This window comes from Nomascus leucogenys, chromosome 7b (genome assembly GCF_006542625.1).
Source record: "Nomascus leucogenys isolate Asia chromosome 7b, Asia_NLE_v1, whole genome shotgun sequence".
Classification (NCBI taxonomy): Eukaryota; Metazoa; Chordata; class Mammalia; order Primates; family Hylobatidae; genus Nomascus; species Nomascus leucogenys.
The window spans coordinates 11,933,817-11,994,994 of record NC_044387.1 but is presented as its reverse complement, the minus strand read 5'-3'; the positions used below and the strand labels follow the sequence as shown (position 1 = coordinate 11,994,994).

Sequence of the window (61,178 nt, the reverse complement as noted above, 5' to 3'; positions counted from 1 at the left end):
TTGGAATGCAGGGTGGCAGGAGCATACCACAGCTCTGTCACTATGATGGCAACAGCCCCATCCCTGTCCTTCACAATGGCCCTGAATGTGGCCCTGGTTGTCCCTGCCTGTGTCCTTCCTTGTCCCCCCAACCAGGGAGCTCCTGGAAGGCTACTCTGGGGTGCCCCCTTCACTGGCCCCCCAACATGGCCCCAGATCCAATGGCTGGAGGGCCTTCCCAGTCTTGCCCTCACTTCCCAGCCGAAGAAGCTGTTCACACAGTCTGCCTGAGGCTGGGCCCCAGGCTGTCCCCAACATCAGCACTGGAACATGGGACCTGTGTGGGCTGAAGGGCCCTCTTCAGTGTTTCTTTTTGTGCTGTGAGTGGGAAAGGCTGGGGAAACTGAGGCACAGGGTAGTGTCTTCATTTGTCCAGGTCAGCCTAGAAACCCACTCTCCTTGCTGCTCTCTGGATTCTGGGGCCACATAGGGAGGCGGCCTGCAGGGCCCCTGCCCAAGAGCCAGGTCAGACCTGAAGCTCAGTGCCGGGTGTGGGAGCCAAGCAGACCTGGAATGACCTGGGCTCAAATTCCAGTCTGCTCACTCCTCTGGTGGTCACAGCGCCTTCCTCACCTGTCAGTAGGGTGCATGATAGTGCAGCCTCTCACACTGGCTGGAGTGGCCAGTAAGGCAAACACCCCAGGTCAGGCCCAGGCTCGAGGCGGGGGCTCAGCGAATATCCCCTCTACCTTCTTTTCCTGCCCGGAGGTCTGAAGGCGGCAGCCCAATGGTATAGACAGGCCTGGAGAGAGGGTGGCTCAAGTCCTGGCCCTGCCTCTGGCCCTCTCTGACCTTCAGTATCTTCGTCTGCCTCTCGTGGCCACTGGGCTGTGTATGCAGGACAATATTCATTCTCAGAAGCTACAAAGGCCACTCCCAGCCTTGTCCCTACCTCCTGAGGCAGGTGGAAGGGGCTGGTGAAGGTGAGCCTAGAGATCTTGGAGTGAAAGGGGCAGAAGGCCCAGGGCTGGCTGCGGTGGACCCTCAGGAGGTGATGAAGCGAGGGTTGTTCCCCGAGTCCAGGGCCTCTGGAGCCTCTCCCTCCTGCTGTGTGCACAGGTCCATAAACAGAAGGGACCGCCAGTTCTGGTTCCATTAAACATCCAAAAAACAAGCTGGGCGCGGTGGCTCACACCTGTAATCCCAGCACTGTGGGAGGCTGAGGCAGGCAGATCACGAGGTCAGGAGTTCGAGACCAGCCTGGCCAACATGGTGAAACCCCGTCTCTACTAAAAATACAAAAATTAGCCAGGCATGGTGGTGAGCACCTGTAGTCCCAGCTACTCGGGAGGCTGAGGCAGGAGAATTACTTGAACCCGGGAGGCAGAGGTTGCAGTGAGCTGAGATCATGCCACTGCACTCCAGCCTGGGCGACAGAGAGACTCTGCCTTAAAAAAAAAAAAATCCACAAAACATGAGTGAAGGGGTTGCTAAGTCCTTAGACTTAGAGGGAGGCCTCTGGAGACCGTGGGTCAGAGTCCCAGGCTCAGCTCTGCCCTGTCCTCCATTTGAGGGCTTGGGCAAGTTCCCATACCATTTGGGCCTCAGTTTCCCCATCTGTACATGAGGGTTTCCACTGGCCCAGAGTTGGGCTGGGAGTCAGGTGTGACCTCAGGGGACTCGTGGTGCTCTCCTGGTTCTTGGTCTCCACCTGGGCCTGGACTTTTCTGTGGGACCCAGGTGGGACCCCACTGCCATCAGGGCCACGCAGCAAACGTCCCTTTGCATTTGTTTTATTTATTTTATTTATTTATTTTTTGAGACAGAGTTTGGTCTTGTTGCCCAGGCTGGAGTGCAATGGCACGATCTTGGCTCACTGCAACCTCCATCTCCCAGGTTCAAACATTCTCCTGCCTCAGCCTCCCGAGTAGCTGGGATTGCAGGCATGTGCCACCACGCCCGGCTAATTTTGTATTTTTAGTAGAGACGGGGTTTCTCCATATTGGTCAGGCTGGTCTCGAACTCCCGACCTCAGGTGATCCGCCTGCCTCGGCCTCCCAAAGTGCTGGGATTACAGGCATGAGCCACCGAGCCTGGCTGTTTGTTTTTATGTCTTCTTTTTTCTATTTGTTAATAAAGCTCGCTTGGGGTCAGATTGCTAGGACCAAAAAGGCCCTGGCAGACAGTCTAGTCCATTATATAGACAGAGAAACTGAGGCTTTTGGGGCGAGGCGACCCGCCAGCGCCCTCCGGTCCAGCCCAGGCTGGGACCCGGGAACTCGGGCGGCGCTCGCCTGCTGCCCCCGTGTGGCCGCCGCGGGCGCTGCAGGTGGGTCCTGGTCACGCGGGGCGGGGCTGCTTCTCCTTGCCAAGCCCAGGGCGGACATAGGGAGCACCCATAGGGAGAAGGCCTGCCCTGGCCACCTGAGCCTGCGACTCCGAGAAGTGCCCTGAACGAGTTCACCTCCAAAGGGAAACCAGGGACGCTTCCAGGAGGCAGTGTCCTTGGAACAGATGGTCGGGAGTGCTCCGGGCGCCCCACCTGGAGGAGTCCAGCCCAGGGCCGCTGGCCTGTGAGGGCTTCGGAACCTGGCAGAGGGGTTCCAGGGGCTTGGTTGCTGTGGACTCCAGCGAATGCCTTAACCTCTCTGAGCCTCCTTTTTCTCAGCAAGAAATTGACGTACACACACACATACGCTCACGCACACACACACACCCCCTTCACAGGCTGTTGTGAAGATTAATTAAGTTGATATTCAAAGCATCGGGCCCAGCTCTGGGTTGTAGGTGGGTTGTGTTCAGCCTCCCCTCTCTCCATCCCTCCCTTGCAGGAGTTTGGGCTGAAATTGCTCCTCCCAAAGGTGTCTCCAGGCCCTGCCGAGGCCCAGGGATAGAGCTGGAACTAGCCCTGACCACACAGTGGGAGAGCTTCCTGTGTTCTCCCCTTCCCTTTGATGGGGTCAGGAGGTCTCCATCGAGTGGTAGCCGTCTCCAACACCTTCTTATCAACTTCGTCAACAGAGAGGCAGAGGTCAGCTGTGGTCCTGTAATCCCAGCACTTCAGGAGGCTGAGGTGGGCAGATCACAAGACCCCAGGAATTACAGACCAGCCTGGGCAACATGGTGAAAACCTCTCTACAAAAAATACAAAAATTAGCCGGGCATGATGGTGCATGCCTGTGGTCCCAGCTACTTGGGAGGCTGAAGTGGGAGGATTGCTTGAGCTCGGGGGTTTGAGGTTGCAGTGAGCCAAGATCGCACCACTGCACTCCAGCCTGGGCAACAGAGTGAGACCCTGTCCCTCTAAAAAAACCAAAACAAAACAAAACAAAAGCCAGAGAGGCAGGTCCTGGGCCTTGGGCCCAGCACTGACCAGCAGGAGTACCTGGTTAGAATAGAAACTCCTTGTTTGACTTCATTGTATTTCTTTTCACTTTTACCTTCCATATGTGGCAAGTTAATACTGGTTTCCACTTATATAGGGATAGGAAGTTTCCTTTTAAAATAAAATTGTTCCAGTCACAGTGGCTCACGTCTGTAATCCCAGCACTTTGGGAGGCCGAGGTGGGCGGATCACTTGAGGTCAGGATTTTGAGACCAGCCTGGCCAACACAGTGAAACCCTGTCTCTACTAAAAACACAAAAATTAGCTGGGCGTAGTGGCACACACCTGTAATCCTAGCTACCTAGGAGGCTGAGGCATGAGAATTGCTTGAACCTGGGAGGCAGAGGTTGCAGTGAGCTGAGATGGCGCCATTGCATTCCAGCCTGGGTGACAGAGACTCAGTTTCAAAAATAAAATAATAAAATTGTTCAAGTTAAAAAAAGCAAGTTGATTTAAAAACATGTTATTCTATAACTTTAATAAAATAGTTTAGAGGCACGCACTGGAGACAACAAAGGTGACAGTGGAGTGACAAGATCCGAAGCCAGCACTAGAAAGCCTCTATATCCCGCTAATCAGCAGGTGAGGCTGGGCCAGGAGCCTCTCATTCTTTTTTTTTTTTTTTTTTCGAGACGGAGTCTCCATCTGTCTCCCAGGCAGTGGCACCATCTTGGCTCAGTGCAACCTCTGCCTCCTGGGTTCCAGTGACTCTCCTGCCTCAGCCTCCTGAGTAGCTGGGATTACAGGCGCGTGTCACCACACCCAGCTAATTTTTGTATTTTTAGTAGAGACAGGGTTTCACCATGTTGGCCAGGATGGTCTCGATCTCTTCATCTCATGATCTGCCCATGTCAGCCTCCCAAAATGCTGGGATTACAGGCATGAGCCACTGCGCCTGGCCAGGAGTCTCTCATTCTATGGACCGAAGTCACACATTCAATCCAGCGGGGATATTCTGAGCCCCGCCACGTGCTGGAGCCTGTACCTGCTGTGTCTCCTCTTTGGTGGGGAGACAAGTCCCCACCCCAGGCATGGTTCCCACCAGGCTGGACATAGACCCATTCTGGGTGAATGTGAGGGGAAGGAATTGAGCGTGCCCGGTGGTGGCGGAGCCAGGAACAGGAAGGCCTAGAGCCGGCCTGCTGCGCTCCACGCATCCAGCACAGAGTCTTCACTTGGTGTGGATTTGAAAGTGATCTAAGACTCCCACCATGCCTCAGGTAGAGCTGACTAGGAGGGTCAGCACCTTCCGCCAGCTCCTGCTGCTGAGCTGTGCGCCTGTCCTGCAGTTAACTTCCTCTGAGCTGAGTCAATCTGAGCCTGCCTGTGGGGAGCCCAAAGCTTGGTGGAGACAGATGCCAGCTGAGGCCCTTTGTTGGGAGAAGCTAAAGGACCTGGTGCCTGCATGTGGGGGCAAGAAAAGGAAGACTCCAAGGGTTTGCTCAGGACTCTGGCCCAGGAAATGGGGGACTGTGGGACTGGAAGGGGCCTAGTTGGGAGGAGCAGGGGGTGCTGAGCTTGTTTGGCACCCTCTGAGCTGGAGAAGTGTGTGGAGGCAGGGAGAGGGGTCCAGAGGGACTGGAGGTGTAGACAAGACATGCTCCCAGCTTCCCTGGGTCGCAGGCCAGGCACTGTTTGATAGATGAGATCATCGAGTTGCAGGGAGGAAGGACAGCGGGCCATGTCACCAAGGCCACCCAGTGATGAGCATCCCTGCCGACAGGAGTCGAACTATCCTGGTCCCTCCACGGTCCCTGGGACTTTGCTGCTGAGGGGCTCAGGCTCTCCGGGCGGGAGTCCCAAAGACAGGAACAGCGCAGGCTCAGAGCCCACATGGAGGCTGATTCTTTGGGCGGCCTCAGGCAAGTCTCTTCACCTTTCTGAGGCTCAGTTGCCGCACCTATGGGTGTGAAATGCCTCCTTCCATAAGGGTTGGAAGGATTAAATTAGAGTTTATTTTTATTTATTTATTTATTTTAATGTCATAGCACTGGACCCAGCAGCAGGTACTTAGCCCGGCGGGCGGTGAGCATGTCTTCCCCTTCCCCTTCTGGCTGAAGCAGTTAGGAAGGCTGCCTGGAGGAGGCAGGCCTTGAAGGTAAGGGCTGATTCAGAGAGACTCAGAATGAGCACGGGAGAGACTGCGGGGCTCCCCCACCCCCTGGGGCCCCTGAACACAGGCCAAGGGCTGTGGACCTTCTGCTGTTGTCACAGCTGCCCACCCAGGCCCCAGAGCACTGGAACCATAGCCAGAGAGAGCTCTGCCTGAGAGTGGGACAAGAAAACAAGTCCAGCCGGGCGCGGTGGCTCGTGCCTGTAATCCCAGCACTTTGGGAGGCCAAGGCGGGAGGATCACGAGGTCAAGAGATCAAGACCATCCTGGCCAACATGGTGAAATCCTGTCTCTACTAAAAATACAAAAATTAGCTGGGCTTGGTGGTGCTTGCCTATAGTCCCAGCTGCTCGGGAGGCTGAGGCAGGAGAATCGCTTGAACCTGGGAGGCGGAGGTTGCAGTGAGCTGAGACCACGCCACTGCACTCCAGCCTGGGTAAAAAAAAAAAAAAAAAAGAAAGAAGGAAGGAAAGAAAGAGAGAGAGAGAGAGAAAGAAAGAAAGAGAAGAAAGGAAAGAAAGAAAAAGAAAGAAAGAAAGAAAAAGAAAGAAAGAGAAAGAAAGAAAGAAAGAAAGAAAGAAAGAAAGAAAGAAAGAAAGAAAAAGAAAAAGAGAAGAGAAGAGAGAGAGAAGAAGCCCTGATTGCCACCAGCAGCTCCTACCGATTGGCCCCAAGCCTGGCCAGCGAATGTTCAGAAAGCCTCCCTGACCCCATTGCATCTGCTCTAGGCAAAGTCTTATTTTCTGGAAGGAAACCAGCATTTATTAAAGACACTGCTCTGCTCTCACGCTTGCATGAGCCTCTTGCCCCTGACATTGCTGCCCTGAGATGCAAGTACCATTGCTACCCTCAGGGAAGGAGAGGTCTTGCGGAACCCAGCATCTTGACTGCAGAGCTGGGGCTCTAACCACTGGGCTACTGCCTTTTGTAAATGAATGGCTCCCCGTCTCCTGTGAGCTCCTGAGGGCAGAGTGGAGTCTCCCCTGTGCCTGGCATGGGCCCTGCATTCAGCAGCCTCCTCAGGAATTTTGAGTAAGTGAATAAAGACATGTAAGGGTGACAGTTGAGTTTCAGAGTGACCCAGAGGCATCTCCTTAAGATGCAAAGAGGCAGTGGATCTGAACAGTTGGAGGCTGAATCACCTGGGAATGTATAGAGTAGCTTCCAGAAGGACACACAAAGGGGCCAGGCACGGTGGCTCACACCTGTAATCCCAGCATTTTAGGAGGCCAAGGCGGGCAGATCACCTGAGGTCAGGAGTTGGAGACCATCCTGGCCAACATAGTGAAACCCGTCTCTACTAAAAATACAAAAAATAGCCGGGCATGGTGGTGCGTGCCTGTTAGCCCATTTACTCAGGAGGCTAAGGCAGGAGAATTGTTTGAACCTGGCAGGCGGAGGCTGCAGAGAGCCAAGATCACGCCACTGCATTCCAGCCTGAGCAACAGAGTGAGACTCTGTCTCAAAAAAAAAAAGGACACACAAGGAATTGGCACCGGGGGTTGCGTCTGGGAGTGGGGGTGGGAGGGAGACGTACTTTTCTGCTTGAATGTCTGTGTTATATATTATAATGTGGTATCATTATAATGTGTCACCACGCGCAGGTCCATGAATGAATGCGGAAGTCAGTCGTCACCCGGGAGCTCCCTGGGCATGTGGACTCCTGGGCTGCGGCCCCAAAGGGAGGAAGCAGCAGGGCTGTGGGTGGCAGGGGCCAGGATGAGCTCCTGGGTGATTCTGTCACAGGTGGCCCTGGACCACACTTAGGAACAAAATCGCCAGCTGGGTCCTCTTCCCACTGGCCACCCAGCCAGGCTCATTTGCATGATCTTTTGCATATATTTGCATGACTTCCCTGGTTCCAAATAAAGCCTGTTAGTCCTTATCCTCACTTCTGCTGGGTGCTGAGCAAAGCTTCTTCCCTCCTGCCCTCCCCTAGCACTGCCCCCGCCCAGATCTGGCTGGCCTGGACTAATCCCGTCCTCCTCACCTCCTAGTCCCAGTCAAATATGTCATCCTTTGACCCCATCTCCACTTTCTCCTAGTCCCCCAAGGCCTGGCACACACACATCACCTCCCCCACCCTACAGCCGAAAGCCTGTTCTCAGTTCCACGCTCGTTTTTTTTGTTTGTTTTGCTTTGTTTTTGAGACAGGGTCTCACTCTGTTGTGCAGGCTGCAGTGTAGTGGTATGATCTCAGTTCACTGTAACCTCTGCCTCCAGGGCTCAATCAATCCTCCCACCTCAGCCTCCTGAGTAGCTGGGACCACAGGCCCTCACCACCACGCCTGGCTAATTTTTGTATTTTTTGTAGAAGCAAGGTTTCGCTATGTTGCTGAGGCTGGTCTCAAACTCCTGGATTCAAGTGATCTGCCCGCCTCGGCCTCCCAAAGTGCTGGATTACAGGAGTGAGATACCATGCCCAGCCCAGTCTCACAATCTTTAACCCCCTCCTCTGAACTCCCAAAACACTGGTCCCCTCTTTTTTTTTTTTTTTTTTTTTTGAGATGGAGTTTCACTCTTGTTGCCCAGGCTGGAGTGCAATAGTGCAGTCTTGGCTCACTGCAACCTCCACCTTCCGGGTTCAAAGGATCCTCCTGCCTCAGCCTCCAGAGTATCTGGGATTACAGGCACATGCCACCACGCCTGGCTAATTCGTATTTTTAGTAGCGACAGGGTTTCGCCATGTTGACCAGGCTGGTCTCGAACTCCTGAACTCAGGTGATCTGCCTGCCTTGGCCTCCCAAAGTGTTGGGATTACAGGTGTGAGCCACTGCGTCTGGCCCGGTCCCCCTCTTTTCAGTGCTTCTGTGTCCTCCTAAACATCAACTGAGCACCCAGGGTTAAGGCAGGCCCCTTGCCCATCTCATTCTCCCTAGTCCTCCAGGGACTCTGTGAGACAGGACTCCACTGGGCCCATTTTACAGATGAAGAAACTGAGCCTCAGGAAGGTCCCATCACTTGCCAGAGAGTGGCGGCTCTTTCCACCCCACCAGCCTGCCTCTGAAAATGTCCCCGTGGCATTTTCGCTCATCTCAAGTGAATGTTATTTGGGTTTTGTTTTGCTTCACTTGCTGTAATTAGGTCTTTGAAATTATGCAAGTCATATGCACTTACTGTAAAAACATTAAAACCGCTGGGTGCAGTGGCTCACGCCTGTAATCCCAGCACTCTGGGAGGCCGAGGAGGGTGGATCACAAGGTCAGGAGATCGAGACCATACTGGCTAACATGGTGAAACCCCGTTTCTACTAAAAAAATACAAAAAATTAGCCGGGCATGGCGGTGGGTGCCTGTAGTCCCAGCTACACGGGAGGCTGAGGCAGGAGAATGGCGTGAACCCAGGAGGCGGAGCTTGCAGTGAGCCGAGATCCTGCCACTGCACTCCGGCCTGGGTGACAGAGTTAGATTCTGTCTATTAAAAAAAAAACAAAAAAAAACAAACCAAAAAAACACACATTAAAACCATCCAGGAATATTTGGGTAAAATATGAGTATCCCCCTTGAATGCACCTGTCCCCCAATAACACTTTCTTTTTTTTTTTTTTTTGAGACAGAGTCTTGTTCTGTGGCCCAGGCTGAAGTGCAATGGCACGATCTTGGCTCTCTGCAACCTCCACCTCCTGGGTTCAAGCAATTCTCCTGTCTCAGCCTCCTGAGTAGCCAGGATTACAGGCGCCTGCCACCACACCTGGCTAATTTTTGTATTTTTAGTAGAGATGGGGTTTCACCATGTTGGTCAGGCTGGTCTCGAACTCCTGACCTCATGATCCGCCTACCTTGGCCTTCCTAAATGCTGGGATTACAGGGGTGAGCCACTGCGCCCAGCCTCCCAGTAACACTTTCTAGGAAGAGCCACTGTGAACAGTCTGGGGTCTCCTTCCAGACCTACTGTGCATTGACCTACAGACATGATATATACAAATATATAGACAGAATTTTTATTGTAAGATATACATGCAAAAGAGATACAAATGATACAATTAAAAAAAATAGAGATACCATGTACTCACCACCCATAAAAACTGCTAACACCTGAATTATACCCCTGTAGGTCTCTATGCCTGCACCTCCTCCTTTCTCTCTTTTATTTATTTATTTTTAAGACAGAATTTCACTCTTGTTGCCCAGACTGGAGTGCAATGGCATGATCTCAGCTCACTGCAACCTCCGCCTCCCAGGTTCAAGTGATTCTCCTGCCTCAGCCTCCCAAGTAGCTGGGAATACAGGTGCCCGCCACCACACCTGGCTAATTTTTTGTATTTTTAGTAGAGATAGGGTTTCACCATGTTGGTCAGGCTGGTCTCCAACTCCTGATCTCAGGTGATCCACCCGCCTCAGCCTCCCAAAGTGCTGGGATTATAGGTGTGAGCCACCACGCCTAGCTGTATTTCTCTTTTTTCTTACTATTGGCCACATATATGTTCCTTAAATAATAAGTGTAAGATGAGAATTGCTCAATTATTGCGTGTGCAACATGTTCAACTTTATTAGGCAAGGCTGATTGAAGTTGCAGATTGAACCAGTTCACAATCAAAGTTGCAGATTGAACCAGTTCATACTCCCGCCCAAAGCAGATGAGAGTCCTCACTGATTCATTTCCTTGCCAAATCTGAAAGCGTTCAATTTCACAATATCTGCCAAGCCAGTGAGAGTAAAATCCCAACCCATTGCAGCTTTAATTTACATTTCCCTTATTACTAATGATATTGAATATCCGTCTGGTTTATATCTTTTTTTTGTTTTTTTGATGGAGTTTCGCTCTTGTTGCCCAGGCTGGAGTGCAATGGCGTGATCTCAGCTCTCTGCAACCTCTCCCTCCCGGGTTCAAACTATTCTCCTACCTCAGCCTCCCAAGTAGCTGGGATTATAGGCATGCGCCACCATGACAGTTAATTTTGTATTTTTAGTAGAGACAGGGTTTCTCCATGTTGGCCAGGATGGTCTTGAACTCCCCACCTCAGGTGATCCGCATGCCTCAGCCTCCCAAAGTGTTAGGATTACAGGCGTGAGCCACCACACCTGGCCCCTGTTTATATCTTCTATATCTTTAGTGATTCTTTCATCATTTTGATGTGTCAGTCACTGAATGTTTGTCATAAAATCTCTAATTACATTGGCACCAGTATTATCAAAAGAAAGGAAAAAAACTCTGTTTAGAATAATGGATTTGTTAGCTTCTCCTTGATTTGCTTTATATAGTTTGAGGTTGTGTTATCAGGTGTATAAGAGTTCAGAATTGTTTTATCTTCCTGGAGTTATATATTCCTTCTTTGTTTCTAATAATACTTTTGCCTTGAAGCCTAGTTTGTCTGTTATTAATACAATGAAAAATCTTTGATTTTAATCTTTTTTTTTTTTTTTTTGAGACGGAGTTTCGCTCTTGTTGCCTGGGCTGGAGTGCAGTGGTGTGATCTCAGCTCACCACAACCTCCGCCTCCTGGGTTCAAGCGATTCTCCTGCCTCAGCCTCCCAAGTAGCTGGGATTACAGGCGTGTGCCACCACGCCCAGCTAATTTTGTATTTTTTAAGTAGAGACGGGGTTTCTCTGTGTTGGTCAGGCTGGTCTCAAACTCCTGACCTCAGGTGATCTGCCTGCCTCAGCCTCCCGAAGTGCTGGGATTACAAGCGTGAGCCACCATGTCCGGCCTCAATGTCTCTTAAATCTCATTCAATCTATAGGTTCCTACTCTATCTCTTTTATTTTCCTTGCAATTTGTTAGTTGGGGAAACCAGGTCATTTGTCCTTTACATAAAAATATTTTGTTTAATGAAATTATATAGATAATGATCTTTAGAAATACATCTTGGATGTAACAAGTGTTGGAGAGGATGTGAAGAAAAGGGAATCCTTGCATATGGTTGGTGGAAATGTAAATTAGTATAGCCATTATGGAAAACAGTATGGAGGTTCCTCAAAAACAAAATAAAAATAGAACTACCATATGATCCAGCAATCCCACTACTGGGTGTGTATCCAAAGGAAATGAAATCAGTATGTCAAAAAGACATCTGCACCCCATGCTCATTGCAGTTTTATTCACAATAGCCAAGCTGTGGAAACAACTGAAAATGTCCATCGGAGGATGAATGGATCAAGGAAATGTGGTATACATACCCCATGGAATACTATTCAGCCTAAAAAAAAGAGACAGTCCTGTCACTGTCAGCGCCGTGAACGAACCTGGAGGACATTATGTTAAGTGCAATAACACAGGCACAGAAAGACAAGTACGCGTGATTTCACTTAAACTATGGAATCTAAAGAAGTTGAACTCAGCCGGGCGTGGTGGCCCTCGCCTGTAATCCCAGCACTTTGGGAGGCTGAGGCAGGCAGATCACCTGAGGTTGGGAGTTTGAAACCAGCCTGACCAACATGGAGAAACCCCGTCTCTGCTAAAAATACAAAAAATTAGCTGGGTGTGGTGGTGCACGCCTGTAATCCCAGCTATTCGGGAGGCTGAGGCAGGAGAATCGCTTGAACCCAGGAGGCAGAGGAGCCGAGATGGCGCCATTGCACTCCAGCCTGGGTAACAAGAGTGAAACTCCGTCTAAAAAAAAAAAAAAGTTGAACTCACAGAAGCAGAGAGGAGAATGGTGGTTGTGCGGAGGCTGGCAGAGGGAGTGGGGGTGTTAGGAGATGTTGGCCAAAGGATACAAAATTTCAGTTAGATGGGAGGAATAAGTACAAGAGAGCTATTGTACATGGTGACCACAGTTAATAACAATGTATTGTATTCTTGAAAATTGCTGAGAGTACATTTTAAGTGTTCTCACCATAAAACAATAAGTATGTGGTGACACCTACATTACTTAGCTCGATTTAGCCATTCCACAATGCATACATAATTCAAAACATGTTGTGTACAATAATTACAATTTTTATGTCAATTTTTAAAATAAAAATGTTTAATGATTTTAAAAATAAGCATATAAAATATATTTTATTTATTATACAATATATATTAATTTCCTTATATATATATATAGCTCTCAAACTCTGGAGCTCAGCAGTCCTCCTCCTCAACCTCCTAAAGTACTGAGATTACAGGCCTGAGCCACTGCACCAGGCCAACAGTTACTATTTTTTAAAATGTCTTCTCAGCCAAGCACAGTGACTCAAGTCTGTAATCCCAGCACTTTGGGAGGCCGAGACAGGTGGATTGCTTGAGCCTCAGGAGTTTGAGACCAACCTGGGCAACATAGCAAGACTCTGTCTCTACAAAAAAATACAAAAATTAACTGTGTGTGGTGGTGTGTGCCAGCAGTCCCAGCTATTCTGGAGGCTGAGGTGGGAGAATCATCTGAGCCCAGGGAGGTTGAGGCTGCAGTGAGCCATGATTGCACAACTGCACTCTGGTCTGGGTGACATAGTGAGACCCTGTCTCAAAAAAAAAAAAAAAAAAGTCTTCTCTCCCCTACTTACCTACTATGAGTATTAGATGAGACAATTCACTTGACAAATATTTAATGAGCACCCCACCATATGCCGGGCCCCATGCCAGATCCTGAGAAATATAATGGTGAACAGGCCTGACATATTCCTGGAGCTTCAATCTGAGATTTGGTAGTTTGCAGAATCCTTGAAGAGAGCTTGTTAAAATGCAGGTCCCAGGACCCATCTCACACAGGATGTCAGGGGTGTGAGGTGGGGACCAGGAGTGGGCACCTTTTGCCAATTGAGTCTAGCCCTGTCCTACAATATGTAAGCCACAAAATGATCCACATCACATCAATTTAAATTTTCCAGCAATTACATTAAAAAGTAAAAAGAAGGCCAGGCATGGTGGCTCACACCTGTAATCCCAGCACTTTGGGAGGCTGAGGCGGGCGGATCACCTGAGGTTGGGAGTTCAAGACCAGCCTGACCAACATGGAGAAACCCCCCTCTCTACTAAAAATACAAAAATTAGCTGGGCGTGGTGGCGCATGCCTGTAATCCCAGCTACTCGGGAGGCTGAGGCAGGAGAATCACTTGAACCGGGAGGCAGAGGTTGCAGTGAGCGCTATTGCACTCCAGCCTGGGCAATAAGAGAGAGACACCATCTCAAAAAATAAATAAATAAAAGGTAAAAAGAAGGCCAGACACGGAGGCTCACGCCTGTAATCCCAGCACTTCGGGAGGTCAAGGCAGAAGGATGGCTTGAGGCCAGGAGTTGGAGACTAGCCTGGCCAACATGGTGAAACTCGTCTCTACTAAAAATACAAAAAATTAGCCGGGCGTGGTGGTGGGCACCTGTAATCCCAGCTACTCGGGAGGCTGAGGGAGGAGAATGGCTTGAACCTGGGAGGCCAAGGTTGCAGTGAGCAGAGATCGTTCCACTGCACTCCAGCCTGGGCTACAGAGAGAGACATCACCTCAAAAAAAAAAAAAAAAAAAAAAAGTAACCAATAATTTAAAGATAGTTTGCAATCTTTACTACTAAGACTTTGAAATCCGGTGTGTATTTTACATTCACAGCACACCTCAGTTACAGCAGCCACATTTCAAGTGCGCAGTGTGAGTCGGGGCTACTGTGTTGGAGAGCGCAGCCGGGAGGCTGATGGGGTAGCCCGGGGGCCACGCTGGGAGCAGCGCAGGGCTGGATCGTGTCTGTGAAACTCACTTTGCAGACTTCGGTTCTCTAAACAAAATGAGGGAACAAAGTCATACCTGGACTGCAATTCCGCCTCCCACTCCTGGCTGTCTGCCCCAAGGCCCTTCCGCGCCGTCCTGGCCACGTGACCTTGGGAGTCCCTTGGCCTCTAGAGCCTTGACCTGTACACCTGAGAAACGGGCGTGGTGACTCCTGCTGGCAGCAGCGGTGGTGCGCGTGGGGAGACGCGTGCGGGGAGTCAGGCGCCCCCCGGTGCTCGCGGCAGGAAGGCGTGAAGCCTGCGGGCGGGTGTAGGGGCAAGAACTGAAGCCGGGGGAACCAGAAGGGCTCCGGGTGCGGGGGCTCCGCGGGGGCCACGCCAGTCCGCCTGCAGCAGCCGGCAGCTCCGGAGGCGGCCACCGGGCGGCGCTGTGGAGCAGGGGCCCCCGGGGCCCGCAGGGGCCCACGGAGAAGCGAGAATAATTAGTAACCGCCCCTGTCCGGGGTGCACTTCCCGGGGGAGGGGAGAATGAGGTCACTCTGGTCCCTCTGCGACAGGAGGGAAAACAGGCGAAGAAGCCCATCCCCCACCCAACCCCCGTAATTCAAGTCGGCCAACACTGCGGCCATGGGAGGATCCGGGTTTGGAGTCGGGGGTTCTGGGTAAGGTCCTGGTTCTGACCTCTGAGGGACCTCGGGCTGCTCGGCCTGGTCTCCCACCTGTAGACGAGGACACCTGTGCCTCCCTGCGATGCCGGCTGCAAAGGGGCGTTGCCAACTGTCTGGTGCCGAGCCAGAGTCAGTGCGTGCCTGGGATTGAGAGGCGAACTTTGAGAGATGAGGATAAAAATAACAGCTGCCCGTGCTGAGCTAAATGCCTACTGTTCTTTGCACTCTCTTAACACCCGGTGAGGTTGGTATGACTGTTGCCCCTATCTGACAGATGGGGTAGCTGGGCCTCCAAGGTCTAGTGTGGCCTTACCTGGCCCAGCAGAGTGGGACCCTGATTCCAGGGTTCTGTGCTGCCTTCTGACCAGACCTTGGCTTAGACGGGTTCGGATCAACCTTCTCCTGCACACCCCCCCCCACCCATGGCTTTTTCCTCCCTCCCCTCCTGGACTCCCAGACCCTCTGGCCTTCCCTCCCCACCCCAAAGGCTGCCAGGGCCCACAGCCAGGACCCCCAGTCTCCCCATTAAGATCAGAAGCCTCTCCATGCACACAGCTCAGGCCTAGCCAGTCAGAGTGGTCCTCTGGCCATAACGGTGGTTTCGAGACAGGCATGGGACTCAAGCCTGGCCAGTGTGGCTGGATGCTGGGACTCTGGCGTCTAGAGCAGTTGGGAAACCTGCCTGGAGGCCTAGGGGCTGGGAGCCTGGAGCCCGGAGACCTTGGGAGATTTGCTGGAGTCTTGTCTTCACCTTCTATTTTGTATTTTTCTAGAGACAGGGTCTCACTATGTTGTCCAGGTTGGCGGGCAGTGGCTATTCACAGGGGCAATCAGACTCGAACTCCTGGCTCAAGCCATCCTTCCACCTCAGCCTCCTGAGTAGCTGGGACTTCAGGTGTGCACCACTGCGCCCCACTTGGCTTCCCCTTTAATGGAGGAGCTGCTGACTGTGGTCTTGTGCTCTGGAATGCAGCCAAAGCACCTCCAGCCTTCCACCTGCCCGCAACCCCAGGTCTGTGCCCGCAGTCTTGCCTCCCACCCTCCTGTCCACCTGCACCCCTTCCCCACATTGACTCACCAAATCTAGAATCTGATCATTGAAGGGTCCCTCACAACCCCTTGCCTCCTCCAGAAAGGAAGGCTTGGCTCCACTCTCTCTTTTTTTTTTTTTTTTGAGACGGAGTCTCGCTCTGTCGCCCAGGCTGGAGTGCAGTGGCGCGATAGCTCACTGCAGGCTCTGCCTCCCGGGTTCACGCCATTCTCCTGCCTCAGCCTCCCGAGTAGCTGGGACTACAGGCACCTGACACCACACCTGGCTAATTTTTTGTATTTTTAATAGAGACGGGGTTTCACCGTGTTAGCCAGGATGGTCTTGATATCCTGACCTTGTGATCTGCCTGCCTTGGCCTCCCGAAGTGCTGGGATTACAGGCCTGAGCCACCGCGCCCGGCCTGCCTTTGTTTTTTATCTGTAAAATGTGGCAAAGGGCTAAAAGCCCCCTAGCTCCTCTGGAAGCCAGAAACACCCTGCCCGATGATGGCAGTCCCCTTTTAAATTTAATTTAATTTATTTATTTTGAGATGGTGTCTCATTCTGTCCAGAGACTGGAGTGCAATGGCGTAATCTCAGCTCACTGCAACCTCCGCCTCTTGGGTTCAAGTGATTCTTGTGCCTCAGCCTTCTGAGTAGCTGGGATTACAGGTGCCTGCCACCATGCCCAGATAATTTTTGTATTTTTAGTAGAGACAGTGTTTGAAGCCAAGCTGGTCTCAAACACCTGACCTTAGGTGATCCACTTGCCTTGGCCTCCCAAAGTGCTATGGGATTACAGGCGTGAGCCACCGTGCCCAGCCCAGCCCCCTCTTTTATAAGGGGACTTTGTATATGCCGTCCCTCTGCTTGGACGTCCTTCCTTAGCATCCCTAGAAGGGGTGAGAGCATGACTGGACCCAGGCAGTCTGCAATCCAGTCCCAGCTGGAGATGACGAAGGGCGCTCTGGGCTGGGGGAACTGCCGGTGCGAGGCCTCTGGAGTGGGAAGGCATGGGTAGCTCAGGGGGAAGCTTCTGTGGGGCTAGACGAATACATTTTTTGGCTCAAGTTCTAATTCAGCAGTCCTGTCTCCCTCCTTCTGCCCCTGGGAGAACTTCTGCTTTCCTTGGAATGGGGCTGTGGAAGGGTGGACTGGCCCGTGGGTCCAGGTGACCTAATTTGAATAATGCAAAGGGGGATGCTGAGATTCTGATATGCACGATGGTCTTGGGGCCTATGGGTCGGGGGAATGAAGACCCTGGATTGGAATTGGAATTGGAACCCAGCCAGGAGGAACAGGCAGCCCAGGGTTTGGTGGAGGGTTTTGGGTGACAGGGACGTTACCAGGTGGCAGGAGAGGCCCAAGCTCACCACTTGGCAGTGCCTGACGGAGCAAGGCAGGGCGCAGGAGGGCGGGTGACAGTGGCTGGTGCAGGTTTCAGCAGTGAACGCCCTCCCGCTGCACTCTGGGCCTCCCCATGGAGGAGCTGGAAGCTAAAATAGGACTCTATTTTGGGGGCCTGAGGCGAACTGGAGTCATTTCCCTACCAGAAGTGAGAAGTTGCTTCAGCCTCTACAAGTGCAGGCCCTCCCCTATGCCGGAGTGGTGGGGGGTGGGCCCTGTGAGTGTGGCCTGAGGCAGAGGGTGCGGGCCAAGGAGTGGGAGAGGACCGTGGCTGCTGAGGCCTGGGGGCCTGGCCCACCGACATCATCACCCTCCGTCCTCAGGGCAGCTGTGTGAGGTGGGAGCTGGGGCTTCCCCATCTTACAGATGAGGCTCAGAGAGGCCAAGTCACCTCTCCAAGGTCAGTCAGTAGCAAGGGGCAGAGCCAGGATTCGGCCAGGTCTGGATGACGCCTGAGATGTGCTCCTAACCCCAGCAGTGGGCATGAGCGGGACCTCGACAGGCAGAAGGAGCAGCTGTTTCCTGACCACCTGCCAGGTGCCTGGCCCTCTGCACGCGCAACAGCTCAGGGAGGCCCTGCATCCCACCCCACAGGAGGCTGCAGCCTTGTCCCTTCTCACAGACAGGCCTGAAGCCAAGAAGGCAGGCCTGGGAAGCTCCAGCCTCAGGTGGGTGTCTGAATTACTGCCCAAATGCAGGCAAGCCCCTTTCCTCTCTGGGCCTCAGTGTCCCCATCTGTACTTCCAGGAGATCAAGCCACAGTCCCAAAAGGCCCATCCAACTCTTTTTTTTTTTTTTGAGATGGGGCCGCTCGTTCTGTCACCCAGGCTGGAGTGCAGTGGCACGATCTTGGCTCACTGCAACCTCTGCCTCCCAGGCTCAAGCGATTCTCTTGCCTCAGCCTCCCAAGTAGCTGGGATTACAGGCGCCCACCACCATGCCCAGCTAATTTTTGTATTTTTAGTAGAGACAGGATTTCACTATGTTGGCCAGGCTGGTCTCAAACTCCTGACCTAAGGTGATTCACCCGCCTTGGCGGCCCAAAGTGCTGGGATTACAGGCGTGAGTGAGCCACCGCGCCTGGCCAAGACCCATCCAACTCTGATGTTTATAACATGTCCCACGGGGAGGCTGGCAGAGAGCTGGGCTGGGAGGCAGCTGCAATGTCCCGGGGCTTTCGAAGCCTGCCTTCCCCAGCAAACCCATTCTCCAGGTCTCTCAGTGAGGCCCACCTGCAGCCAGGGGAAGAGGAGCAGTGTCTTTCCTGATGCAGACCCCGCTCCATGCTGCGGTGGATCCACGTGCACGATGCCATGTAGTTGCAGGTTGTCACCCCTGTGAGAGAGGGACTGTTGTTATCACCCCGTTTTTATAGTTGAAGCCCAGGGCCAGGAAGTCGCTGGGCCCAGGACCACCCGAGAGGGAGGTCATGGTCAGGCCCCTCACCCAGGCTGCGGGCTCCAGGCCCCGCCCTTCTGCCACCACCTTCATGACGCAACAAAGCCGAAGTCTGATTTCATTATTCCCCTGACCCCCAAGCTGCTCTTTGGCTGCCAGGAGGTGGCAAGGCCATTTGCGGCCCCCTCCACACCCAGTCCTTCCCTGCAGTGACTGGGCTGTGAATAGCGTGGACCATCCTCTCCACGGCCCCACCTTTGCCGTCCCCATGCTCAATTGCCCATATCCTCCCTCCTCTCACCTGCCATTTCCCGGTCATTCTCTGTCTCTCGCCCTCCTGCCCACTGAGGTGCCTCTGGCAGCTTCCCAGGTCCTCCCTGACTGGTTTCGGAACCCCAAAGTGGCCCCTCTTATTCCTGCCCCTCCCATTCAATGTCCCGCAGCAGCCCCAGACACCTGGAGACTGGCAGAGGCTGCGAGAAGGCTGGCCCTGTCCAGGCTGCCACTCTGCCCACCCAGGCCTGCTGGCTTCCCGCCCCTGCCCAGCCCCTGCTCCAGGCCACTCAGCTGCCACGTGCAGCTCCTGAATGCCACCTCCGTCACCCACTCCTCTGCTCCCAGACTGCCCAGAGCTCCCCACTGCCTACAGGAAAAGGTCCTAGGTCATTAGTCTGTCATCCTCACCTACTCACCTGGCCCAGCCCCCAGTACGGCCCCACCCATGCCATGCACCCCCCTCAGCCTCACTCACCTCCCAGCCAACCTCTGCCAGGGTGCAGAGGCTGAAGAGTCTTCAACCTTAAGGCCAGAAAGCCTTGGGCAAGACATGTCACCCCTCAGAGGCTCCTCATCTGTACAATGGGGGAATCACAGAACCCTCTTCACAGGGCAGATGGGGGGTGTCAAATGAGAAATCAGAGAGTAAGGGCTCTGTCACCTGGAAAGTGCACCATTCACTGTGACCCTCACCGTAGGGGATTGTTCAGATTCCCCTCCAGTGGTGATAGGAGACTGGGGGTGGGCCTGACAGGGTAGGAGTCAGGGGCGGTGGAGGAGATCTCACAGCCGGGACAGAGTCGCCGCCTGCTCCAGCCCACAGGGCGGACATCAGGGTCCCCATCTGCAGACAAGAAGAGAGGAGGCTCGAGGCACACAGCTGCCAAGTGGAACTGGCATTGGCGACAGGCCTGTCCTTTGCCCCCAACACGCATGCAGCGGGGCTTCTTTGTCCCCTCCAGCCTCCAGATTTTCTTCATCTCTTTTTTTTTTTCTTTTTTTTTTGAGATGGAGTCTCACTCTGTCACCCAGGCTGGAGTGCAGTGGCGCCATCTTGGCTCACTGCAACCTCCGCCTCCCGGGTTCAAGCAATTCTCCTGCCTTAGCCTCCCAAGTAGCTGGAATTATAGCCACCACACCTGGCTAATTTTTTGTATTTTTAGTACAGATGGGGTTTCACCATGTTGGCCAGGATGGTTTCAAACTCCTGACCTCAGGTGATCCACCCACCTCGGCCTCCCAAAGGGCTGGGATTACAGGCGTGAGCCACCACGCCTGGCCTTCATCTCCCCGATTTGGGTTCCAGCCACTGCTGTAGTTGCTGGGCTGTCTCGGTCTCTGCATCTCCTTAGCTTCCTCTGGCTTTTCCTTGCAGCTCCCCCACCACTCAGCGCTCCCCAGGCATTCTCCCAGGGCCATCCCTTCTTCGGCCCCAGCTCCTTTTCTCTAATGCCCACCTTCCTCTCTGCCTGGCTGCATGCGGGCCTAGGGTTTTGCCATCCTGGGGTCCCTGAGCACCTAGCCACTTCCCCACAGACATGCCAGGCCTTGTAGTGGGTGGGAGGCCATCATTTCCCCTCCGTCTGTGCCCCAGCACCTGTTGCTGTCCACCTGTGACTCAGTGTGGTGTCTCCGGACCCACAAGCCGGTGCCTCCTCTACCGGAGCTCCACTTGATCTGTTTTGCGTTCTCTTCCGCCTCCCTCGGGCTCACTCTTGGCCCCTGGGCCTCAGTAGGCCTCCCTCTCTCAGCCCTTGTCTCTCTGTCGTTCTTTGTCTCTGACTCTCTCAGTGTCTCTTTCTGTGTTTCTCCTCTCTCTCCCCATCTCTGTCACAACCTATCCCTGTCACCTCCTCCCACATCAGTGTGTAATATCCCTTCCATCCTCACAGCTCTGTCGCCTCTCCCCGAACCCTTCCCACCTGTGTGTACTCACCCTTAGGCCCTGCACCAGGTGTAGACAGAAGCCCCGGGGGGAGGTGAGGCAGGAGGGGCTCAGACAGGCCTGGGGGAGGTTCCAGGGATGGCAAGGGGAGGACAGTGAGCTGAGCCTCTGCCCTGCTTAGCAGGAGCCCCAGGAGGCCAGAGGGGCAGGTGCTGGCCTCCAGACCCTCATCCCAAGGGGCCACATCCCAGAAGGTAACCCTGGCGACAGGCGGAGGGTCAGGAGCCTGGCTCTGGATAGGGTTCTGTGGCTGTTCCTCTGTGTGATGTCTCTAATTCCCCCACCCTCCCCTCTCTTCCTCTGAACCGGGGACAACCAAGGGTCTCTTCTTGGCCTCCTTCTCGCTGTGGGCACTGTGAGAGCTGAAAGCAACCTCCACCCAGCAGGGGCTCTGGCTTACTTGCCCCATTATCAAAGCCCCTGCAACCGCAGTGGACAGCTCCAGCGACCATGACCAAGGGGCCCTGGCTGCTGTTCCAAGCCTGAGCAGGTAGTGGCAGGGGTTTGCCCATGGTCCCACCTGGCGTCGGTGGCAGGGCCCAGGCCAGAGGCCGGCTTCAGGACTCTCAGCCCAGGGCTGAAGGGTGGGGTCCCAGCTATATCTTTGTCGGTTTGGTTCAGTGCTGAATGCTTTCTGCTAAAACAGGCCTTCCTTACTCACGGAAGGTGCTCAACATGTGTTCGCTGCGTGACCTTGAGATGCCCTTTAGAATCTGTAGTGGGTGCGGCCGGCGTGTGAGCTGAGGGCCAGGATCCAGGCACTTGCTTCTGGCTGTGGGATTCCCATAAGGCTGTGTGGGAAGGTCCTGCCAGGTTCCAGGCAGTAAGTGGAGTGAGGGGTGGCCAGTGATTGGGGGAGGGGCAAAGCTAGGCTTGGCCAATTTTGCTAAGTGCCTATTCTGTCTGTCCTCACCTCTCCCCCAGACCTCCTGCCAGCCTCTGAAGGTCACAGGAACAAAATCCTAGGTGGTCAGGCACATCAGGACCCTGGAGGTCATCAGGTCCCAGCTCCTTTTTTTTTTTTTTTGAGACCGAGTCTCACTGTTGCCCAGGCTGGAGTGCAGTGGCGTGATCCCAGCTCACTGCAACCTCCACCTCCCGGGTTCAAGTGATTCTTGTGTCTCAGCCTCCCGAGTAGCTGGGACTACCGGTGTTCACGAACACCATGCCTGGCTAATTTTTCTATTTTTAGTAGAGATGGGGTTTTACCATGTTGGTCAGGCTGGTCTCAAGCTCCTGACCTCAGGTGATCCACCCACCTTGGCCTCCCAAAGTGCTGGGATTACAGGCGTGAGCCACTGCACCCGGCCTAGCTCCTAACTTTGAAGATGGGGAAAATGAGGCCCAGGAAAGAAAAGAGAACACCCAAGATCACACAGTGGTCAAACCCAAGCTCTCTCTCTAGCCTTCCAGTTTTCATAGACTGAGAGTGAAGTAACCATCAGGTGTCCCTTTTTCCATGGCTGCCAGGTAGCTCAGAGGTCCATTTTCAAATTGTGTGTCTTATATTGTAAGCCAATCCAAATCCCTTCCAGAGGGCAATTCGTATTTATTTAGGCCCAGTAATGTACCTGACACCATGCCATGCCTGGTCACATATGGGATCTCATTTAACGCACACAGCAAGCATGTGAGATAGCTATGAATGGCTCTTTTTTACAGATAAGAAAACAGGCCCAGAGACATCCATTAACTTGCCCAAAGTTGCACAGCTAGTAAGTGGCAAAGGCAGGATTCAAATCTAGGACCCTCTGGCTCTGACACCCGTGATCTTTCCTCTCTGTGAATAGGCACATAGAGGCCAGTGCTCTCAGCCCCATGCCCCGGTCCCATTATTGTGCCCATTGCCTGCCATTCTTCCTCATCTGCACTCACTCTCTTGACTAGGAGCCCCTTGCGTGGCTGTGGAGGGGAATATTGGTTATTTATTTATTTATTTATTTTTGAGACAGAGTCTCACTCTGTCACCCAGGCTGGAGTGCAGTGGCGTGATCTCAACTCACTGCAACCTCTGCCTCCCGGGTTCAAGCGATTCTCTGCCTCAGCCTCCCGAGTAGCTGGGATTACAGCCCCATGCCACCACGCCCGGCTAATTTTTGTATTTTCAGTAGAGACAGGGTTTCGCCATGTTAGCCAGGCTGGTCTTGAACTCCTGACCTTGTGATTCACACACCTTGGCCTCCCAAAGTGCTGAGATTACAGGCATAAGCCACCGTGCCCGGCCAGGATATTGGATTTAAAGCTCCTTCGCTTTCCAATTCCTGGGACCCAGGTCTACATTGTCCTTGTAGGAAGATTCAAAGGCTGAAGGGTGCATTTCTACAGCCTGCCAAACAGAGCCCAGAATTCTGTTAGCTTTTGAACCTTGCACTCAGCTTATGCAAACAGGCACAAGAAGAAAAATAGTGACCAAAGATGTTCATCACTGCGTTGCTCCAGGTCTCAGTTTCTCTATCTGTAAATGAGGGGTTGCCTTGATGATCCATAATGGTGTATAATTTTTGATCCTCTATAATTTGATGAACATTCTATAGTCATTAAAAATTGAAGGCCGGGCACAGTGGCTCACGTCTGTAATCCCAGCACTTTCGGAGGCCGAGGGCGGATCACAAGGTCAGAAGTTCCAGATTGGCCTGGCCAACATAACCCCGTCTCTACTAAAAATACAAAAAATTATCCAGGCATGGTGGTGTGCGCCTGTAATCCCAACTACTCGGGAGGCTGAGGCAAGAGAACCTCTCTCTTTTTTTTTTTTTTTGGAGACGGTGTTTCACTCTTGTTGCCCAGGCTGGAATACAATGGCATGATCTCGGCTCACTTCAACCTCTGCCCCCCTGGGTTCAAGTGATTCTCCTGCCTCAGCCTCCCAAGTAGCTGGGATTACAGGTATGTGCCACCACGCCCAGCTAATTTTGTATTTTTAGTAGAGACAGGGTTTTTCCATGTTGGTCAGGCTGGTCTCGAACTCCCGACCTCAGATGATCCGCCCGCCTCGGCCTCCCAAAGTGCTGGGATTACAGGTGTGAGCCACCATGCCCAGCCAGGAGAATCTCTTGAACCCGGGAGGCAGAGGTTGTGGTGAGCCGAGATTGCGCCATGGCACTCCAGTCTGGGCAACACAGCGAGACTCCATCTCAAAAAAAAAAAAAAAAATTGAAAAGATATAGAATCCATCAATACCCAGAAAAGTCAATACCTGGAAAAAACTGCAATGAGAAAAGCTAGACGCAGGAAGCAGTCATCTGATTGCAGCCATGGGATCTAACAAAGACAGGGGTGAACGCAATGAGGTGAAATAGCTGAGTCGGATGCCTCCTAAGTTCTTTTCTATTCTTCTGTGAGCTGTTTGAGTTCAGAAGGAAGATAAATCTTCCAGAAGCTGGTGGGAAGGAAGCCACGGTGAATCTGTAAGGATTAGGCCTGAACCGTGGAATTCCAGGCAGGCAGGCAGGTGTGGCCAGATGAGGGCGGGGTTTTCTGCTCCCATTAGACCCGCCCTCTTCCCCCCATCTGTCTTCCTCCCTTTCTTCCTCTTCCTCCTTCCTTGTCTTCCTCTCTTTCTTCCTCCCTCCCTGTCTTCCTCCTTTTCTTCCGCATGCATGATACCCGCTTCATTCTCTCCATCCCGCCCACCACTCCTGCTCCCCCAGAGGCTGTGACCGAAATGGGGAAGAGAAGGTAGGGCAGGGCAGAGGGGGTCTCCCTACCCTGGCTCTGCAGGGAAGCTGGTGTGGCATGAGGAGGGCTTGGCAGCACTTTAAGGCCCCTTCAGCCTGCCCGTTGGCACAATTCCAAGCTCCGTGACATCTAAGGTTCTTACACCCCCAGACGCAGCAATCCCCCGCCCCCCATCAGCGCTGCAGGAGCCGGAGTGGAGTGAGGGATCAGAGGAGCGGCACGAGGAGGGAGGCAGGTGGGAGGGCTGTGAAAGGGGAACAGGTGGGAGAGGGAAGGTGAGTCAGCCCCGAGCAGAGCTGAGCCAGCAGGAGTTTGCAGCACAGCCAGGCCTGGGAGCCTCCCTGCAGCTGTGGGCTCTCGGCACCGCGTGGCCCCCTCCCCCAGTGCCCACACTGGCACTGCCCTTTGGCACTCCAGAAGTCCTGGCTTTGGGCTTTCACTTGCCTCTTCTGTGTGACCCTGCCACAGGTCACCTTGCATGTGACCAGAGAGACCAGGCCTCTCCCAAAAGAGCAACTACCACAAGCATATGAGCAAGCCGCAAGCTGGTGAAGGGCCTGGAGGGACCTTGGAACGCCCCATGTTGCTCTGGATGGTGGATGATGGGCCCTCTTGGGGGTAACCCCACATGTACCCCTTCCCCACCCTGCATCCAGGCCTCTCGCACATCTTAGAGGAGGGTAGACATCCCCTAAGACGTGCTCTAGGTGGAGGCTTCTGAGTCTGGGACGGCCTGAGCCTGAGTCCTCTTCAGTTACTGCTCGTAGCCCAGGAAGCCGTGGCATCCTGGGGATGTGGTGGGAGGAGTGGGGAGACCTGGCGAGACCCACCCAGGGCCTGCAGGGCTGGATAGAGGGACATCTCTCATGAGCTTCCAGGGTCAGGATTGAGACCCTGGGGTACTCACCTGACATAAGGGGACCAGGGGTCCTTCCAGAATGTGGGCAGATGCGCCACTGAATTTCTTTCTTGCTGAGCGGCCCCCACAGGCTCTTCGGGCGGGGTAGGGGGCAAAGGCCACAGGTGCACTCTGGGAAATCTGGGAGGGCGCGGAGGAGGAAAGGAAGCAGCCCCTCCCCCTCATTGAGCCCCCACCTGGGAGAGGATGGAGTGAAGGAGAAGTAGGCTCCCAGGCCTCTGACCGTCCTCACTTTGTTTCCAGCCAGCCCCCTGGTTCTCGGGGCCTCTATTTATTTCCTCATCAGTAAAAGGAGGCCATAATCCTTGTCCTGGCTTCCTCTTGGAGTTTCTTAAGAGTTCAATGAACCCAAGGACGTGAAAGGTGTTATGCAAATGAGAGACATTGAGTTATCTATTGGGAGGCTTGGATCCTGAGCTTGGCTCTGTCTCCAGGAAAGAGGCCTCAAGTTTCCTTCTGCAGCAGCACAGCATACGGGGTGCACAGTGATCCACCCAAACGGCAGCTATGCTGCTGGGGCTGGTGAGACGTGGTCATTCACAAGGCAGCTCGCTGTGCTTCACAGCAGGTAAGCTTGCCTGCTGGTTCCCTGTTTCTCGAGGCAGCTGGCACCTTTGTGTGGAAGATCCCTGGGACCCAGAAGGGTGCCTTCTGCTTCCTTACAGCCCGGGGCACACAGTCGGCCTGTAGAGTAGAAGTCGGGTGGGAGGAACCCTCAAACTCCAAGGCTCTGGGATAGATGACCAACTATGGCCACAGCTCCCTCCTGCTCGGCATGTCCTTGGCAATGTGACTTTGCCTCTTTCCCAAAAGGTGGAGTCTAATTTCCCACCCTTTGAATCTGGGCTGGCCTCGTGACCTGGACTCTGGCCGATAGACTGCAGTGGAAGTGATGTTATCCAAGTTCAAGGCTAGGCCTCCAGAGACCTTGCAGCTTCTACCTTCGCCCTCTTAGGTTGCTGCCTGGAGTCGCCATGAAGGAATGTGATGCAGCCTATTGGAGGAGAACCAACCCCCCGCCCCCCAGAAAGCCATACCAGCTGCCAACATGTGCATGGGCTCATCGGGGGTTTTCCAGGCCCACTGACGTTCCAGCTGAGCACAGCTGCTGGGTAAGCCCAGGAGAAATCAGCTAGGAACCCCAGCCCACCCACAGGACCCTAAGAGAGGATGCATCATTGGTCTCTGTTTTGTGCTGGCTGGTTATATAGCATAGGCTAACTGAAGCCAGAGAAGGGAAGGGACTTACCCAAGGTCCCACAGAGAGCAGAGACCAAGCCTGTCTTGGTTAAGTCTGTGACCAGGTTTCCCGGCCCCTGTGCCCTTCCCATCAGTGTCCTGCCGCCAGCTCTACCAGCGGTGTGTGGATCTGCATGTATGTAGGGAGGTGCAGATTGGGTGGGCCCTTCCCACTTCCACCTGAGTTAGGAAGGGTTGGCTGACGTCCACACAGGGCTGTCCTGCCCATCATTGCAGGCGAGAGGGATGGTTAATCCCATTCTGCAGAGGATGAAACTGAGGCCAAGAGCTGGCAGTCACACAGCCACTAGGTAACAAAGCTCTGACATCAAAGCTTTTGGTTCTTTGATGCCAACTCCAGATCCTTCTACTGACTCGCAGGAAGGAGAATGGCAGGTGATAAAGTTCCCTCCAAGGGTCAGTCACTCAGAAACGGCCACATACAGAGGCACACACAGGCACACACATAACACACAGGCACACACATGACACACACAGGCACAATTACATGTGTGCTTGCTCACTCTCTTTCTCTCCTCACCCCTCCATCTTCAGCCTACCCTTAATGGACCATATACTTTATTAAAAATATATAGTTATGGCTGGGCGTGGTGACTCACACTTGTAATCCCAGCACTTTGGGAGGCCAAGGCGGGTGGATCACCTGAGGTCAGGAATTCGAGACCAGCCTGGCCAACATGGTGAAACCCCATCTTTACTAAAAATACAAAAATTAGCTGAGTATGGTGTGGCTCATGCCTGTAATCTCAGCTACTTAGGAGGCTGAGGCAGGAGAATCGCTTGAACCTGGGAAGCGGAGGTTGCAGTGAGCCGAGATTGCTCCATTGCACTCCAGCCTGGGCAACAAGAGCAAAACTCCGTCTCAAGAAAAAAACAACAACAACAACAACAAAAAAATATATATATATATTGTTACAAACTTTATTGTCAATCTAGGCTGGGCCCGGGGCCGGAGGGACTGCAGGGAGGGAGGGATGGTCCCTCATCCCACCCCTCAGAGTCCCTCCTCTGCACCCAAACCCAACACCATCCAAGGGCCAAGGTGGCTGGCGAGGGTCTCAAGGGGCCAGCCAGCTGGGCAGGGGAAGGCGCTAGGCTTGATGGGCGGGGTGGGGAGGGGTGCACAGAGAGGGACTGCATCTCCTTGTCCGGCAGGTAAAAACGGCAGAAAGTGAATTTGGTGTCTCCATCTGTCTCCATTTATAGATATTTACAAAAGAAAGTCATGAGCAACAGGCCACAGTCATGCAAAAGAAACGCATCCCCCCTCCCCAAACTAACCCCCTGCCCACCCTGAAACCCCGAGATGTCCCCCGCCCAGCAGTCCAGCCACCTTCCCCAAGGTTCTGAGAGCAAAGAGGGCACGTCCTTGAAGAGTCAGTGGGGGAAGGGTGGTGGATCCGGGGACCCAGAGCCACCAGGAGTAGGCGCTGGGGGAACTCAGGCTGATCGGGCTGAGCTCTTCCCAGGCCTGGGTGCTGGAGTCAGGAGGAAGGGGTCCCCCAGTCTTTGAAACCCCCACCTTCCTCCAGAAGGTCCACGGAGCCAGGGTTGGCTCTGTCCTGAGTGTGGGAGGGGGTGTCCTGGCATCCCACCCCCGGCAGAGACTCTTGTGGGCAGTGGTGAGGGCTGGGCCTGAAGGTCAGATGGCAGACTCCCTGCGGTAGGAGATGTTGTCCAGTGGGAGGGAAGCCTGCATGCGCTCCAGGTCCAGGTGGCTGCCGAACTCCAGCATCCGGATGATGCCCGCCTCCTCCTTGGAACCCGCCTCCAGGCCCAGGCCTGCGGCCACCGCGGCCGCCGCAGCTGCCTCCTCCTCCATCTCCTCTTCCTCCTGGCTCATAAGGGCCAGCTCGTTCTCGTAGCAGAAGGCACTGGGAGGGGGCGGCGGGGCGGGCAGCACGGTGATCTTACTCTCCTGCAGCTCCCGCGCCGAGCAGCAGGGCGTGCCGGCCACCTCGTAGGTCTTGTGAAAACGCGAGTAGTCCACCTTGTAGTGGCTCTTCTCCTCGAAGACCACGGGCTCAAAGCGGTGGCCCCACAGGATCTCACTGGCCAGGTAGGAGCTGCGGGCCTGGGTGGTCATGGCCGTGGCCTCCACCATGCCCTCCAGGATGACCACGATCTCGAAGTCCTCCGACTCCAGCTCCTCCTTGCCCATGCCATAAAGCGGGCTGTCCTCGTCGATCTCGTGGACGATGATGATGGGCGACACCAGGAAGATGCGGTCCAGGCCGATGTCATAACCCACATTGAGGTCCCGCTGGTCCAGGGGCAGGTACTCGCCCTCCTGGGTCATGTAGGGCTTGATGAGCTGGGCCCGCACGTGGGCCTCCACAATGTGGCTCTTGCGCAGATTGCCCACGCGCCACATGAGGCAGAGCTTGCCGTCGCGCACCGAAATGACGGCGTGGTGGCTGAACAGCAGCGTCTGCGCCCGCTTCTTGGGCCGCGCCATCTTGGCCATGATGGTGCCGATCATGAAGGAGTCGATGACGCAGCCCACGATGGACTGGACCACCACAGCGATGACCGCCAGCGGGCACTCCTCCGTCACGCACCGGAACCCGTAGCCGATGGTCGTCTGCGTCTCCACCGAGAACAGGAAGGCACCCAGGAAGCCGTTCACGTGCATGATGCAGGGCTTGGGGGCCACCGGGGCTGCTCCGCCACCGCCCGCCGCCGGGCCCCCTGCCGCAGGCACCCCCGGGCTGGCCTCCAGGTCACCGTGGAAGAAGGCGATACACCAAAAGAGGAGGCCGAAAAAGAGCCAGGAGACAAGGAAGGCCGCAGAGAAGATCATGAGCATGTAGCGCCAGCGCGTGTCCACGCAGGTGGTGAAGATGTCCGCCATGTAGCGCTGCGACTTGTTGCTCAGGTTGGCGAAGTACACGTTGCATTGGCCGTTCTTCTTGACGAAGCGGTTGCGGCGTTTCCGCCGGGGCACGTGGGCCTGGCCGTTGCGGCTGTGTCCGTGCATGTCCTGAAGCCGGCGTGGTCACCTGGGAAGACGCAGGGCCTGCGGAGGAGAAGCCGGACAGGTGAGATGCTGGGGAGCGAGGGGCTCCCTTGGGGCAACTCAGACTCAGCCCCAAGACTCTCAGAAGCAGGTGAGCCTGGACCAGGACCTAAGACTTCCTCTGCCCTGGCAGGCGGAGGGTGGCAGCAGAGGTGGTTCTGATGACAGGGTCTGAGCCAGTGCCACCCAGTCTGGCCCAGCTTAGAGATTGGGGTCCACAGACCAGGAAGCTAAAGCCACAAGGATCCAGGTCCTAGTCCCTGCCCCTCAACACTGCCCCTCTGGCCCGCCTATGCTGTTATGGAAGCTTCCTGATGCCCATCTTGGTTCCTCCCTGTCCCTCTGTCCTGCTTGCCCTGAGCATAGGGAGCCACGGAGGCTCTGAGCCCGCTTCTCTCCCTGGATTCCATCTCTGCACTTTTGGGCTTCTCGGGGGCTGGACTTCCTCCTGTATGATAGCCACTGGCCACCTGGGGCTCTTTACATTTAATTAAAACTAAACAGGCCGGGCGCGGTGGCTCACGCCTGTAATCCCAGCACTTTGGGAGGCCGAGGCGGGTGGATCATAAGGTCAGGAGATCGAGACCATCCTGGCTAACACAGTGAAACCCCTTCTGTACTAAAAATACAAAAAAATTAGCCGGGCATGGTGGCGGGCGCCTGTAGTCCCAGCTACTTGGGAGGCTGAGGCAGGAGAATGGCATGAACCCGGGAGGCAGAGCTTGCAGTGAGCCGAGATTGTGCCACTGCACTCCAGACTGGGTGACAGAGTGAGACTCCATCTCAAAAAAAAAAAAAAAAAAAAAAAAACTAAATAAAATATTAACTGCAGCTCCTTCCTTGCATGAGCCACATTTCAAGTGATCAGGAGCCACATGTGGTCAACGGCCACCACACTGGCCAGAGAAGACACAGGTGAGTTCTATCACTGAGAAATTTCTGGCTGGACACAGGGGCTCATGCCTGTGATCTCAGCATTTTAGGAGGCCGAGATGCAAGGATTGTTTGTGCCAGGAGTTTGAGACCAGCCTGGGCAACAGAGTGAGACCCCATCTCTACAAAAAATAAGAAAGTTAGCCAGGCACGGTGGTGCACGCCTGTGGTACCAGGTAGTCGGGAGGCTAAGGCAGGAGGATCTATTGAGCCCAGGGGGTCAAGGCTGCAGTGAGCTGTGATCATGCCACTGAACTCCAGCCTGGGCCACAGAGCAAGACCCCATGTCAAAAAAAAAAAAAAAAAAAGACAAAGTTCTACTGGGACCCGCAGCCCCACCTGGGTCTGAGCTCCTTGCTTAGACTCTTCCCTCCCAGTGTTGCTTTGAGTCCTTGAGCCCAAATTCCTGCCCAGTGCCCACACTTGTTAGGAGCAGTGGTGAGGGGAGAATCCAATGTGACAGTCAGGGTGGAGGAAGGGGGGGCCCCAGCTCTGACTCCTCTGTAGACATCGCTATTCCCATGTCCCAGGTGGCTCAGAGAGGGAAAGCCACCTGCCAGCCACAAAGCTGGCAGTGGATACAAACTTGCGTGGCACCAACATGAATGAGTCGATGGCGGGGAGACAGGGAGTGGGAGGGGAGGACACACCTCGGGCAACTCAGTTCACCTCTCTGAGCCTCCATGTCTTCATCTGTAACATGGGCACCAAAACTCCCTACTTCACGGGACCTACGGGGACAGCAGGCGCTGGGGTAAAGCCATCACCCTCCTGCCTTCCTTCCCACACTTCCCAGGAGCTGGTGACAGGCAGGATTTGCCTGTCAAGCATCCCCAGCTGTTGCAGCAGAAGAGGCCCCTCACCCCACTGGGTGGCGGGATGCGCCTGGGGCCCGTAGAGGACAGACCTTCTCTCCACTCCTCTCTGCCATTGGGTCCCCAGGGAAGACATGGTGCTGCCCGGGCCCCAGCGGCTGGCAGGGCCAGGACTGGGCCTGGGTTCCCAATAACATTTTGGCCCAGAATTACATAAGGCTGGAAGTTTCTATTTTCTGTTCTATTCTTCTTCCTGATCTAATTGTGCATCTGTGGCAATGTTTATACACTTCCCTGGTTCAGGACAACTCGGTTGCCGCAGCAACCGGTACGCGCCAACGCTATAATTTAGAGATCAACAGCCTCAGAGCCTGCCTTTTCCCAAGAGAAACTCCCTCTCCGGGCCCAGGGAGAGTGAGCCCTGCCCCCACCTCCTCCCCCGCGGTCACCCACCCTGACTCCAAGTTCTTCTCCCTATTCCCCTGGTTCTCAAAGAGCTCCCTGGCTCCTACAGTCCTGGGTTGAAGTCCTAGATCCACTGTGTGACTTGGGCGAGCTATCGACTACTCTGAACCTCAGTTTCCTCATCTTGAAAACGGGGCTGACTGGGTGCGGTGACTCACGCCTGTAATTCCAGCACTTTGGGAGGCTGAGGTGGGTGGATCACCTGAGGTTGGGAGTCTGAGACCAGCCTGACCAACATGGAGAAACCCCGTCTCTACTGAAAATGCAAAAATTAGGCAGGGCATGGTGGCGTGTGCCTGTAATCCCAGCTACTGGGGGGCTGAGGCAGGAGGATCGCTTGAACCTGGGAGGCGGAGGTTGCAGTGAGCTGAGATCGCGCCACTGCACTCCAGCCTGGGCAACAAAGTGAGACTTCGTCTCAAAAAAAAAAGAAAATGAGAAAATTGGGCCAATGAGCTATCATGCTGGAGACCTGACAGGTCATGCAGGCGTGGCCTCTAACGCGATGCTGGCCCTTCAGAGCTGGGAGGTCCAGACCCTCTTTGCCCCCTCCCGCAGCATCCCAGCAGCCAGGGCTCCAGGAGGAAGCCTTGGGGTTCTGGGGCCAGGCACACCTTCTGCTCTATAGAGTTTTCAGGGAGGCCTTTCTTTGCTAAACATATTCCCCCTGTTCTGTCCCACTGCCTGAAATGGCTCCAAGGGCACCGCGGACTGTCAGGACAGGAGGAGCATAGGGTCACCGAGTTCGGGACCCTCATTTTATGTCTGAGACCAAGGAAATCCAGAGATAGGAAGGACTTGCTAAGAGTCCCAGAGTGGAGCCAGGTGGGCCAGCCCTGAACAAGGCCTCACCCCCACCCCAGAGCTCCTCATCCACTTCCTCCCTGCAGGGGGCTGGAGTGGGTTTTGGGGCAAGGGAAGAGAAGAAGCCAGCCAGTCCAAACTGGACCACCATCCACAGGTGTGCAGGATAGAGGCAGAGGGGACAGGGTGTGGCGGCCCAGGCCTTCAACGGGTGAGGTCACTGAGCTCCAGAGAGGGTGGGGGGCCCTGCCCAAGGCCAAACACAAGCCCAGGGTTCCAGGGGATCCCTGGTTCTCTGCCTGGTGAGATTGGCTCCTGACCTGGCGAGTTCACCTGGTGCTGCAGAGGAGAGCTCTTCATGGACTTCCCCACCTCTGGAGGGGCCTTGGGGGTAAGGGAGCCAATCCCCTGATGGCTACAGAGATTGGGCGTCCCCTCACCAGCAGTGCCCACTCCTCCCCATTAGCGAGTGCCCAGGGTCAACCCTGAGCTTCCACAATCCCCAGCCCCATCGGCAACACTCACTCCCCAGCCCCACCAGCCCACTGGCCTCCACAGTGCAGCCCGATGGGGACATAGTTTACCCCTCACCCCGGCACCTCCCCCACAGCCCACAGCAGGTGTCCTGAGCCCTTGCTATGTGCTGGGCCCTGTCTTGGGTTCCCAGTGCCCCCAGCACATCCTGGAGCTTAGCAGGAAAGCTGCTTCCCTGGCACTCCTCAGACCTGGCACCCTTCCCCATGGAGCAGCCTCTGTGACATCCCATCCCCCTGAAAACCCTTGGTCTGCAGTGACTTGCTCAAGTAAGTGCACGCTGCTGCCACCACAGACCATTTTAGCAGGAGAGAGAGGTTCAGCTGCTAATTCGAGGCTGACCCGTGCAAGGCCTGGCCAAAAAGTGGAGGGTATGAGCTTGGCATTGTGTTCTCATGTGACAACCACCAGGAGATGGCCAGGTTTTCTCTTCCTTGTCACATGGGGCTTCCTGGGGAAGGCTGACGATGCCAGGAGAGGGTCAAGAGGCCTTGACAATTCAGTACCATCCTCCTCTGACTAGAGATATATATATATATATATATATATATTTTAAAAAGAGCCCTGCTGGGCTAGGTGACTCACGCCTGTAATCCTAACATTTTTGGAGGCTGAGGCAGGTGGATCACAAGGTCAGGAGTTCAAGACCAGCCTGGCCAACTTGGTGAAAGCCTGGCTCTACTAAAAATTCAAAAAAATTAGCCGGGCGTGGTGGCGGGCGCCTGTAATCCCAGCTACTAGGGAGGCTGAGGCAGGAGAATTGCTTGAACCTGGGAGGCGGAGGTTGCAGTGAGCCAAGATTGAGCTACCGCACTCTAGGGTGGATGACACAGTGAGACTCCATCTCAAATAAATAAATAAAAATAATAAAATAAAAAAGAGCCCTGGTTGTTTAGGTGTCTGCTTTATCCCTATGATTAAACCACTTTTGTGGATGCAGGGATGCAGGGCCTAATTTGCCTGCATGGAATGTGCACTAGAAGAATGCAGTTTGAGGCATGTTTTCTGCGATGGAGGCCCCGGGAGGTGGAGACGCCCTCTGTCACAGCCCTGGTATGTGACCTTGAACAAGTTCTTCCTCTCCCTGGAGTCAGGTCCTCCTCCAATTAAGGGACTACTCATCCTCCCCAGATTTTTTGAAGGTCACAGAGCTTGACATAGGACCAGAGGGATTGGTGAAGTGGGGCCTGAGGTTTCTGAAACCCCCAGTGCAGGCCACTAGCCCATGGCAAAATGAGCCTAAGAAGGATCAATGGGCCAGGCGTGGTGGCTCACACCTGTAACCCCAGCACTTTGGGAGGCAGAGGCAGGTGGATCTCTTGAGGCCAGGAGTTCAAGACCAGCCTGAGCAAAATGGCAAAACCCCATCTCTACAAAAAATACAAAAAAATTAGCTGGGCATGGTGGCGCACGCCTGTAATCCCAGCTTCTTGGGAGGCTGAGGCATGATAATTTCTTGAACCCAGCAGGCAGAGGTTGCAGTCAGCCGAGATCACACCACTGCACTCCAGCCTGGGCAACAGAGCAAGACTCCATCTCAAAAAAAAAGATCAATGGTACTGCTGTCCTTTATATCCTGGGACTCTTTCAGTGGCAAACATTTTTTTAGAAAGTGATGGACATAGGAGATGCTGACTGCTTTTTAAATGTTAATGTCTTTTCCTGGCAAAATGAAGAAGTGACAATGCTACACCAGTTACCAGACTTTTAATTTTTAAAAATTTATTATTGGCCGGGTGCGGTGGCTCACGCCTGTAATCCCAGAACTTTGGGAGGCCAAGGCGGGTGGATCACCTGAGGTCAGGAATTTGAGACCAGCCTGACCAACATGGAGAAACCTGTTTCTACTAAAAATACAAAACCAGCCAGGTGTGGTGGTGTGTGCCTGTAATCCCAGCTACTTGGGAGGCTGAGGCAGGAGAATCACTTGAACCTGGGAGGCGGAGGTTGCGGTGAGCGGAGATTGTGTCATTGCACTCCAGCCTGGGCAACAAGAGTGAAACTCCGTCTCAAAAAATAAATACATAAAAATAAACATAAAAATTGATTATTACTATTTTTTATAGAGATGGGGTCTTACTATGTTTCCTAGGCTGGTCTCAAACTCCTGGTCTCAAGCTATCCTCCTGCCTCAGCCTCCCAAAATGCTGGGATCACAGGCACGAGCCACTGCGTCCAGCTTTCTTTTAATTTTACTGTGCTGTAAACATCCAAAATCTGCAAGTCTCTAGTCCAGACTTCATTAGCCAGCTGGGGAAAACGAGGCCAAGAACAGGGCATGGCACCGTGTCCGAGGTGGCACAGTAAGTCAACAGCTGTGTAAGGAAGCTCAGGCCTCACCACTGACGCCAGCCATCCTGCCCCATCCTGAGGAATTAGGGAGGGGCTGGAGACTCTGCCTCCTGGGGGTCCAGAAGAGGCAGGAAGCCCACCCCAACCCTGTCAACTTTTAGGTTTTCCTGACAATTTTAGGACACTAACTTATCTGTCCTTGCCCACAACCCCCTTTGCAAAAGAAAAGCTGATCAGCTTGCAGCAGCCTCGGCAGGTCCCAGCTACCTGGAAGGCTTCGAGGGCAAATCTCCTCCCGAGACCCATGGCACTGACCAGAGACACCGTGGCCGTTGCAGGGGCACCTCCGCCAGGCCCTGCCAGAGCCAGGCAGCAGCTCCAGCCCTGCCTGAAACTCTACTCCTTTAGACAGGAGCGGGGAGCTCACGCCTAGGGAGCAGTGGCCAGTGCCAGCCTGCCGGGTTGTCATGCGTCTCATGTCATCCCACCACCAGACTTCGAGGTGACTGTTATTGGGTGAGACAACCAGGGAGGTGATGTGACTTGCTCGAGGTCACAGAGCTCAGCCTTGGGGATCTGAGGAACCAGTCATCCTCTCTCTCCAGCCCCTCTCACAGAATTTCTGCCAACTCCATGCCAGGCACTGCCTCCTCTCTCTCACTGAAGCATCACTGTATCCTTTGTGTATTTAACAAGTATTTATTAAGCACCTACCACAGTAACAAGAAGGGTTGTTATTTCTCCTCCCCAGCTGAAGAATTGCAGGCTACAGAGATGCCAGGGGGTTGAGGGGTGATGCTGAGCTTGGGGGCCACACAGCAGCAGTGACAAAGCTGGAAATCTAACTTGAGTCTGACTGGCTCCAGGTCCTTGGCTCACCCTGGTCCTCAGCCTCTGGCTTCGGGACCCCTTCTCCTGCCATATCGCCCTGCTCACCCTGGGACCCCCAGGCTCTCCCCATCCCTCCAGACCTACCCTGAGCCCCTAAGGTTCTCTGACCCTGCTACTCTGAGCCCTCAGGCCTCACTGTCTATCTGCAGCACTTGGCCTCTGTTCAATATGAGAAAATGTGCTGGTTAAACCCATATGTTTTGGGTGGCAAGACCTGGCTCTCAGTCTCAGCTCTGTAACCTCCCAGCATATCCTCTTTGAACCTCAGTTTTCTCATCTGCAAACTGGAGATGACGATACTGGTACCTTCCTCACCAGGCCGCTGCTGAGTGAACATGACAACCACCATGCGTTATTACATTGCAGGTAAAGTGCAAAAACTGATGTTGATAATGGTGATGACAAAGATGCAGATGCTGATGACCAAGAATGCTGGACTGGGAGCTGGGGAATCCCTTCCACTCCTGACTCCACCACTAACATGCTCTGGTCAGAAGTTCCTTCCCTCTGTCTGCAAGATGGGGAGACCATCATGGCTCCCTGGCAGGAGAGGTGGGAAGATGTACAAAACAAGGCACCCAGACAGAGCTTGGAGTCAGGTGACACATGGGGGGCGCTCCTGAGTCTCCTTAGCCCCAGCCATCCCTGAGCCCTCCTGGGCCTAGATGGGGAGGCTGACTCTCCAGCAAATGTCCTACCAGAGGGAGCCAGCACAGGGCAGTGGAGGTCAGAGGACGCAGCCCAGGGCATAACTCAGCGCACCCAGGACGGGTCCTGAAGGGTGGAGGATTTCCCTGGAAGAAATAGACAGAATTGGCCGGGCGCGGTGGCTCACACCTGTAATCCTAGCACTTCAGGAGGCCGAGGCGGGTGGATCACCTGAGGTCAGGAGTTTGAGACCAGCCTGGCCAACATGGTGAAACCCCGTCTCTACTGAAAATACAAAAATTAGTCAGGCGTGGTGGCAGGTGCCTGTAATCCCAGCCACCTGGGAGGCTGAGGCAGGAGAATCGCTTGAACCCAGGAGGCAGGAGCTGCAGTGAGCCGAGGTCATGCCACTGCACTCCAGTCTGGGCAACAGAGCGAGACTCTGTCTCGGAAAAAAAAAAAAAAAAAAAAGAAGTAGACAAAATTAACAGCACTGTCCCATTTCCCAGCCCTTGAGGAGCACAGCGTCTGCCCCACTCCAGCTGAGGTCCTCAGGTCTGCTTTGATTGCAGTGGAGGGGCTTTCCACTCCAACAAGTGGAGCTTTGCAGGGAGGAAGAGAACTCAAGAGCCCAGGCCCACGGCTCTTTGAGCTGTACCCCTCAAAGAGTAAGGGGAGCCAAAGACAGACTGAGCCACAGGGGAAACTGTGGCAGGGTCCCCACCTGCCACTGCCCTCTGCAGGCCCTGCAGTCCCCTGTCCCTGGGAGGCCTGATTCCTTCCTCTTCATGAGTCTCAGGAACCCCCCGCCTGGTGCAGCAGCTTCAGCTCTGTAGCCTCTAAACAACGTTGTGCCCATGTGACCTTATGCGAGAGGCACTTAACCTCTCTAGTCCCTGCATGCCCCATCTGTAGGAGAAGCTAATAATAGAGCAGACTTCCTAGGACTGTAATGAGGACAAATGGGATCATGCACGCCACGTGCCCAGCCCAGCGTAAGTGATCGATAAGGTGCATTTTACTCAAGGCTGAACATTGCTCCCTCTTGATTTCCTCCCCGGAATTTCAGATGCAGCATCCCAGAGCCCGCCTGGGCCCCATCCACAGGGCCCTGCCCAGTTTGTCTTCATTCACTGCACTAGGGAGCAAGTGGGCAAGAACAGCAGCCTGGGATCACACAGAGCTGGGCTGGAACCAAGCTGAGTCCCACTTGGCTCTAGCAGGTCACTGGATTCTCTGAGCCTCGGTATCTCCATTGGTGAAAGGAACATCGCAGTGCCTACCTGCAGGGCCTGATGTGGATTGTCCCAAAAGTGCATGCCACATGGTGGGTGCTCAAGAAAGCTGTCCCCTTCCCCACCTTCTTCTGGACCACGAAATCCTGTGGTACACCTAGCCCCTCCCTCACCAGGCAACCCTCTGACATCGCAAAAATCCAGGCTGAGCATTTGAGCATTGAGCACGCATTTACTCAATACTTTACACTGATCGATTCCTATCATCCTCACAATGATCTCAGAGGAAATTATCATTACCCGTTTTAGAAGTAAGAAAACCAAGGCACAGAGAGGTTCAGCAACTTGCCCAAGGTCACACAGCTTGTAAGTGGTAAAGCCAGGATGTGGGCCTGGGCAATGGGCATCAAAGCACGCTAACAAGGCATGCTACTGTCCTGCCTCGAAGAAATACTGTCACACGCTTGCTTCCACCCGGTACACATCCAGTCCTACTACATGCCAGGTTCCGTGAAATCAGTCCTATGGGGAAGGAGAAACTGGATCACAGGGTAAGTTGGAGCCAGGACCCAGGTTCCTGATTTCAGGTCCAGCCAAACCCTGGAGACCAAGCTTTGGGCTCCACAGGGGCTTGGAGCAGCGGGAGGTGAACCGGCTCATTCCTCCCACTCTGCACCCCACCGGGCCCTCCCAACCACTTGGCCGGCGAATGCGGGGCGGGGGAGCAGGCTGACAAGCAAGTTCCCCACAACGTCCAGAGGGGCCTTTGGTCGGGGCCAAATCACAGGTGCTGGGGGCTGGAGGACCCAGAGGCCACCTGTTTCAACCCACAGGTGTGCCCTTTGCTGAATTGCTGACGCCAGGCCTCTGCCCTCCCTGGAGAGCTTCCCACCCTCCACAAATACCTGTGCCCATCTTGCCCACAGGGGTGTGAAGGCCAGTGGATCCCTGAAGCTTCTCTTTTCCAGAACAACCGCGGCTCCCTCAGTGGCGGCGGGTGGGGCTTCAACACCCCATGCCTCGCTGGGGCCTCCGCTCAGTTACTATGGACCGCACGCTAGCTGTGGGCCAGACGCAGGCCTTGGACTCGGCCGGCATATGGAAGAGCTGGGGAGAGACGCTCTGGATGGTAGGCATTTGCCATCACAGGCGGCCGGATGTGTGTGGCGTTAAACAGTTTGAAGGAAAAGTACAACATGGAGTGAGACAGAGGGCGGGGCTCTGGTTTGATGGGCATCTCCAAAGGCCTCTGCGAGAAAATGGCAGAGCCAAGACTTGGGTAGTAAGTGGGAGTCTGTCAGGAGAACTGTGTGTCTTTGTGGAAGTGGGGTGTAGAATACTCCAGGAGGTCGGGTGCAGTGGCTCATGCCTGTAATCCTAGCACTTTGGGAGGCCGAAGTGGGCAGATAACTTGAGGTCAGGAGTTCCAGACCAGCCTGGCCAACATGGTGAAACCCTGTCTCTACTAAAAATACAAAAATTAGGCCAGGCATGGTGGCCCACGCCTGTAATCCCAGCACTTTGGGAGGTCGAGGCGGGTGGATCACCTGAGGTCAGGAGTTTGAGACCAGCCTGGCCAACTTGGTGAAACCCTGTCTCTACTAAAAATACAAAAATTAGCCAGGTGTGGTGGCAGGCACCTGTAGTCCCAGCTACTAGGGAGGCTGAGGCAGGAGAATTGCTTGAACCTGGGAGGGGGAGGTTGCAGTGAGCCGAGATCATGCCATTGCATTCTAGCCTCGGCGACAGAGTGATACTCTGTCTCAAAAAAAAAAAAAAAAAAAAAAAAAAAAAAAAAAAAAAATAGCCAGGTGTGGTGGCTGTAATCCCAGCTACTTGGGAGGCTGAGGCAGGAGAATTGCTTGAACCTGGGAGGCAGAGGCAGAGGTCGTGCCACTGCACTCCAGCCTGGGTGACAGAGCAAGACTCTGTCTCAAAAAAAGAAAGAAAGAAAAAGGACCTGGTGCGATGGCTCACGCCTGTAATTCTAGCACTTTGGGAGGCCGAGGTGGGTGGATCATGAAGTCAGGAGATTGAGGCCATCCTGGCTAACACGGTGAAACCCTGTCTCTACTAAAAATACAAAAAAATTAGCTGGGCATGGTGGCAGGCGCCTGTACTCCCAGCTACCTGGGAGGCTGAGGCATGAGAATTGCTTGAACCCGGGAGGCAGAGGTTGCAATGAGCTGAGATCGCGCCACTGCACTCCAGCCTGGCAACAGACCAAGACTTCGTCTGAAAAAAGAAAAAAAAAGAAAGAATACTCCAAAAGTCTGAGTCTGGTGTTGAGAAGCTGCAGGAAGGCCAGGTTGTGGCCGTGAGGTGAGCCTGGGAGTGAGCGGACCAGGATGAGGCCACAGAGGCCAGAGGTGGCAAGGGCTGCGGGTGTCACCCTCAGGGCCGGCGGGCTGTCAGGTTTTGCCTGGTCTGGTTTTAAATTTCCATGTGAAATATTTAAGACAAATAGGAATAAGGACTAATACAATAAAGCCTTTAGGCCAGACATGGTGGCTCACACCCATAGTCCCAGCACTTTGGGAGGCAGAGGCAGAGGCAGAAGCATCACGTGAGGCCACGAATCCAAGACCATGCTGGGCAACATGGTAAAACCCCATCTCTACAAAAAATTTAAGTTAGCTAGTGTGGTGGTGCATGCCTATAGTCCCAGCTACTCAGGAGGCTGAGGTGGGAGGATTGCTTGGACCTGTGAGGTGCAATTCCAGCACTTTGGGAGGCCAAGGTGGATGGATCATGAGGTCAGGAGATCAAGACCAGCCTGGCCAACATGGTGAAACCTCATCTCTACTAAAAATACAAAAACTAGCCAGGCGCGGTGGTGGGCATCTGTAATCTCAGCTACTCAGGAGGCTGAGGCAGGAGAATCACTTAAACCCAGGAGGCAGAGGTTACAGTGAGCCGAAGTCACACCATTGCACTCTAGCCTGGGCGACAGAGTGAGACTCCGTCTCAAATAAATAAAATAAAATAAAGCCTTGTGTATCTACCACCAGGCTTAAGAACTACAACATTTCGGCTGGGCGTGGTGGCTCATGCCTGTAATCCCAGCACTTTGGGAGGCCGAGGCGGGCAGATCACAAGGTCAGGAGATTGAGACCATCCTGGCTAACACGGTGAAATCCCGTCTCTACTAAAAATACAAAAATTAGCTGGGTGTGGTGGCAGACGCCTGTAGTCCCAGCTACTCGGGAGGCTGAGGCAGGAGAATGGTGTGAACCCAGGAGACGGAGCTTGCAGTGAGCTGAGATTGCGCCACTGCACTCCAGCCTGAGCGACAGAGCGAGACTCCGTCTCAAAAAAAAAAAGAAATACAACATTCCTAGCCAGGTGTATTGGCTCATGCCTGTAATCCCAGCACTTTGGGAGGCCGAGGCGGGCGGATCACGAGGTCAGGAGATCGAGACCACGGTGAAACCCCGTCTCTACTAAAAAGTACAAAAAATTAGCCGGGCGTGGTGGTGGGCGCCTGTAGTCCCAGCTACTCGGGAGGCTGAGGCAGGAGAATGGCATGAGCCTGGGAGACGGAGCTTGCAGTGAGCTGAGATTGCGCCACTGCACACTGCACTCCAGCCTGGGTGACAGAGCAAGACTCCGTCTCAAAAAAAAAAAAAAAAAAAAAAAAAACATTCCTAGCCAGGTGTATTGGCTCATGCCTGTAATTCTAACACTTTGGGAGGCTGAGGCGGGTGGATTGCCTGAGCCCAGGAGTTTCAGATCAGCCTCGGCAACATAGTGAAACTCTTTCCCTAAAACATAAAAAGTAGGCTGGGCATGGTGGCTCACCCCTGTAATCCCAGCACCTTGAGAGGCTGACGCGGGCCTCTCCAAACACCCGAGGTCAGGAGTTTGAGACCAGCCTGGTCAACATGGTAAAACACCATCTCTACTGAAAATACAAAAATTAGCCAGGCATGGTGGCACGTGCCTGTAATTCCAGCTACTCGGGAGGCTAAGGCAGGAGAATCGCTTGAACCCAGGAGGAAGAGGTTGCAGTGAGCCAAGATCTTGCCACTGCACTCCAGCCTGGGCAACACAATGAGACTGTGTCTCAAAAGATAATAATAATAAAAAATAAAAATAAGAGATAAACATTCCCAATATAATCCTAGTGGCACCCTGGCCCTTGCCTCAGCCGGCCTTTGAAGCCTGCACTGTCCAGAGCGCAGCGCCAGTCGCTGTGATGAGGTATATTAGGCTGGGGAGAAGACCATGATGGCAGCTTGGAGCTACCAGGATGGCGGCCATGGAGCTCAAAAGGAGATGGATTTGAGACACATGCATTCTGGGTGAAAAGTCTGCAGGGTTTGGGAGTGGAAGGGGGTTGTCGAGAGTGGCTGGTAGTGGTGGAAGACTGAAACGGGGCTAGGTTTCGGGAGCGACGGTTTCTAGTGTGCAGTGGCTTTGAACATCCAAATGCAGATGTCTACCCGGCATCAGATCCCGAGCCTCTAGAGGGAGAGCGGGCAGAGCTGGGTGCATGAGATGGTGAATGCTGGTGACAGGTTGAGTTGTGAGGGTGGATGAGACCGGCTGGGCCAAGGGCATGGAAAAGGAGAGGGGGTCTCAGACCCGGCCCCAGCAGCCCCACAGCTGGGGAAGAAGTTGAGGAGCAGATGAGGAGGACCAGCCAGAGGGCAGGAGCAGCAGGGGAGGGAGGCCGGCTCACAGCCAGGAGAGGGAGCGCTCAGCAGAGTTGCCCGGTAGGCCCTGCCCAGCCTGGAGCACCTGAGGCCTGACTATGGCAGCCACAAGTCCCTCCTCCACTTGGCTTCCCTCCCTCCCCAGCCAGAAAGGGGGAAATCTCCTCATGGGCTGGGCAGAAGGGGAGGTGCTGAGGAGGGGCCGGGAGTTGTGCTGGGCGGGGGTCAGGGAAGTTGCAGCAGAGGTGACCTCGGCACAGCCCATGTCTGATCATCATCTGACCCTCATCCCTGCACTCCAGCATGAGTGGGGCTGGGGGTGGTGTTTGCTGCTCCCCCATCCCATTGCCTCATCCTTAGCTGTCAGCAAACAAGACTCCAGGAGTTGGGGCCGCCGGCTGGTGGGGGGTGTCTCCCAGAACCTTGGGGGATGGGGGCTAATGTGCCCCTCTCACACATACACAGGATTTCTCTGGGATGCTCGGCTGGGCCCAGCAGGTGCCCCCTAAAGAAGTGTCGTGGGAGCAGGGAGGAGTGAGAACAGTCAGGGCTGAGTTCGAGCCCCACTCCCTCACTTATCCAGTGGAGGCCACTGGGTGGTATCGCCTGTGACGCCTCCTGAGCCCTCCTGGGACTCCAGCCCGAGACTCACACGTGGGGAATGAGCAGCCTTGCCTTCAGCAGCGCTGCTTGGAAGCGGCCCAAATGCCCATCCACGAATGGCACAGCACACAGACAGAAAAAGCCAGGAGGGAGCTCTGTGAGGAGCAATGTAGGTCTTCAAGATGTATTTTTAAGCAAAAGAAGGCAACAGTGATGAGCGGTGAGTATAGTAGCTACCATTTGTGTAAAAAAGGAGAGAGAAGAAATTTATAGATACACATATTTGCTTGTCTCTGCTTGTCTGTGGATGGAGACCCAGGAAGCTGGTGACATTGGCTGCTCCGGGGAGGGAAAGCAGGTGGCTGGGGACAGGGTGGGAGGAAGAACTGTCACTGTATTCCCGTTTGTGTCTTTTTAAATTTTAGAACCGTATGAATGTATTACCTGTAGGAAAATGCATATGAAAAGTTTTAAAATTAATGTGTACACATGCACATTTTCCAGAGAAGGCATTCATAAGGTTGTGTGGCCGGGTGCGGTGGCTCACGCCTGTAACCCCAGCACTTTGGGAGGCCAAGGCGGGCGGATCACGAGGTCAGGAGATCGAGACCATCCTGGCTAACATGGTGAAACCCCATCTCTATTAAAATTCAAAAAATTAGCTGGGCGTGGTGGTGGGCGCCTGTAGTCCCAGCTACTCTGGAGGCTGAGGCAGGAGAATGGTGTGAACCCGGGAGACGGAGCTTGCAGTGAGCTGAGGTTGCACCACTGCACTCCAGCCTGGGTGACACAGTGAGATTCTGTCAAAAAAAAAAAAAAAAAAGGACTGTGACCCCAAAAGTCTGAGAACACTTCACCTATGGGCTGTGTGGCTTTAGGAAAATTTCTTAACCTCTCTGAGTCACATCCGTAAAATGGGAAGGAATAACACCCAGTGTACAGGCATGCTGCCAAGGCGAACAGTGTGGGCAGGGGTTTGTAAACTGTAAAGTGCAGAAGACTTTCTTTCTTTCTTTTTTTATTTTTTGAGGCAGGGTCTCGCTCTGTCACCCAGGCTGGAGTGCAGTGGCACTATCACAGCTCACTGTAGCCTTGACTTCCCAGGCTCAAGCGATCCTCCCACCCCAGCCTCCCAAACAGCTGGGACTTCAGGTGTGTGCCGTCGTCCCCGGCTAATTTTTTAATTTTTTGTAGAGACGGCCTCCCTATGTTACCCAGGCTGATGTTAAACTCCTGGGCTCAAGTGATCCTCCTGCCTCAGCCTCTCACAGTGTTGGCGTGAGCCACCGTGCCCGGCCTGCAGCCCTTCTTTAAGAGCATGACTTACTCTCCACTCTTCCTCGCCTCCTAGTCTCCCCTCAGCCCCCTCCAGGGCTCCTCTGTGTCCCCTTCCCTCTCAGCAGCTCTGATGGAGGCTCCGGACTGGCCCTCGTTTTCCTCCTTGAGTCCTCCAGGCCTGAGGGTCCTTCTCCAGGTCGCCCCTCGCTCTCCTGCCCCTGGCCTCTCCATGACCCACACCGTGCAGTGCCCAGCTCTGCCATCCCACCTCCCTTCTCTTCTCCCCAGTCCTCCCTGTGATCTCATCCAGTCCTGTGGCTTAAAATACCACCTAGCCTGCGCCTCCCTCCCAGGCAGCTACAAGCCCACTTGGCTCCTGCTCCCTGTGTCTGCTGGACAGTGAAGAGGCATCGCGAACCCGGCACTGCCAAGCCCGAGCCATGCCCCCGTCCTCCCCTCTCCTGCCTTCCCCATCTCAGTCTGTGACTCCTTCCAAGAGGTCGCTCAGGCCTGACACCTAGGCATCATCCTCCAGCCCTCCCTAAGCCCAACCACAATCACAATGGGATAATAACTAACACGCACTTAGTGTTCACTGAGGGCCATGCACTGACTGGTCCACACCTGCAAGGCAGGTGCTGTTATCATCATCCCACAGCGGGCTTGGGAGCTTGCCCAAAGCGGGTGAACCTCGGGGCCCCGGACACGTCCCTTCACCCAGTCATCTACCCCAAAGAGCCACATCACTATTGCAGCCCACAGCCTCCACCCACCTCCCGCAGTCCATCTCCACATCACTCCCTGCTCAGAGCTCTCGGTCTCCCCAGGGCACTCAGGATGAACGCCTGGCCTCAGGGAGGTCCTGCCCTCTCTGACCGCACCCCCTCCACTCTCCAACCACGGGAAGAGACCTTCCTTCCCACCCCTTTAACGCACCAAGTTTATTCCTGTCTCTGGGCCTTTGCACTGGCTATTCTTTCTGGTTGAAATTCTCTTCTCCAAGACTCCACCGCTTGTGCCTTCCTACCATTCAGGTCTTGATTCAAAGGCTGCCTGTTCCAAGAGGCCCCGAGGCCCTCCCTCCCCATCCAGCTCTCAGATCTTCCTGACAGCCCTTAGCAGTCAAACCAGTCTCATCTGCAACATCATTAAGGGCAGGAACCTTGCCTCCCTACTTCACCCCGACTCCCAGAGCCTGGCACAGAGTAGCTGTTTCATAAATATCTAACGACTGACAAACAAGACAACCCAGCCCGTCACAATTCCCGGGAAGGGTCTAAGTGGACCGTGTGACACATTGTGACCAAGGAGAAGCTATTTTTGACACGGTAGTCAGGGAGAACTTAACAGCAGAGGTGGCCTCTGAGCAGTGACCAGAAGACCCTCTGTGTCACTGTACACGAGCACAGTGGCCATGAGCAGAGGGGAGAGAGGACAGGATGTCAGAGGGCTCAAGCCTCTGCCTCACCCTCCACGGAGCATGGGCTTCTCTTCCCAGGTGTCCCCCAGGTGTCAGGGGCTCGGGGGGGTTGGGCGGGGATGTCCTGGCCTCAACCAGAGATGGGTGGCAGGGACATGTGTACAGGACCTAGTGGGAGAGGGCATGGCAGACAGAGGCCTCAGAAGGACCAGAGACAGCAGGAGGAACCGTCAGCCCCTGCCCATGACTCAATGCTGGGCCACAGCCCCAAGGGACTGTCACTGACAGAATGCCTGCCATGGGGGGGCCACGAGCTTCGTGCCCCTCTTTGCTTCTGACCACCTCGCCACTGGCTCCTCAGGCCAGAGAATCTCCAACTCCAGCCGACCCCCATCCATCCATTCATCCATTAATCACCCTAAATGTCCCCTGAGCTGGAACAGGATCTGCCTTCCTGCCAGGTGCCAGATGTGTCTCAACACAGCACACTGCCTTGCCTTGGAGGGTGCTCTGTAAATAATTGAGTGAACATTTATTGAGCACCTACCATATGCTGAAGGGAAGCAGGTAAGTCACAAACCGGCTTTGCTGAGCTCCGTGCACGCATGTGTGCGTGCATGCGTGTGTGTGCATGTGTGTGTGTGAAAGGGCATAAAGAGAAGGTCCTAGGAAGATGAGGGCAAGCAGGAGAGCACAAGGACAGAGCACGGCTGGGCCTGGGCTGAGCGGAAAGCAGGGAATTTGGCCCAGCCTGGGATCTAGGCCCTGGGGAGAGGTGGTGGCTCTGGGGGAGCGTGGGGCCCTGGACCTGGGTAATCCACTGAGCAAGGGACAAGAGGCTACTTCTGAGGGCAGGACAGCAGCACCCGGGAAGTTGTGGCACTTATGTCTTTAGGAACCAAACATCCAGGGAAATAGGAACCTGTGCGTCAGAGCCTCTATCAGGGCGCCTCCTGGATTTCTATACAGGACAGTAGCTTTCAAGTTTTTTGACCAAAATCCATAGTAAAAGCAAACATCCTGTTTGTTACTTTAACTTACTTTATATTTATTTTTTAGAGATAGAGTCTTGCTCCAATGCCCAGGCTGGAGTGCAGTGATGCGATCACAGCTCAATTGCAACCTCCTGGGCTCTTGCCATCCTCCCGCCTCGGCCTCCCAACGTGCTGGGATTACAGGCGTGAGCCACTGCACCCGGCTGTATATTTAAAGCTGCAGTAAGAGCGTCACAAAATAATATTTACCCTCACTACACGCATAGTATTTTGAAATTTCCTTTTTAATTTCATTTTCGGAAAACAAGTAGTGCAACTCACTAAATCAATTTCCCAACCCACTAACGGGGCAGGACCTGTGTGCAATTTTAAAGCACTGGCCTGAGTGGGGGTTAGGAGCTGTGAAACGGGATCCAGCGTGTGTCTTGAAGCTGTGACAGGTGGTGCTTGGACTCCGGGCTTTGTGACACACAACCATGGGGAGAATTTTTGGATGTTGTGGGGGAATACTGGGAAAAGCCTGTTAGACCCCCCAGCTCACAGGACTGCCACTCTGCAGCCCAAATAACAGGGACTCTTTGGGTTCTGGGTCCAATTTCTTCCCCTGGTCTTGTATTAGAGCCCCCTCCTGCCCTGCTAACAGATGCCATTCAGCAGTTGCTTACACATCTCCCAGGACAGGGCGCTCACCCCCTTCTAAGGCAGCCCACTTGACTGTGAGGAGTAAGCTTTGCTGGGCTGCTCATGCAGCTGCTAAGTGGGGCCCCTCCCGTGGCTAGCGGGCCATTCTCCTCTGTCCTTTAGCCTGTTGTCTCAGGGACCCGGGACAGCTCTGGCAAATGGTCCTCTCTCTGCCCCACCCAGTTCTCTCTCTCTGCTGCCTAGCCACTGCCCGGTGTCTGTTGGGGGCAGACTTGGAGCCCAGCCAGAGAGAGGCCCTTTCCAAGGTCAGGTGGGCTCAGGATCTGCAGCCTCATGGCGGGGCTGGCACTCAGCCAGCCCTGCCCCACCAAAGCGGTTCTGGGGGTCTGGGGGAGGGAGGGCCGGGGGAGGCTCAGCTGTCCAGAGAAGTGGTACCCCAAGGCAGTGGCTGGTGAGGGGGGTCTGGAAATCAGGCCCAGCAGTGCCCTTGAGTGGTTGGGCCACAAAGTTCATATCAATGAGCTATGATACATTCATTCACTCACAGGCTCACGGGATCTTCCCAGTCACCCTCAGAAACAGACGCAAAGGGCCAGGCACGGTGGCTCATACCTATAATCCCAGCACTTTGGGAGGCCAAGCTGGATGGATCACATGAGGTCAGGAGTTCGAGACCAGCCTGGCCAACACAGTGAAACCCTGTCTGCACTAAAAATACAAAAAGTAGCCAGGCACGGTGGTGCGCACCTGTAATCCTAGCTACTTGGGAGGCTGAGGCCAGAGAATTGCTTGAACTGGGAGGTGGAGGTTGCAGTAAGCTGAGATCGTGCCACTGCACTCCAACTTGGGCAACCGAGCGAGACTCCATCTCAAAAAAAAAAAAAAAAAAAGAAAAAAGAAACAGAGGTAAAAACCCACCCTTATGGGGCAGGGGATGAAGGCTCAGAGAGGTGAAAAAGCTGCCCCAGATTCCACAGCTGCTCAGGGGTGGAGCTGGACGTGAACCCAGATCTTCTGTTTCCCAGTCATGGGCCTCACCTGGGACAACTGAGGCCAGAGGAGCCTTGGGGTAGGGGAGTGGGAGGTGGGCCACTCCTGTCTTGCTGAGAGCAGGCTGGGTCTCTCGGCCCCAGAGGGCAGGGTGAAGAAAAGGGGGAGGCAGGGATCAATCAGCAGAGCCTTCTGACATGAGTGGGCTTCCCCAGAGATGGAGGTGGAGAGCTCCCCGTGAGGAACAGTGAGGAGGGACTTGAGGCCTATTTGTCAGGATAACTGCAGAACGGTATCCATGGGCAAGAGGTTTGAAGGATGCCCAAAGCCCCTCTGCCTACTCCATTTCACCCCCAGCCAGGGCCCCTCCAGCCTGTGCCCACCACCTCCCCTGTATGGCCCCAAGGAGCCCCTAATTGCAGACCCCATCCCATTTGTCTCCCAGGCTGAGTGGTACCTTCACACTCACAGGGCAAAGGGTCCTGGGCTTCTCAGGCCTATGTGGAGAGGGGAGGCTCCTGGGGGAGTCTAGGGTGGGGGCTGGGAGAGGAGCTGCAGAGGGGTGGGGAAAGCTTCACTGAGGTGTCCCAAGGGCCAACTCTGCCACCAACTTGAAGATGGGCACACCCCTCCCCTAGGCCTGAATCTCCCCATCAGTAAAATGGGGTCAGCTCCCCATAGCACACGCACCCCCTGCTGTGGCCCAGCTAAAGAACCCTCCCGTCCGGGTGCAGTGGCTCACCCCTGTAATCCCAGCACTTTGGGAGGCCGAGGAGGGCAGATCACAAGATCAGGAGTTCAAGACCAGCCTGACCAACATGGTGAAACCTCGTCTCTACTAAAAATACAAAAATTAGCCAGACGTGGTGGCACGCGCCTGTAGGCCCGGCTACTCGGGAGGCTGAGGCAGAAGAATCACTTGAATCTGGGAGGCGGAGGTTGCAGTGAGCCGAGATTGCACCACTGCACTCCAGCCTGAGAGACACAGTGAGACTCCTCTCAAAAAAAAAAAAAAAAAAAAAAAAAAAAAAAAAAAAAAAAAAAAGAAAAGAAAAAAGTAGTAGCAGGGCGTGGTGGCGCATGCCTGTAGTCCTAGCTACTTGGGAGGCTGAGGCAGAAGAATCGCTTGAACCTGGGAGGCGGAGGTTGTAGTGAGCCGAAATCACGCCATTGCACTCCAGCCTGGGTGACAAGCGAAACTCAGTCTTAAAAAAAAAAAAAAAACAAAAAAAAGAACCCTCCCATCCCTGCAGTCCAGGTCGCTGGCACATGAGCTTCTCCCAGGACAGGCAAAACAGGAAAAGGCTGAGCACGCCTCACCATCCCCATGGGTGGCCCCCGATACACAGAGGGGCAAACAGAGGCCCCCAGATGGACGGTGGCCTAGTCAAGGTCATGTGGAGCCAGTGAGGGGCTGAGCTGGGATTCGATCCCACGACCCTGACTTAGGCCACCCTTCCTACTGCTGTGACCAGGGACTGCTGCCCTTCCCCTTGCTCCGATCTGCGGATTTTCTGGGGAGAGGGAGCTTAAAGAGACCCAGACCCTGCTCCCCTCCCCCAAACCCCACAGCTCTGGGGAGTGTCAGCGAGAGAGGAGGGGCCGGCAGCCCTGGGGGCCATCAGGACACAGAGGAGTCAGGAGTAGCTCCGGGTTGAGAGGCTCTGCCACCATTGCTGTGTGACCCTGGGCAAACCCTGGTGGTCTCCGGACTCGGTTTCTCCATCTCCCAGGAGAGGTAATGGGGAGAAGGCCAATGTAGGGGCAGACAGGAGCTGCTGGGCCGAGCTTGGTGGGGGCTTCTCCTCCATCCCAGTCCCAGGGAGCTCCTCCGCCCAACTGTACCTCCCATGCCCCAGCTCCCCTCTGCCCTGCTGGGGGCCCCCCCCTGGGCCTGCCCAGGCCTAGACCAAAGCTCCCAGCTGACAGGTCACCATGACAACACTGACTTCTCCCTCCACAGCTCCTGCTTGGGTCGGGAACACCAAGGACCCCCTTTCCTGGTAGCCCCTAAGGACCTCTTGACCTGCCAATGTCTCTCTGGGGCACCTCACCCTCCCCTGCCTGCCAAGGCCAGACGTCCCAGCTGTTGGCACCAGGGCTGGTCAGGGACTGGCCAGCAGCCATAGGGAGGAGTGGCTGAGCTGTTGCAGGAAAGGAAAGGGGAGGCCTAGGCTGGCAGACATATACCCACCTCCCTTCAGGTGGCCAATGAGCGTCCTGGAGGGGCTGGCACTGGGTGCACAGTAGGACAAAGCATCTGTGGCTGTTTCCACCCAGGGGCCTGGAACCAATCCTTGCTTCTCTCTGAGCCTCAGTATTCTCATCTGAGAAGTGGGGTGATGGTTCTCCCAGGGTGGTGGAGGATTAAGTGAAATCATGAATATGAGGCCCAGCGCAGAGCCTGGCACTCAGCTTCCCTCCTGCAGCAGTACCCTGAGAACACTGCTCTCACCCCAGCCACCAAGCAACTGCACCAGCCATCTGAGCAGCCCTCATGCATGCGCATGCGCGTGTGCCTGTGTGTGTGCCTGAGCATGCATGCGCAGGCTGAGAGGGGGCTGCGAGCAGGTGCGACAAAGGGTGCAGAGGGAGGGGCAGGGGCCACACCCCAGCACTCCCCTCCACCGGTTTCCCACCCTGTGTGTCCCAACAGACAACAGTGGTCTTAGAATCAGGCGAAACCCATCCATTCAAATCTAGCCCGCTTCCAGCCAGGCACTTCCACTTGCTGAGCCTCAGTTTCCCCTTCTGTAAATGAGAATCATCTATGTCCAAAGTCTTCCAGGTTCACAACAGGGACCCCGTGTTGGGCCGCGGGGCCAGGATTGGTCAAGACCTTTGGGAGTGGGGGGCCAAGACCAGAGCAAGCCAGAGTGTGAGCCCACCCCTCCTCCCCATGCTACACCCCACCCACCACCCCGTGAGCGCCCGTGTGCGCGCCTGCAGGAGCGCGCGTGTGTGACTCAAGGTCTATTCATAGCCGAGCTCCACCAGCTGCAGCGTCACAAGCAGAGGGGCCTCAGCCCATATTATTATTTCAATTACCATCTGAATTAAAAGTTTGAGCAGCGATCAGCCCACGTAGCGAGGGGAAGAGGGAACAGGAGAAAAATAAAGATGAAAAGGAGAAGAAGGGCTGTGCCTGGCGATCCCCCACACCCCAAGGAGGGCTGAGTCCAAAGAGGAGGCTTAAAGGTTACGCCAACCCCCAGGATTTGTGCCTGCCCCTTGCCCAGGACCCAGAGTCCTCCCATCGTTGGGAGGAGCGCTTTTTGACAGCAGCCCTACCACAGCTACTCTGTGGAAATAGATCGTTCAGCCCAGGTTCACATGGATGGGTGGACATCACTTGGAGAGGGTGAGGGACTGACTTAAGGTCACACAGAGAGCCACCCAAGGAAGCTGTCTCCAAGACCCTCTCTTGCCAGCCAGGTCCCACTGACCTCACCGGGCTCTGTAACACGTGTGCCATTTCCCTTCCGCTCCCCTCTCCCTGTGCCCTGAGCCGATAACTTTCCTCCTGCAGCCCTAGCTTGAAGCCAGCCCTCTCCCAGCCCTCTGTATCCCCGACCTCACACCTCATGCCACCACCGTCAGCCCAAAGGCCCCTCCTCACTCACTGGCACAGGGGACACAGCCCTGGGCCAGGAGACAGGCAGCCTGGCCCTAATCTAACTCTCTGGGCACCTTCGGGCAGGTCGTTCCTTGTCTCTGAGCCTCAGTCTTCCCATCTATGAAATGAGTTCTCCCCTAAGATGCATGGTGGTATCTGTCTTCCGAATGGAGCCCCCAGAGGAGCCAGAGGATCCCTGAGGGGGTGTCACGCTTTGGGGGCGTCTAGACCATCTCCTGCCAAGCCCCAGCCCAGGGGAGGAACGTTTTCCACTCTTTCCCCAGGGAAGCCCCAGAGACAGCCCCCGAGAATCAGACTAGTCTGAACTCACACCCAGGCTCCTCTGCTGTCTTGCTGTGTGACCTTGGACAAATCACATAGATTCTCTGAGCTGTGGCTCTTCCATCTGTAATACGGGAACATCAAATCAACATTGCCATGGAGAATTAAATGGGAATTTGCAAAAGCTCCTAGCCCAGTGCCTGGCGAGCAAATGTGTTTCCTCACTGGGAAGCGGGGAAGCGATGGGCACTGCTTCCCAGCTCCTCTTTGGGAAACACCAAAGACTCCTAGGATTTTGGAAGTGGGGATGTTATTCGGCCTCACCCGTAAGGCGAGAGTCACCTGGCAGGTGCTCATCTGGCTCTGCTTGAATACCTCTAGGATTGAGGAGCTCACTATCTCACAAAACATCCACAGCTGCTCCCTATCTTGCTCCACCTCCAGCTCTGGGAATTTTCTAGAATGGAGCATAAGCTTCCAGCTTAACCCCAAATCCAACCTGTCCTTGCCTGGGACTGCCTGAAACTGGCTTTAAAATAAGACTGAAAGGAGTTCTTCAAAGAGACCAATAGAGGGAGGGGATTAGTGCCCAAGGACAGTAGGGGTGAGGGGATCTGGAGAGAAGGGAGGGAGAAAGGAGGTGGCTGAATTCAGAGCTGGGCCCTCAAAGCTCCTGGGTCCTGTCTGGGCTTGCCACAGTGTTACACAGGGACATCTGTCTGTCTGCTTCCAGGTAGGGCTGGGAGCCAGGAGCCCTGGATTCAGACCCTGGCCCTGCTTCCTCCACCCCCAAACCATCACTGTGACCCTCGTGGGTCCACTTCCCCCTTATGCCTCAGTTTCCACTTTTGTAAAATGATGGCCCTGGCTCTGCTTCCTCCACCCCCAAACCATCACTGTGACCCTGATGGGTCTACTTCCCCCTCAGGCCTCAGTTTCCACTTTTGTAAAACGAAGGCATCAGACCAGTGATTTAAGCTCCAAACCTTCTGTCTGAATCCAGGCACCCTCCCACTCTACCCTGTCCACCTCCTGCCCAGCATGCTGGATCCACGGGCCCCTGAGTGTCTATAGTTTCAGAGTCAGAGGCCCTATCTCTACCCCTGTCTCCTGCCTTCATAGCTGTTGCCTTTGAGGAGTCTGTCATCCCCATTTTACAGGTGGGGAGATGGAGGCATGAGGCATTGAAGCCAATTGCTCAAGGTCACAGAGGGTGATTTGAAATCCAGGGCTCCCTCCTCTGGGCCCAGGAGAGCCACAGAACTTAAGGGCACCTTCTTTCAGGAGAATCACCAAGATCTTAAGTGGCCAGCCGTTCTCTATACAGATGTGGACTCCGCATGAGGCAAGGGGCTGCCCAAGGTCACAGAGCAAGGCACTGACAGACCAGGGTCCTGAACCAAGCCTCCCTGCCCCCAGGCTCTACCCAGACAGGGGGCTGGCAACATGACCTGACTTTCTGCCCTGGCCCTGGGATCTCCCCAAGACTGGAACCCACGTCCTGCCTCTAGCCGCTGCCCCCAGAAGCCCCCCAGCATCTAGGACTGAGATGGGAAGAGTGAGCATGAAGACAGGAAAGAAAGTTGAGGGCTGGCCACTTGCCCCCGGCCCTCTGGCCCTCCCCTCCTGCTCTCCTCGTGCAGGGGGAGCGGCGGCGGTGGTGATGTAATGCACTCGGCTTTCGTCCCGGTGCCAATCTCAGAAGAGAGACGACAGATTGCGTGAGCCAAATTTGGCATCCTAGGGGGAGAGGCATGAAAAGTGGAGATGTGGAGGAGCAGAGAGGAGCCTGGGGTGGTGCAAGAGGAGCCCCCTGCCCTACAGCCCTGAAGCACCTCCCCTCCCTCCCCTCAGGGCCCCCATCTCTTCCCCAGGTAGCCTGGCCCTGGGGCCTCCCCTCCTCACTCTTAGGGGCCAGCCTGGCTGCTCCCTGGACCCCTTGAGCCCGGCGCTGCCAGGCCTACCCGCCACCCCCACCCCACACTGCTCTAGCTGTTTCCCACCGCCGCTAGTTTCCTGGTTACCATGTTGCTGGTTGTCATGTCGCTTACATGTCCTCGTGACTCAGTGGTCCCCGCAGAGGGGCCCCCTCCTCCTCACACCCCCCTTAGCACGCGCCCCCGCCTCCCCCAGATCCACATTAAGAACCAGCCCGCCCTGTAAGCCTACACTGTCCCTCCTCCCCTTCCTTCTCATCCTAAGCTAAGCTATCTTCTCACAGCATCTCCCAGAGCTGCTTCATTCTGTCTTTCGCAAATGTCTATGAACCTACTATGCTCCAGGCTGGCGCACGCGGCTTTCACAGACCTGACACAGTCTGGAAACTGCTCAACACCCTGATGAAGTCAGTATTATCATCCCTATTCTCCAGTTGAAGAAACTGAGGTTCAGAGAGGTCAAGCCACCCACCCAAGGTCACCCAGCAGAAACTCAACCGGCTCTGCCTGGTCACAGCCACTCCAGAGGATTTTCTGAGAGAAGAGCTTTCTTTTCAAGGATAACCCAAAGGGCCATGAGGAATAGTACCCCAGATTCCCCCTCTAATCCTGGACACTCCTCCTTGGTCAGCTATTTCCGCCATATTCCCACTGCCCCATGCCCACCTCCACCCAGTAGCTGTTCATCTCTCTTAAGGTAAAGTGGGTCTTTACTCCCATCTCCCCAGCGCTTTCCCCAGCCTGTGAACAGCCCTCTGCTCACTGAGCCCAGGGCCCGCCTTGGAGGTCACTGGGGCAGGGAGTGACATCCCCATGACACAGACGTGGAAGCTGATGGTTGGGAGGAGAGTGACCAGCCCAGGGGGCTGCTCTCCCAGCCAGCTGAGCTAATTTCTGGGAGGCTGAATGGAGGACATATGAAACCCACTGCCCAGTGTGGAAAACCCCAGAAAGAGTCCCTCCTCCCAATGAGAATGGAGTGGAATGTTCTAGGCTCAGCCCTTCCAACTCGTTGGGATATGGGTCAGCTCAGTGGCCAACAGTCTCTGTTCCCACCATGCTGCACCCATCTCTTACCCCAGCTGCCCTGGTCCACCTTTTGCTCCCCTCATCACAGGCCAAGCCAGGGCCACAGCAAGGCTCTTGGGCCCCTAAAGTCCTGCTAACTGCCCCCAAAAGGCCTGAAGCCATGGAGGTCATGGGACTGGATGTGGCGGAGAACACACACACACACACACACACACACACACACACACACACACACACACACACTCGGCTCCGGCCCTTCTCTGGGCCACCCTCCCTGAGTTCCCCACTTCCCCCAAACCTGCTGCTGAACATTCTACTGCTCTTGAGGCCCTGCTCTGTCAGCTGGCCAGGCTGCCCTGCCTCTAGCCCTCCGCTCCACCCGACCCAGCTTGCCACCTCCCAACTCCCTGCATCCTGTCCATCCTGAAGCGGGGACATTGGGGGCAGAAGCGTGGGTAGGGGGCAGGGAGGCTGACACTGGTGGGGGGACATTTGGCAGGTTGCAGGGGAAGTTCTCCCTGCGGGAGGCTCATTGAGACCTCTCTTGCCTTGGGGTGCTCCCTACACGCGGAGGAAAAAGCAGCCTCTGCCTCCCTCCCCAGCCTCAGTTTCTATCACTGTGAATGTGCAGCGCCTCCTCTACCAATCCCTGCCCCTGCGCCCTGGGGTCGTGTGGCGCAAAGTAGGTGCTCAAAACAGGAGAAGTGGGATTTCGTTCTTCAGATCACAGGGCCATTTGCAACGAGGATGCAGCTGGGGAGGCAGAAAGGCGGCATCCCCCACCTTGCCACAAGTCACCTGCCTTGAAGCTCCCCGGCATGACAACTGGGGTGGGTGGAGGCAGGGAAAGGTCATGGCCGGGGCAGGAGGTCAAGACCCCTTCCACCCACCTCTTTCCCCCTTTCCAGGCCACAACCCAGACCGCGACGCTCCTAGACGGACAGACGGACGGGGCGTCACGGGACCGCGCGCGCGGCGCCGGGCAGCCGGGACCCGGCTCCGGATCAGGTGCGGAGCGGGCGGGGCCGGAGCGGCGGGCCCAGGACACACAGACACTCACGCGGCGGGACAAACTGACGGACAGAGCCCGGGGTGGGCGAGCGCGGCTTACCGCTGGGCGGAGGGTCCGACGAGAGTCCGGGAGGCGGCGAGCGGGCGCTACATCCCACGGCGCGATCTGGCGGGCGGCGTCCCGGGCGCGGAGAGGGGAGTCCCGGCGCCCCTTGCCCGCGAACTCGGCCGGCCGGCCCGCGCTCCCCTCCCCGGCTGCCGCTCGGTCTGCGCGTGGGTCTTGGGGTCTCCGCGCGTCCCGGCCGTCCCGCGCCGCTCCCCGCGGGCCGCCCAACTTTCAGCGCTGCCCCGCGCCGCGCCCTCGGCGCCGCCTCGGCGTCAGCATCGTCGGGCCCGGCCGGGCTCAGAGCGCGGGGGTCCGGGGGCCCGGGGCGCCCCGCCGCCCGCGCCCCCCACCCCCGCTGCAGGCGCCCTCCCCGCCGCCGTCCCCCGCTGCGCCCGGCTCCCTCGCTGTCACCCGCTCCTGCTCGCGCGCTCTGCCCCCGGCCCTGCGCTCCGCTCCCGGCCCCGCGACCCCTCGGCCTCCCGGCCTGGGGTCGCCCTCCCCGCCCCCGCCGGCCGGGCTCTGCCGCCACCTCCCCGACCGCTCTCGCGTCTCTCTCCCGCCGCCGGGGTCTCCGCCGCGCTCGCGTCCCCGTCCCTCTCCCGGTCTCCCTGCCTCCTGCGGCCCCGCTCGCCCTCTGCCCGCGGGGTCTCCGTCTCCGTCGCGGTCCCCCGCCGGCCTCCCCCCGCCTCCCTCTGCCCGCGCTGCCTCTCTCCCCTGCGCGTCTCTGTCCGTCTCCCTCGCGGCCTCTGTCCTTCTCCGTTTCTCCCCCTCCCACTCTCCGTGCGGCCCCCTCTGTCTCGGACCCCGGCCCCCGCCTCGGCCGCGTCCCCGGCTCGCCCGGGAGCCCGAGCTCCCGCCGCCCGCGGCGCGCCGAGAACTCCCAACTCGCGGCACGCCGCCCCGCTTTGCGAGACTTTCGCCCCTCCTCACACGTGACCCGCGCCCCACTGCGGAGGCCGCGCGCCCCCCAGCCCGGGAGGCCGGGCTGCCCGCGGGACCCCGCCCTGCCCGCGCCTCGGCCTAACCCGGCCTCAAGCCCCCTCCGGCGGGGCCCGCGGCGCGGAGCAGGGGCTGGGGCGGGGGGCTGCTGGCCCCGCTCCTGCCCTGGATCCTGCCCGGGTTTTCCTCCTCGCCCCAGGAGCGCTCCTCCCAGAACCCGTTCCTGGATCCGCTCCCGGGTTTTGTGCCCCCCCCCAGGGGGCAGGTGGAGAGGGTTCCTCCGAGCCGGGAAGGGGGTGGGTGGGAGCTGGTCCCTCTGGGGTCCCACGGAGTCCGGCCCCTCTCCTTGGCGGTCCTCGTACTCTTCCAAAGTACCGCCAGTTAAGGACCCGAAGCACCTCACTCCGGGAGTCCGAGGGGGCCCTATTGGAGGGACCCTCACGATCACTCAGTCACCATTGCCCCATTTTACAGATGGCGAGACTGGGTACCAGAGAGGGTCAGAAACTCGGCCAAGGTCACCCAGAGATGACAAAGCCAGGCCAAACCTCTCTTGTTCTCTGTCGTTCTCCATTACCTCAAGCTGTCAGGCCTGGGCCCCACACTCTGGGGTGTCAGGGAACCCCCAGCACCCACAGCACCTGTCTAGCCAGCTACTTCCTGACCATCCTGCCACGTCACTCTAGCCCTCCAAGGAGACAGGAGGGAAAGTGCTCCTTCCTCCAGGGTGGTAGGATGAGAGAACACCTGCAGTTAGCCAGCAGAATTTCCCTGGGAGTCTGGCCATCACCGACTAGCCCCATTACAGAGAGGGAGAGACCGAGGCACCCCAAAGCCAGGTGGAGAACTGATGAAATCTGAAATCCCCTCTGGCTCTCCTGAGCCTCAAGGATGTCGGCATAAGAACAGCAACACACAAATCACCACAACTGTTTCCCTTCCTCGTGGGCTCTCCCTACTCAAAAGGATCCAGTCCCAACTCCTCAGTGTGGTATAGTCAGGCCCCACCTTATCCGGCATCCCACATCCCATAAATCCACAGACACACCCTGATTCCACAGATTCCAGAACACGCCACAGGCCTCCACACCTCTCTGCCTGCACGCACTGTTCCTCCTCACTAAAATGCCCTTCCACCTTTTTTGCCCAGAGAATTCCTGCTGCTCCCCAAGCCCAGCCTCAGTGCCACTTCCTTGAGAAGGCCTCCTGATGACCCCAGCAGAAGTCATTTATCACCCACTCATTCATTCAACCAGCACTAGGCACTCACCACGTACCAGGCCCTCGGCTGGGCACAAGTATGGTTCTTGCTTAGTGGGATGAGGATTCAGGCTTACCTAGGCTCAAAAGCACCTAGGAGCTACTTGACCTTGAACAAGTTTTTATTTAATCTGTCTGTAAATTGAGGACCCTACTGTCCTCCATTCCCAAGGGGTAGATTAAGTGAGGTGGATGCACAAGAAATACACAGATCATGGTAGGCACTCAATAAATGTGGCCATCCTTTCTCACGGCTCTCTCCGACTGTGCAGACCTCCAGAACGCACGTCCTGTTCCACGCCTCTCCCTGGTTACCCTGCTGTGTCCTCACAGGCAGACAGCCAGGACTGATGTTCCATCACATGAATGCTCAGTGCGTGGATGCAGGGCAGACTCAAGCAGCCTGAGTGCCCTGTGGGCAAGAGATGTTTGCCTGGTCTTTTTCACCTTTTCCATGGATTGAAAGTGGGAGGATGAGGGTGAGACAAATGACCTGCCTGGCCACAGGCCTGACCTGGTAGCCATCCTGGGAGTGTGGGGTGCAGGGAGAGGAGGAAGGGGCAGGAAGGAGGGGAAAATGGAGACAGGGATGTCTGTAGATCCAAAGCATCTACTGTCACAGAATCAGTCTCCTGATGCCAAGTCCCTGGGCACAAACTTGAAGATGGGATGGGGGCTCTGGGGCAAGGAGGGTTACCTTGCCAGGCCTGGGCCGCACCGTGGGGCAGCTGCTCATCCTGCAAGGAGACTGGACTGGGAGGAGGTGGGGAGAGGCAAGCAGAGGAGCTCCAGGCAGGGAGAGGTTTGGAGGCCCCAGGAAAGAGCCCTTTCTCTCCTCTCCAGCCCTGTGTGACCCTGGGCAGCTTAACTGTCCTCTCTGGGCCTTTGTTTCCTCACATGTAAAGTGAGAAATATAATACCCACTTTGAGCATCGGGGTGTGTGTATGTGTGTGTGTGTTTGTTGTTGTTGTTGTTTTTAGATAGGGTCTGGCTCTGTTGCCCAGGTTGGAGTGCAGTGGCGCCATCTCGGCTCACTGCAACCTCTGCCTCCTGCGCTTAAGCCATCCTCCCACCTCAGCCTCCCGAGTAGCACATGACTACAGGCATGTGCCACCATGCCAGGCTAATTTTTGTATTTTTTGTAGAGACGGGGTTTTGTCATGTTGTCCAGGCTGGTCTCAAACTCTTGAGCTCAAGTGATCCACCTGCCTTGGCCTCCCAAAATGCTAGGATTACAGGTATGAACCACCGCACGTGGTCGAGCAGCTGTTTTGAGGATAATCAAAGACTAAAGGAAGATTTCACGTTGTTCACCTTATGTGTGAGTAGCTTCTAGCCCCGTGTGAGGTGGGGGCGGAGATGGAAATGGGTGTGCAGAGGCCTGGGGGCAGTGTGAGGGAGTTGAGGAAAGGCTTGGGTGTCAGAACCTGTGTGACCCTGGACAAGATGCGTGTCCTCTCTGGACCTCAGAGGCCTCATCTGTAGTGGGACAGTGTGGACTAGGTCTCCCAAGGGTAAGTGGGCTTTGTCATGATCCACCACAGATGCGCCCCCCCAGATGGAATGAGGACAACCCGCTTCCCCTGAGCTCGTACCCCTAGCTCAGCACTATCCAGACCTTCACAGGGATTGTCTCCTTTGATTCTTGCAAGAATTCTCCAGGCACCTGTTACCAATGGGGAAACTGAGGCACAGGCAGTAATGCCATGAGTGGCAGGGCCGGGGTGGCCAGGAACAATGGTCTGGAGGAAGGAGGTTCACTCTGAAGTTTGGAGGAGAATGCTGGTAAAACCTCTGTCCACCATACACTTTGGTAAAACGTCCTGGCCATCTCCATTCTCCATTCTCTCCTTTGATCCTCACAAGATCTCCGTGGGGTACGGGCTATGCCTGTCTTTACCTCACAGGTGAGGACTCTGACCTGACACACAGAGAGGGGAAGTGGCTTGTCTGGGGTCAGGCAGTAAGCAACTGTCTGGGCCAGGATTTGAACCAGGCTCAACTTCCACTTTCTGGGGAAAGGTCATTCCAGGCTAGCAGAGGACTCACTAACCGATTTACTCTGGGGTCCTGTTCACACCTCCTGGGTCCTACAGGGGCCCTGAGAGCCTGTGTAGATGGCTGAGAGGAGTGGAAGGGAGG

At 55.3% G+C, this 61,178-nt stretch overlaps 1 protein-coding gene across 1 annotated transcript; it reads right to left on the bottom strand.

The window, feature by feature from the left end:
* Positions 1-27,809: 27,809 nt before the first annotated feature.
* On the bottom strand, positions 27,810-57,313 carry KCNJ4 (potassium inwardly rectifying channel subfamily J member 4). The gene is made up of 2 exons (XM_030815548.1): positions 56,831-57,313; positions 27,810-29,652 (listed from the first exon to the last, which is right to left on the bottom strand). Exon 2 carries the CDS (start codon positions 29,611-29,613, stop codon positions 28,276-28,278), a length of 1,338 nt encoding a protein of 445 aa, XP_030671408.1. The 5' UTR covers positions 29,614-29,652; positions 56,831-57,313; the 3' UTR covers positions 27,810-28,275.
* Between the last annotated feature and the right edge of the window lie 3,865 nt (positions 57,314-61,178).

What these genes read in the sequence shown, in the direction of transcription:
- KCNJ4 (XM_030815548.1), bottom strand. Translation starts at nt 29,613, where the DNA reads ATGCACGGACACAGCCGCAACGGCCAGGCCCACGTGCCCCGGCGGAAA.